Source organism: Pan troglodytes, chromosome 18 (assembly GCF_028858775.2).
Source record: "Pan troglodytes isolate AG18354 chromosome 18, NHGRI_mPanTro3-v2.0_pri, whole genome shotgun sequence".
Taxonomy (NCBI): Eukaryota; Metazoa; Chordata; class Mammalia; order Primates; family Hominidae; genus Pan; species Pan troglodytes.
Genome location: NC_072416.2, coordinates 7830182 through 7902049, shown reverse-complemented (window position 1 = coordinate 7902049; position 71868 = coordinate 7830182). Strand labels below are relative to the sequence as shown.

Below are 71868 nucleotides of genomic sequence, written 5' to 3'. Positions count from 1 at the left end.
TCCACGTTATCTGCAGCATCTGCCAAGAATAATAATGAATGGTAAAACCTAATCTCTATTGAGTGTCGATGATGCACTTTTAATGTGACATCTTATTTAATCCTCACTATATCTGCAAGAGTAGAAGCTATTAATAGCCAATTTTCAGATAAGAAAATCAAAGCACAGTTTCTGTAACTTACCCAAGCAGCTAGCTAGGAGGCAGCTCAGTTTGAGCCCAGGGAATCATATTCCAGAGACCGTGTTCTCAATTACTAGAGCAGGTACCTCCCCGGAATCTAGCAGGTGGTTAACGAGTCTTTGTGGAATAAATGAACAGAAGTACAAGCAGATGGAAGGATACATACATGGATGGATAGATAGGTGGGTGGATGGATAGATGGGTGGGCGGGCAGGTGGACCAATGAATGCATGGTTGAGTCGGTGAAGGGATGGTTGAGTGGGTGGAGAAATGGATAAGTGGGTGAATGGGTGGAGGGATAGATAAATGGATGGACGGGTGGGTGGATAGATAAGTTAGATGAGTGAATGGGTGGACAGATGCATGGGTAAGTAGATGGATAGATGGGTTGCTAGGTGGGTAGGTGGATGATAGCTGGGTGCACAAGAGAGTGGATTGGATGGATAGATGGGTGGGTGGGTGGATAGATGAGTAGGTGGGTGGATGGATGTATGCATGTCTGGATGGATGGATGGATGGATGGATGGATGGATGGATGGATGGAAGGGTGGACGGATGGACGGACAGATGAACAGGTGGACTTGAGCGTTTATTCGGGGTCCTCCAAAGAACTGAGTGATTTTCCTAGGGTGTGTCATCACCCGCAGGTGGGTGGGCAAGGGGGCTTGCCTCTGTAATACTCATGATTATGGGTAATGTTCAGCCTTAGTCACCACCCTCAGAACACTTTATTGACTAGGAAAGTCAAAACTGGTATTGACAACTAATGCAAATTACAGCTATAACTAACAGAAGATGTTGATCTGATGACAGCTGGGCAACCAATAATCAACTGGCTGTGTCACGTTACTGCCATGCTGGGCAGGTAGAGCCAGCGGTTCCTTAATCCCTCCATCACATTGAGGATGCTTACCAAGACTTCCCCAACAATGGGGACAGAGATCTTATCAAATACTTGCAGTTCACCCCAAAAGGCTCACCCTCTTCGCTCCACCTGCACATGACCTTCAGCTCAAAGACATTTCCAGTCCTCCAGGTCAGCCCTTCTTCCAGCCTTTGAATTAACCCTGATGACTGCCTGTCCATTAGGTATCTTCACCTTTCATCACACAGCCTTTTCCAAGACTGTCCTTCAATCCAGCCCTCACTAAACGCTGGAACTGTTGTTGACAAAATCCAGAACAAGCTGGGTGGGGGATGCAGGTGGGAAGCAGGCTGTAGTAATGGGGCAAATTTCTAAGCAATCTCGAACACAGAAAAGAAACTGAACAGGTAAGAGAGAGGCAGTCAAGAGAAGTGTTAATTTTGCATAACTGAACCTGAAGAAGATCAGAGGGGCATGGCAGACCACAAGATAAATATGATATAGACTCCTTTTTTAAAAAGTGTAAACATACACCCTTTCCTACTGACAACTAAGGTCTTTACTAAAGGCGAGTCAGAAAAACTGGGTATTTTATGCAATACAGTAAGAAGGCCCACAGGCAAGTATGTTCCTGACACCATCTTCTAGGGTAACCCCTGGGATTCTGGGTACACCTGTCCTAAAGTTGTCTCTCACTCATGCTGTTGGAGAACTACTGTGAGAGAAGAACCATGGTGAAGTGGTTAAGAGTGTACACCCAGCGACCAGCCAGGTGGCTTCAAACCATCACTATCTAATACTGAGAAAGTTACATAATGTTCCTTAGCCTCAACTTTCTCATCTGTAAAATGGGTATGCCATCCTTTATTAATCAAATTCTAGGTGAGCATATACTAAACACTAGAGACACAAATGAGAATCAGGAACAGGCATGGACCTGGCCCTCACAGTGACCACAGTCTTGAAGGGGAAGGATGACATGCACAGAAGTAGGAAGCTGTACCTGAGCTAGTGTCTACCACAGAGAGGCACCTGGTCTCATGAAAGCAGATAATAGGGGGTTGCTGTGACTGAGTCAGTGTGGCCAGGCTTCCCTGAGGATGTAGTGACTCCACTGTCAGATGAGACCATGACCAGCTGAAGAGGCAGGGAGAGGGAAAATCTTTCCAGGCAGAAAGAGCAGGATGTGCAAACGCCCTGTGGCAGGAAAAGAGCAAAGGAAGTGCAAGAGCCTGAAAGAGGCCAGAGAGACCAAGTGAACATGTGGATAATCACAGCACCCACCTCATACAGGACTTGCAAGAAATTGAGACCCTGTCTGTAACAGATTCAGCAATGACTAAATAGAAACTATCTCCTAAAAGCACAGGATGAGGCTCATTGGTGGTATTTCCCACGTGAGGCTGCCACGGACTCAGAGGCCAAGTTCAACCTGCCTGTAGACAACCTCCAAGCCAGCTGGACACATATACACCCTCAGGCTCAGGATACCCAGGACAGAGTCCTAGATGCTTGAAGTCATGATAAGTATCCAGAATGACACAGAATTCCAGCCAGGCATGGTGGCTCACGCCTGTAATCCCAGCACTTTGGGAGGCCGAGGTGGGTGGATCACCTGAGGTCAGGAGTTCAAGACCAGCCTGGCCAACATGGTGAAATTCCCTCTCTACTCAAAATACAAAAAAATTAGCTGGGTGTGGTTGTGGGTGCCTCTAGTCCCAGCTACTCAGGAGGCTGAGACAGGAGAATCGCTTGAACCCGGGAGGCAGAGACTGCAGTGAACCGAGATTGCACCATTGCACTCCAGCCTGGGCAACAAAAGTGAAATTCAGTCTCAAACAAGAAAGAAAGAAAAAAAAAAGAATGACACAGAATTTGCTAAAGGGGAGAAAGGGCTTTCTTCCAAAGCTGAGCCTGGTTTCTACAGAGAGTCTTTCAGATGAAAATTAAGCAGCTCTTTGCAAGCACCTCAGAGGAGAACCCCTCACCCTGATGAATCAGGCACACCGGCGGTGGATCCAAGACAATTGGCTGCGTGCATGTGAACAAGCTTATGGTGGAAATGCAGTGCTTTATTTGTTTGGGGTGGTTTAATCACCAGGAGGGAGAAGCTTCTAAAGCAGCACTCAGAGGTGGCTGTTGCCTGGGTTTTCTGGAAGGGGGAGGTGGTGGGGATGAGGGCTTCCGTTTCATCTGCAGGCCCCTTGCAGAAGGAGCTGGGGAAAGCTTTGCAGCCATCTGCACACTGTTTGCCATCTTGTCTGGCTGGGCAGCCGAGCTCCAGATGGGGGCGGATGGGATAGCTCTTGCCACCGTATTTGGAGAGAGATGGCAGGGAAGTCAGCCCCCGTGAAGAAGACAGGAGCAGGCAGGTGCTGGACAGTGCTGCCCAGGCCCCTGGGGCTGAAGTGTCCAACCCCACAGCCTCTAGGTGCCACTAAAGCAGCCCAAGAGGATCTTCTCTGTCCATCTCCATCCTGGCACCTACAGACACTTGGAGAGAGTCCTTCACATGGGAAATCACAAATGCACACTGATACCCCCACACGGAACTCTCATACGTAGCAAGTGTAAAGATAGGATGCCAGTTAAACTTGAATTGCAGATAAACAACAAATCATTTTTTAGGGTAAGTAGGTCCCAAATACTGCATGGGATATACTTGCCCCCCAAAAAAATGGTTAATGAGAAATTCAGGTTTAACTGGACCTCCTGGAAAGCCTAACCCTGCATAAATACAACCTAGAGCTTGAAACTCACAGAGAAACCACAGCCGTGCTCACACATGTGCACAAACCCATATGCCTTAGAGAGTCAAGGGCTGTGATGAGGGTCCCCACCCTTCCACACTTCCCTGTCCTCTGTCTGGGCTCAGAGTAAACAGAGGGTCACCTGGCATCCAGGTCTAAGCTGGGCTTGGAGGTGTCCTAATGAAGCAGGATGCTGACCTGCACTTCCCCAGCTCAGCGGGGGCTGCAGCCAGGCCTAGCTTCCAGTCTCAGGCCTAGAATACACAGCACAGCCCCAGACCTTGGCAAGAAGGCTTCATCTCAAAGGCCACTGGTTCAGGACCTATTGGGAGCCCCACTTCTTCTTTTTTTTTTTTAAACTTGAAGTTAATTCCATTTAATTTATAGCTTATTTTATAATAGTATTTTATTAAGGAATTAATTTACATATAGTAAAATCACAAATCTAAACATACAGCATGAGGAGTGTTGACAAACGTATGCAGCTACATAACCATCATCCAGATCAAACTACAAAACATCTCAATCACCCCAGAAAATTTCCTCAGGCCCCTTTTCCATTCAATTTGAATTCCCCGCCCTCACTCCAAGCAGCCACTGTTCTGGTATCTATCATCAAATGCTAGTTTTGCCTGGAAGTGGCTTTAATATAAAAGGAATTAGATAGTATGTTATGTCTGAGAAGCCCCACTTCTTTCCTCTGTTTCTGCTGCCATCGCCCCAGTCTCTGACCCTGCCACTCAATCACTCTATAAACACAGCAGGTACTAGGGGTGGCTCTGGGCTCGGCACTAAGACAATGCCCCTGGTAAAGCCACAGTCTAGCAATGACAGTCACCCACGTATCAGCAACAGCCCTGCCCCACACGTGCTGACTGCACACAAGGCCGGTGCCGTGAACGTGCTCTCAACAGTGATCTCACTGAACCCTCACGGCAGCTCTAGGATGCAGACAGTAGCATCACATTATCCCCATTTTACTTTTGAGGAAACTGAGGGCTGAAGAAGGCAAAGGCAGGCCTCGAGATCTGCAGTAACATTGCCAGGAATGTTTGAGAAAGCAAACTTCTCCAGAGTGAGGCAGTCTGCCAGAGCTCAGAAGCCAGAGTCCCTGTTAGCAGGGGCTGGAGGGACCGTTAGCAGGGTCTGCGGGGACAAGTGGGTAGGGGCTGGGACTCCCCCCCCCCAGGACACCAAGGTGCAGATTAGTGTGAATAAAAGAAAGAGGGGCGGTCGTGCCATCATCTGCAGAAGATGATGTCTACAGAGGACAGTACCATGTGAGCCCTGGGGGAGCTGGATGACTGGATGGAATTTTGCACAGGATGCAAATTGAGCACAGATCCCCCTCTGATCCAGACAGCCCACCTCCAGGAACATCTCACAGAAATGCAGGCACAGAGCACCAAGTGACGTGTGTGAGGAAATTCATCAGAACACCGTCTGTGATTGGGAAAAGGCGGAAACCATCCAAAGACGTATCGGTGCAGGGCTGGTTAAACGAAGCTTGGTGCATCCACACGTCAGAATAACTGCTGGGAGAAGAAGGTGGTACCCAGGTTCCAACGTGAGACAATGTCAAAGACATGCTGCCTGAAAAGCAGGCTTTCCAAAGAATGAATATAGCATTATTCCATTTTTATTTTTTTAAAAAGGTTACAATAAGCACTTATGTGCAAATACATGTGCTTGCGTGCACAGAGGAAAAAGGTGTGGACAGGAACAGAAAACCAAACACTGCATGTTCTCACTCATAAGTGGGAGTTGAACAATGAGAACACATGGACACAGAGAGGGGAACAACATACACCAGGGCCTGTCGGGGGTGAGGGACAAGGGGAGGGAGAGCGTTACGACAAATACCTAATGCATGCGGGGCTTAAAACCTAGATGATGGGTTTATAGGTGCAGTAAACCACCATGGCACATGTATACCTATGTAACAAACCTGCACATTCTGCACATGTATCCCAGAACTTAAAAAATAAGAATAAAAGATGTGGGAAGGTATACCCCAACCCTCCCCAGTGTTACCTCTGAGAACCAAGATCAAGAAAAGCAAATCAAAAGGAAGTTTTGCTTTTTGTTTTCTATATAAATTCTTTTTTCTTTTGTTTTTGTTGAGACATGGTCTTGCTCTATTGCCCAGGCTGGAGTCCAGGGACACAATCTCGGCTCACTGCGACCTCCTCCTCACTGCGACCTCCTCCTCACCGCAAGCTCCTCCTCACCGCGACCTCCTCCCCACCGCAAGCTCCTCCCCACCGCGGCCTCCTCCCCACAGCGGCCTCCTCCCCACCGCGGCCTCCTCCCCACCGCGGCCTCCTCCCCACCGCGGCCTCCTCCTCACCGCGGCCTCCTCCTCACCGCGACCTCCTCCTCACCGCAGCCTCCTCCTCACCGCAGCCTCCTCCTCACTGCAAGCTCCTCCTCACCGCGACCTCCTCACTGCGACCTCCTCCTCACTGCGACCTCCTCCTCACTGCGACCTCCTCCTCACTGCGACCTCCTCCTCACTGCAACCTGCTGCTTCTAGGTTCAAGCAATTCTCTTGCCTCAGCCTCCCAAATAACTAGGATTACAGGTGGGCACCACCAAGCCCAGCTAACTTTTGTATTTTTTGTAGAGACAGGGTTTCACTATTTTGGCCAAGCTGGTCTCGAATTCCTGGCCCGCCCACCTCGACCTCCAAAAGTGCTGGGAATACAGGTGTGAGCCACCGCACCTGGCCTGCATTGCTTGAATTCTTTACAAATGAACAAATAATAATTTGTATTTTTAATAAGCAGAACAAAAACTAACAAATTATACTCAGACCACATAGACTCTCTCATCTGGCCCAATTCCAAGAGTCCAAGGCAGGAAAGGCAGAAGGCAGGGGCTTACCCCTACATCAGGACAACATAGAACAGAGTCAGAAAAGAAAAACATGAATGGATCAGTCAAGGGGGCCGTGCACGTCCCCTCCCAGGCACCTACACCTTGCAACTTAAGCCGACAGGCTTTCAAGCCACAGAGTCTTCCTCCCCATAGACTAGCAAGGACACAAGCCCCGGCCAGGCCCCTCCAGGAGGACGGTCTGAGCGACAAGGTGGGGGGCAGAGTCAGGGGTGGCAGGAGGAAAAGGGGACACGAAGCCAAGGAAACCAGGGCACCCCATGCTTCCTGAAGGCCCCCAGAACACGGTGCCACACAGAGCCCCTGCGTACCTGTTTCTACAACAGCCTGAACACAAGGAAAAGGAAAACACACAAAGCCCAGCCTCACCTGGAGCAGGTTAAATAAAGGTGTGTGACTTTGTCTTCATGTCCTTTGGAATTGGAAATCCAAGCTTCCTCTTCCGTGCCTTTAAGGTCCTGGCTGCTGCCCCACAGCTCCCTTCTCTTCCCTCCTCCTCTTGTCCTCTTTTGTGTTTTTTTGAGACGGAGTCTTGCTCTGTTGTCCAGGCTGGAGTGCACTGGCACATTCTCAGCTCACTGCAACCTCCACCTCCCGGGTTCAAGAAATTCTCGTGGCTCAGCTTCCCGAGTAGCTGGGATTATAGGTGTCCACACATCGCCCAGCTAATTATTGTATTTTTAGTAAAGACAGGCTTTCAACATGTTGGCCAGGCTGGTCTCAAACTCCTGACCTCAGGTGATCCGCCCACCTTGGCCTCCCAAAGTGCTGGGATTACAGGTGTGAGCCACCGTGCCCGGCCCTCTTGTCCTAACTCTGCCATCTCTTTGCAGTCTCCCCCGAGCAGCTTGTCCTGGGCACACCCTGCCCCCCCTTTCAGAGCTGCACTCTCAGACCACCCCCCAAGCGCTCCACGGCCCTGGCTCCTGCCCCAGGGCTCTGATCCTCAGCTGGTGAGGTCTAGAGGGTCAGAGGGAGCCCTAGAGAAGCTAAGGCAGGAGCCCTGTGCTGGGCTGTGGGTGACCTGCCCCCTTCCAGCTGGGGCCGAATAGAAGGGGAAAGGCTGCCCCCAGAATACAGGGCTCTCAGAGGCCCTGGGGATCTGGGCTGGCAGTCAGGAGGACTGTCACCTCAGTGCAGTTGCCTGCAAGGAAGGCTGTGCAGGAAGCTGCATGTTGCTCAGAGAACAAAAAAAGGAAATTAAATGCACCATCTGGTTATTAGCAAGAGCTTTTGAGGCAAACACTTAAATATGCATGCCTAGACATTATAAAACTTGGGGGAAATGTTAATTTCCATAACGCCAGTTGTTATGCTCGCAGAAACCATTCTTTTATCTCCCTTCCTAGTAATTTGGGGGCTCCATCCCTCAGAGTGGCAGTGCCAAGACAGCTGGCCTCACTGGGTTTTGTAAGCTGTGCAAGGTGAGATCCCAAGCCCTTGCCTGGAGACCCATCTCAGGAAAATGTTAGAACAGGGCAACAAGTTGCCATTTCCTCCCTCCTTTCTCTTCCTCATACAAAAATCAGAAAGCACCCTAGCCCAGTGCCCAGCCACAGTGGTGAGGAAACCCCACTCAAAATCCTGGGTTGTGCCCCTGATACCAAAGACCTGCAGAATTGGGACTCACCTGCTCCAACCCTAGACCAGACCTGTGTACATTTCAAGGGTGGCTGGACTCATGGCCGCCTGGGATGTCAGGGTGGTACAAAGTCCTCTTAACCTAAGACTGTCGGGGTACAAGGATCAGCATTTTTTTTCTTTCTCTCGAGGGCCAGATGGTAAATAGTTCAGCATTGCAGGCCATAGGTCTCTGTCCCAACTATTCAACTCTCCAATGTAGCAGGAAAGCAGCCACAGACCATATGCACTAAAATAGGTGTGGCTGTGTTCCAATAAAACTTTATTTGTATGAACAGGCAGGGGGCTGTCTCTGGCCTGTGGGCTGTAGCCTGCCTCCTCTGCTACAGCGTGATCTCCAAGGACCGATCCATCTTGTAGACCAGCAGCTGGCACACAGGAGCTGCTCAGATACTTGAAGGAGGAATGCAGAAGGCGAGCAGCCCCCAGTGCACAGATGTGAGGGTCTCCCAGCAGCACCATCCTTTGCCATCTCACGCGGAGGGACAAAGCCAGGGCAGGGCTCTCCACCAAGGCTGGGTTCTCCTCCAAGGAAATGTGATAACAGGACAGAAAGCATCATGGAAGGATAGGGGCTTTGGAGTCCCACAAACCACAGTTTGCAAGACCAGGAGCATCCTGCACTTCCTTGCACACATCCTGGGTGGGTGCTGGAGCATCTAGACTTAGAGTGAATCTTTTCTTCTCCCCCAACTGGCCTCCATTACACTTCCAGCAACAATGTGGTGTATGTACACAATGGAATATTATTCAGCCTTCAAAAAGAAGGAAATCCTGCCATTTGAGACAACATGGATGAGCCTGGAGGATATTATGTTAAGTGAAATAAGCCAGGCACAGAACGACAAATACCAACTGATCTCACTTACATGTGGAATCTAAAAAAGTTGAACTCAGCGAGGCATGGTGGCTCATGTCTGTAATCCCAGCACTTTGGGAGGCTGAGGCCGGCAGACTGCTTGAGCCCAGGAGTTCGGGACCAGCCTGCATAACATAGCAAGACCCCATCTCTACAAAAAATACAAAAATTAGTGGAGCGTGGTGGTGCATGCCTGTACTCCCAGATACTCAGGAGGCTGAGGTGGAAGGATTGATTGAGCTTGGGAGGTCAAGGCTGCAGTCAGCCAAGATCACACCCCTGCACTACAGCCTGGGCAATAAAATGAGATTGTCTCAAAAAAAAAAAAGAAAGAAAAAGAACTTAAAAAAGTTTAATTCATAGAAGCAGAGTAGAATGATGGTTGTCAGGGTGGGGAAGTGGGCAGATGCCAAAGGACACAGAATGTAATTTTTAGAGAGGAAGAATAAGTTCAAGAGATCCATGGGACAACATGGTACCTACAGTTAATAACAACATATCATACACTTGGAAATCACTAAGAGAGTAGATTTTTTAAGTGTTCTCACCACAAAAAAATAAGTCGAGGAGGTGATATGTTATTTAGCTTGATTTAGCCATTTCGTAATGTATACATACTTCAATCACATCATGTTGTATACCCTCTTATACATAATTTTTGTCAATTCAATAAATTCAACAACTCCAAAAAACAAGATACTCTCTTTACAAAAATAATTATTAAAAATAAAATTCAGAATTTTATTTATTTACCTATTTTGAAACAGAGTCTCGCTCTGTCACCCAGGCTGGCTGAAGTGCAGTGGTGCGATCTCGGCTAACTGCAACCTCTGTCTCCCAGGTTCAAATGATTCTCCTGCCTCAGCCTCCCAAGTAGCTGGGATTACAGGTGTGTGCCATCACACCTGGCTAATTTTTGTATTTTTAGTAGAGACAGTTTCGCCATGTTGGCCAGGCTGGTCTTGAACTCCTGCCCTTGGGTGATCCACCGGCCTCAGCCTCCCAAAGTGCTGGTATTACAGGTGTGAGCCACTGGGCCCGGCCAGAATATAAAAGATTGCTTAATTCAACTAAAACATTAAAACACAGATTATTTCTATAAGTGGTAATTTCTCTAATATGTTTTGGTCAAAATAGTCTCCTTACCCATCCACGATTAAATGGTTAATTGACATTTGACTGGATTTTGATGAAGTTTTCAAATCATGATTGACTTTTCCAATGTATAGTAAAATGTGTTTGAAAATATTTCATTAAAATTAATATTTAAAAATGGTCAGGCATGGTGGCTCATGCCTATAATCCCAGCACTTTGGGAGGCCAAGGTGGGCTGATCACTTGAGGTCAGGAGTTTGAGACCAACCTGGCCAAACCTCATCTCTACTAAAAATACAAAAGTTAGTCGGGCATGGTGGTGCGCACCTGCATTTCCAGCTACTTGGGAGGCTGAGGCAGGAGAATCCTTTGAACCTGGGAGGTGGGTTCCCCAGGCTTAGAGCAAAACCCCCATCTTGTCTGTCTCTACTCTCATCCCAGGCAATCGCAGTCATTTCCACAGCCTCAACCACTGTCTACCTGGGATGCCTCCCAAGCCGGAGTCTCCAGCCCAAACCTGCCTTCCTAGCCCCAGACCCATCTGTCCTGGCACACATTGCCCCCTGGGTCCCAAGCAACCTCAGCCAATGAGTCCAACGTCAACTTCCTGTCCTTGCCTGACACTGTCAGCCCTGAGATCAGACTTGACAATTCACCTCCAGTACCTGATAGGTCCATGAGTCCTTTGGAACATATCCCACGAACATTCCCCAAACCAGGCACCGGACTCCACACATCAACACCATCATGTGAGTCGCCTGCATCCCTGGCAGGGACCCCTGTCCCAGCCTCCAACTCATCCTGTACCTTGAGTTCTGTGTCACATTCCAGAGGCCACAAGAAGAAAAATGACCACCTTAATGAAATTAGAAGAATTGAGAAGACATTTCCCTACGGTCCAAAGTCTTTCCAACTGAGAAACACATATCAAGATCCAGCCGGCCAGCCCTGCGGTTAAATGTTCCTGAAATAATTAAAGCCCAGGGCAACACAGCCCCCACTCCACAAGTACTCCCAGCACAGTAAGACTTGCTTCCCTGCAGGGCTTGAAATGTCCAGTGTGTACCCTGCCCCTCTCTGTCATAGCTAATAGGAATGTGCTCCGTGTCTTCTTCCTTCTCAAAGGACCGTCCACCAACCTGTGCAGGCAGCACTTTCGGCCAAAGGGGGATGCGAGAACTTCCCACCATTTCCCACTTACGCACTGCATTCCTCAGGAGCCTGCCTCACAAATTACAAGAGCGCCAAGGCAGACACACCGTGTTCCAGCGGGTGGCCATGTCTTCATGTCAGCTTGAAAGATCATTGCCAGGGAAATATCTATATCTCAGCAGAGAGAGCTTCAGCCTCTGTAGTCCAGCTGTGCTCAAATGGAAATCCAAAAACCCAGAGGTTGGTCCAAACACCCTATCTCAGGGAGTCGGCTCTGCAAGTCCCCAGTATGGGAGTGAACTGGGTAGGCCACCTACCCTGCCTGCCCACATCCCTGCCTCCTGGAATCCTGGACCCTGAGAACCAGGCGGATGTGGTGGGGAACAAGCAAGTCTTGTGCAGAAAGCCAAGATGCCACCCAAATCCACTCTGCAGTCTAGGTGGGTGATATTCTGCTCTGCACCGCACCAGCGCATGAGGGGATGGAGGATGGAGTCTAGACAAGCCAAATGTAGAAAGATATTGCCCACGTATTTTGTGCTTTGTCTGTGTTACAATGCTATGCCCAGCCCAGCGTGGTGGCTCACACCTGTGATCTCAGCACCTTGGGAGGCCGAGGCAGGCAGATCACCTCAGGTCAGGAGTTTGAGACCAGCCTGGCCAACGTGGTGAAACCTCATATCTACCAAAAATACAAAAATTAGCCGGCTGTGGTGGTGGGGACCTGTAATCCCAGCTACTCCGGAGGCTGAGGCAGGAGAATCACTTGAGCCCAGGAGGTGGAGGTTGCAGTGAGCGGAGATCATGCCACTGCACTCCAGCCTGGGCAACAGAGTAAGACTCCATCTTAAAAAAAAATAAAAATAAATAAATGCTATGCCCAGCATTTTCCATGTACTGTCTTATTATCTCAGTAAATCCCATATAACCTTCCTATGAAAGTGTATCTCATTTATCTCCATTTTATAGATGAGAAAACTGAGTCCCCTGGAGTAGCATTAATTTTCCAAGACCTCATGGCTCATAAAGGGTACAGCAGGGACCCAAGCTCAACATTGTCACCCTCAAACATTTCCACAAGTGTAGACCAATGGCTCTCAACTGGGGTGGTTTTGCTCATGTACCACTCCCTTGCTCCATGGCATTTGAAACCATCTGGAGACATCTGGGGTAGCCATAGCTGGGAGGGGGGAATCGCACCTAGAGGATGGAGACCACAGATGCCGCTAACCATCCTACAATACACGGGACAGCCCCCACCAGCACCACGAATGGTCTCACCCCAAGTGTTGTGACAGTGCCAAAGCTGATAAACACAGGTTTCTCCTCAGCAAGAAGGAAAATACCTGCAACACGGATGCTCCTCTACAGGAGCCCCAGGCTGACAACAACCTTCCTGATCTCGTTTCAACCCTGGATGCTTTTATCTGGTGCGTCCATCAGGGATTTCAGTGACTCCAGTGAGTTATTACCCTTGAATGCTCGGTTCCACCTGACAACACAGAAATCTCTGCCGAGGTGCCTGGTCTTGGGGAAGGCTCAACAAATGGTTAAGGTTGATAACCAAATACCTAGGAGAGACTTCTCTCTCCCTCCAGGAACAGCTGTGGGTCAGACACACCCTGGGATCATTCACAAGCGGTCAATAAAGGCTTGGGGAGGGCCAGGTTTTCTAGGCCTTCACAATGGGGTGGGTGTTTGTGGATACACAAGAAGCCAGTGAAACTTCTCATATTGGCAGGAAATCAATGCCCCCCACCCTCCACCCCCCACCACGTCCCCACCATAAACACATGCGCTGCAGCAGGACTTGGCACTCAGGGGCTCCTGGGGGCCCGATTTATCTGCTAAAACATCCTCTAGCCACCACCGAATAAAGCAACCCCGTGCCACCCAACCACAAGAGCACAGCCTGGGGGCCACTCCAAGGGACACCCAGTCACATTAAAACCTCAGCCATCCAGAGCACCAGGCCTGGTGATGAGAAAGAACATTTTATCCTTAAAAGCATCTGAATGCCCATGCTGCTTCTTGCAGAGAAAAGTCCAAAATAATCTGCTATTAAAGAACGAGGATGGTTTTGACATTTTTACCAAGCTAATGGTCTACGTAGACAAAATATCATAAAAGGGCACTCTGTTCTTCTTGATCCACTCAGACATGGCCTGTGAGTGAAGAAACGGGCTCTCCTCCTCAAAGAAATCACTGCTGATCCTCACACCAGCCTGACACTGCTTCATGGGTTCTTCAAAGAGTATTCCCATAGAAACTAAAAAGGAAGAGGAATGTGTCTGGCGGGCATTGTGGGCAGCGGTGGGCTTTGGGCCAAATTTTAAGTTTGAAAATCAAGATTCCCTCTTTTCGAGGGGCCGCCGGACTGAGCAGATACAGACACCATGAAAAGAGGGTGGCACATTCAGATTCAGGAAACAAGGATGGTTTCTGTTCAGTTCCTGCATCATCCTTCAGGTCATGAAATTCACATTTCCCTCTGTGGACCAAGAAATTCAGTGGGATTTCTGCCTTTTAAATATTTCATTATCAATATACCATCCTTTTAGCCTCCAGAAAGCATTTTAATGGAGATTCTGGCTTAAGACACTTGTGGGTCTGTCTCTCTCTCTCTCTCTCTCTTTTCCTTGAAACAGGGTCTCACTTTGTCACCTAGACTGGAGTGCAGTGGCATGATCACAGCTCACTGCAGCTGGACCTTCCAGGCTCTAGCAATCCTCCCACCTCAACCTCCCAAGTACTTGGGACTACAGGCACACACCATCATACCTGGCTTTTATTTTATTATTATTTTTTTTTTTTTTTTGGTAGATGCGAGGCTTCACCACATTGCCCAGGCTGGTCTTAAACTCCTGGGCTCAAGCAATCCTCCCCCTTCGGCCTCTCAAAGTGCTGGAATTATTGGCTTGAGCCACCACGCCGGGCCAAGAACCTTGTCTCTTGTGATGCACCCCAGAACAAAACATCACTGCAAAAACACACCAAGGCATAAGTTTCAGTCCTAAGTCCCATTTATCCACCATACACTATGTGCCAGGCACAACGCTAAGGGCTTCTATGGACGAGCTTCCCTTAATATCAGCAGTAACAACCCCAGGCAATGGGGCCTGTTGACAGATCCATTTGCCACTGAAGACAGTAAGGCTCAGAGAGGGTAACTGGCGTGTGCCATGTCAGCCAGCTAAGGAGGGGCAGAACCAGGATGCAAACCTCAGCTGCCTGGCTCCACACTCACGTTCCCTAGGTCCCACTACACTTGGTCACTCCACTGCATTCTGGTATCCTGGTCTTTGGCAGAGTCCACGTAAAAGAGGGAGGTAGAGGGAGTGAGAGGGACCTCACGCAATAAAGTTTCCTGGCGTTACACTGCCGCCGGAATTGTGTCCCCGACCAGGACCTCTCCCTTCTCATCCTTTCCGTGATTGGCCCTGGAAAACCTTCCAGAGAACTGTCCTCCTTCTCCCGGGATCTCAGAGAAAATTCACCTGAGTTCAGTGTCCAGGTGACCCAAGCTCTGAATGCAGTAACGTGCACGGGGAGATGAGGATGTCACCATGAGCAAGCCTCCCACACAGCATCCGGGAGCAACCCCAAGACTAGGCAGGGGGGGCTCTGAGGCAGCCCATGGCGAGGAGGGCTGCCCATGCTGCCCAAATGGGTTCAGAATGAAGGCCGCCCTCTCTCTCATGTGGGGCTCATTAACCACGAATCAAATTATTAAGACAAGCTCAGCTGAGCAAATGGTCAAACATAAAAACATTTGGAAGGAACGAAGAGGTCAACCCCATTATCCATCAAAAACCATCAAGGTGGCGGCCCTCACTGAGGGGTACAGCTCTCCAGGGGGCCCTCATCCGCCCTCCAAACCCACGTGCCTCCCCAGTGGAAGGCCAGCAAAGCCACACAGGAAGAGTTGGGGTAGGAAAGCAGAAAGTGAACCCCAGGAGGCCAGGCTGGCCACGGAGCCCCATCCCACACACACGGGCCCGGTGACTCAGGGGCCCACGTGTGCAGGACACCGGGAGCTCACAGGGACAGCGCCCCGGGGGATGCAAGGAACTTTGCCTCTCTGTCCCTCTCTGTAGGGATGGAAAGAGGAGAGCGATTTCTGGGATGGAAGCCATCTGCCTCCTCAACTCTCGCTGCCCAACCAGAAAGGGAAGAAAAACAGGAAGATGCGGGGCAGGTGAGGAGCTGGGTGAGCGCCGCCAGCCCGCAGCCCAGCAGAGCAGGGCTTGGCCAAGCCTGGCGCCAGGGACTTCCCCCTACCCCCACCAAAAGCCCCTCGCCAGGTGGGACCGACAAAGTCCCAGACAGATGCCCCAGACAGGATGCCCAGCGCAACCCCCGCCCCTTCCCCTGCTGTGGGCCCCCAGGACGCGGGGCTCCCCCTCCCCTTTTGGCCAGCCGCAGAGTCCAACGGGGCTCCTGGCCAGGGACGTCGTGGGAGAATCAGGAAGTCGAAGCCACACAGCCGAGAAGGGGCAGCTGGCGTCTCGGAGGCCGTCACGAGCTGTCACTCCGCGCCCGCCGGAGTTGCCGCTCAGTTACCAACTTCAACCCGGGGCCGGCCACGGAGCCTCCCGCAGCCCCTACCCCGCGTCCCCGGCACCCCCGCGCCCCCGGCACCCCCGGACCCCCGCGCCCGCGTCACTTACTCCTCTGCCGTCGCCACCTGTCTGGGTGCCGGTCTCCTCCCTGCCCGGCCGCGGCGCGTCCTCCCCGTCCTCGCAGTCCTCGGGCTGTGCGCTTCCCCCCTCCAGCCCCAGCCGCAGCCTCTTCTCCTCGGGAGGCACGTCGTCCTCCTCCCTCCTGGGCCGGCCATCCCTGCCTCGGGGCTTGCCAGTGGCTTCGGAGCTGCCGGAAGGGCTGGCCATGGCTCCGGGGGCTCTGCCTGCACTTGGGGAAGAGGAAGGACCCGGCGCGAGCGGCCTCTCGGCGGAGCTGGGGCGTCTGAGCGCGGGCTCGGCGGGTCCGCGCGGCGCGGAGCTGGGCATCGGGGCCGGCGCGGGCTCCTCCGCGGGCCGCTCCTGGCTCTCTGGCGCCCTCTGCTGGCCGCTCGCGCGCACCGCGGACACGCCGGCCCCGGGCCTGCGCTGCGCTCACCTGCCCCGGCCCAGGCGGTCGCTCTCCCCTACCCGTGGCCAGACCCGCTCCGGCCAGGCCGTGCACCTCCTCCCCGCCCCAGCCAGGTTGCACCCCGATGGTCTCCCTGCCCAAGGAGGAGAGAAGAGAAGGGACGCCCCGAGAGGGTGGACATGGGCCACAGCCACCTTGTCTTTGCTCTTACCCTGTGTCTTGCATGATTTGGAGGTGGTGGGAAAACCGAGGCTGCTCAAAACTCGTGGAGAATTCCGCCTGCAGGATGACATGAATGCACCTTCGCATTGCCTACCAACAGATCTTTTTTGAGCATCACTGTGGACCAGGCGTGGTGATGGGGGAGGGGATATTGTGGTGAACATGACAGGCATTGCCTTCACCCAGTGGGGCTCAGCGCTGGGTGAGAAGGCATTGAGAATGGACATTGTCAATTGGGCAAAAGGAGACCAAGGAGAAGTGCTGGGTGCATGGGAACTGAAAAAGACAGGAGGCTCAGCAGGTCTTGGAGCTGGGAGAGGGACAACAGCAGCGGCTGTTCCAAAGGAAGCAACAGCTGAGAGAGGTCTCAGAGTTGTTCTCAGCCCAGTGGAGGGTGTTCAGGCAGAGGGAACAGCGTGTGCAAAAGCCCAGAGGCTGGGAAAGAAGCAGAAAGAGGACTGTGGGGCTGGAGCATGGTGGGCAAGGGGAGAGAGGTGTGGTGGGCAGACAGATTGCCTGGAACCCAGCTGTGCAGGGACAGAGGAGATAGGGGATCCTTGCAGGCCCCCAGCCAGGACTCAGGCACAGAGACAATGCAGGTGGGCAAAGGGAGGAGACGTAGAGAAATATTTTGGAGGCGTGCCCGATGAATGAGCCCAGGATGCACCATTAGTGTCAGTGTGGAGCGAGCTCCTTCCTTGGCTGTGTGATGAGCTGAACCCGGGGGTATTTTCTGGACATCGAGGGGCTACACCCAGAGTCCAGGACAGGCTAAGTGAGCACCCGCAGCTCCTGGCCTACCTCAAAAGCAGGAGAGACAGGGGAGACTGGGGAGGCCGGGGAGGAAGGGGAAGCCAGGAAGGCAGGAGAGGCCAGGGAAGCAGAGGAGGCCAGGGAGGCAGTGGAGGCAGGAGAGGCTGGGGAGGCTGTGTCCTTTCCATGATTCTGCCCAGGATCCTAGGCCCCTGTACTCCCTGAGCTTCCCCATCCCAAGCGCTGGAACCATGTTGCACAATGGTCTCCCCACTAAGCTCCTGATGGCAGCCCCTACCCTGCTGTGCTCCCTATTTCAACCCTAACAGCTCTCACAGTGGGCAGCACATAGTAGGTGCTCAGGAAACACTGGTGGGAGAGCACATGGGTCTGCTCAGCACCTTCCTCTCTCCTCCAGCTCTCCCCTGTCATGAAATAATCCTGATAATGACACATGGGCTTTGAGACCCTCTTCTATTACTTTCCATATGCTAATCCATCTATATTTCACAGCAGCCCTGGGGGTGGGTGCTATTAGGATGCCCATTTTACAGAGGAGGAGACTGAGGTATAAAGAGGGTAAGTGACATAGGCACACTACAGGGGCCGGGGCCAAGTGACCGCAGCACTCAATCCCCAAAGGCAAGGTGGACACAGTTACCATAAAGGACAGCAGAGTCAAAGCTGCAACCAGAATAGCCTGACTCGCAGAGACCTATGGTGCCAGCTGATCGTGGCTTTCCTAGAAGTGAAATAGATAAGAAGCCTGCCACATTTTTACTTGATCTGTGTTTGCAGAAGAGTTCTAGGTCAGGTGAGCAGAAGTCTAACCTGAATCATAAAAACAGAGTCACAGTCCCCAGTCAATTCCCAGACATAAGCCAGTTCACAGACCCGGAGTCCCTTGTCTGAATGGGAAGCCAGGTCCCCTCCAGAAAGGACTCTGCTCCACTGCCACAAATTTATACTGTCAATCTTTCTCCCAGCCTGCCCCCACAGGAATACACAGCCTTTGAACAGGATGACTGAACAGGGGAAAAGGAACTAATGGGACCTGTGCAGGATCACTGGACACAGGCTCTGAACTGGCACTAGGGCGAGACTAGGGTCTACCAGTCAGAATAGGCATTTTGGAGGTCAGGTGAATGTTGGTGCAGGTTCATGTCATGGTAGATCCATTGGGTCCCCAAATCCATCCTCTGGTTATAAACAAAGTGGCCATGCTGAGATTCAAATTCAGGGTATCCAACATAGAAGCTGTGCTCTTACTCATGAAACATTCTGACATCTCTGGAAAGAAAACTATAATTCAGGGTTCCAGTCCCCACCCACGCAGCCTGACCCAATTCCAGTGCCCAAGGTCAGAGTGTCAACCCCATGTTTTGCAGCATTTAAACTAGGCAGGAAAATTAGGGACAATTAAAAGGACATGGGCCACCAGCTAGTCATAGACTCTCTCTGGTGTGTATCATATTTTCCTTCCTGAGGTTTAATTTGGACAGACTGTGTCCCAGTCTGCAGCATACCTTGACATGATCGGCTTATCTACTCGTCTCCCCTTCCTCTTTTTTTTTCCAGACAGGGTCTCACTCTCTTGCCCAGGCTGGAGCACAGTGTCAAAATCATGGTTCATTGCAGCATCAACCTCTTGGGCTCCATCAATCCTCCCACCTCAACCTCTTGAGTAGCTGGGACTACAGGCATGTACCACCACGCCCAGCTAATTTTTGTATTTTTTGTAGAGGTAGGGTTTCTCTATGTTGTCCAGGCTGGTCTTGAACTCCTGGGCCCAAGTGATCTGCCCATCTTGGCCTCTCAAAGTGCTGGGATTACAAGCATGAGCCACTGTACCCAGCCTCCTCTTCCTCTTGACGGTGAATTCTGTAAGGGCAAAGGCTCATTCATTTTTGTTGTTTAATGAATAGACTTTATTCTTTAGAATAGCTTAAGCTTTACAGAAAAATGAGCAGAAAGTATAGTGTTCCCATATATGCCCTCAAATCGTCCCATCCTGTTTCCTCTGTTATTAACACGTGGCTTTAATGTAGTGCATTTGTTGCAATTGATGAGTCAATATTGATACATTACTCTTAAGTCCATAGTGTAGGTTTCTCTCCTGGTGTGCTGCACATTCTGTGGATGGATGTGACCATCCACCATTGGATCCACCATTACAGTGTCACATAGAATAGTCTCACTGCCCTAAAAATCACCTGTGCTAAGCTGGTTCGTTCTTGAATCTTCATTGCTTTTCCATGGTGCCAAGCCCTCAGCTGGGGCATGTGGCTGTTGAATGGAAGGATACTGCAAAAAGTGCTGCCAAATGTTTCCATCCTGGACAAGTAAAGGAAAGTGGCCCTGATGTTTTAAAAGGCCTGACATCAAAAGAAAGGGTGTAAGTTTACCAAGCCACTGGGATTAGCTTCCCAAGGGACCATTTCCTCAACTTGATCTGATGATCAAGGCAAGAGAAGATCCAGAACAAAGGGGATCCCTTTTACTCTGACCTAGGAAAAATGTCTGTAAATTCTTTGGGAGCTCAGAAAATGTCAACATCTGGGCCAAAAGACAAAAGTGGAAATGTCAGCTGTGCGTGGTGGCTCAAGCCTATAATTCCAACACTTTGGGAGGCCGAGGCAGGTGGATCACAAGGTCAAGAGATCGAGACCATCCTGGCTAACACGGTGAAACCTGGTCTGTACTAAAAATACAAAAAATTAGCCAGGCGTGGTGGCGGGCGCCTGTAATCCCAGCTACTCAGGAGGCTGAGGCAGGAAAATGGCATGAACCTGGGAGGTGGAGCTTGCAGTGAGCTGAGATCAGGCCACTGCACTCCAGCCTGGGTGACAGAGCAAGACTCCATCTCAAAAAAAAAAAAAAAAATGTTTGTTAACCTCTCAGTGACTCCTGTGGGCATCCTAGGACTTAATCCAACTGAAAGAGCGTGTAGAAGGTGCACCTCAGACATCCCGCCTAGGTCTGCAGGAGCTGGGCCATTCCTTCATGAAATCTCACCAGGCACAACTCAGAGATACTCCCTAGAGGGTCTTAATTTCCAAGTACTTTCAACAAAGTGGGCATTGGCAGCCACAGAGAGCTTCAGGCAAAAGTGGCCGGCGTGCACAGGAATAGTAAGGCCACCGAGAACATCTGCTATGGAGCCAAACCCAGACACAACCACGCTGGCTCCAGCCAGATACGGAACAGGGTGGCATCAGAAGGATGGCAGAGCAGTAACAGGGAAACTCCTTGGGTAGGTCTCAAGGATGTCTGGATTCTCCCTTTCCACCGTGGGGCTAGAAGGCAGGTAGCTCAGCCGGGGCTCTGCAGGCCGAACTCAAATCAAGTCCGGGCTTCAGCCTTCGTAACTGCATTAGCTCAGGCAGGGACCGGACCTCTGGAAACCTCAGTTTCTTCATCTGTAAAATGGGCATCACGACAGTACCTGGTGGGATTGTTTTGAGAATTTAACAAAATTATGCATGTAAAGCTCTAATCCTGACACCTAATAAGGGTTCAAAAAGTGTTTGTTTTTAAATATCATTAGCCTACGTACTTTTTTTTTTTTTTTTTTTGAGGCAGAGTCTCACCCTGTTACCCAGGCTGGAGTGCAATGGTGCAATCTCAGCTCACTGTAACCTCTGCCTCCTGGGTTCAAGAGATTCTTCTGCCTCAGCCTCCCAAGTAGCTGGGATTATAGGTTTGTACCACCACGCGCGGCTAATTTTTTCTATCTTTAGTAGAGATGGGGTTTCACCATGTTGGCCAGGCTGGTCTTGTACTCCTGACCTCATGATTTGCCCGCCTCGGCCTCCCACAGTGCTGGGATTACAGGCATGAGCCACCGCGCCCGGCCAGCCCACGTACTTCCCTCAAAAAGAAGGTGAGTCTAGCCCTGAAGTTGGATGAGGTCCTGGTGAAGAAGAGGAGGGAGCCTGAATGCTGATGAGAATGTGGGCCAAGGTTGGGACATTGGAGGCAAGGGCTGGGGAACAGCCGCAGCTCACTGTGCAGCCAGATCGGCCGTCAGAAGCTTCGAGACCCACATCTTAAGCTGATCGTGAATTAGGGCGTGAGGAAAATAAACCCCAAGGCTTGGTTTCCCTGCTGAAATCCCTCTTGAAAACTTTTAGCCATTTAGGAGGCGAGGGGAGGAGCCCAGCAGTTAGAACCACCCTCTTCCCACAAACGCCTGCCTTAGATTCTCAGGTGAGTCCCCAAGACTCTATCTGGATGAGACAGTTGCTCTCCCAGAACTCCCGCCTATCCACCCTACACAGGCGCCCCCATAAGGGCACCCCTGAGCTCAAGGTGTCGCTGCTTCCTCTCCAATGAGAAATCCCAGCAGGGGTAATAATTTACCCCCCACATACACACACCCCCTCCTCAGTGGTCGTTAGCTGCTGGCCATGACCCCAAAGCCAACCATACCCCCAAAATACTGAACTGACAAGTCAGGGTTTCTGCAGCCCTGCACTGCTGCTGAGAATTCCATGAGTCCTATCTTACTTTCCATCTTACTGGGGCCAGGATGCCTCACTCTTCCCAGCCCATACTCCCAGATGCCCGCCTATCTCTGCTTATAGCTTCTCAACTTCCACCTCATTTGGAACATGTATGTCTCTATGTGGCCAGCACCTGTAAATTACACAGGGATTATAGCTTCCCCAGGGTCATCAGCAAGCTTTCTGTCAGCCCAACCATGGTGCTGCTGGAAATTGATTGATTTTTTTTTTTAGAGACAGGGTCTCACTCTGTCTGTCGCCCTGTGCCCAGGCTGGACTGCAGTCGTGCAATCTCAGCTCACTGCAGCCCTGCAGTCTCTACTTCCTAAGGTTCAAGTGATCCTCCTTCCTCAGTCTCCCAAGTACCTGGGACCACAGAGGCATGCCAGGATGCCTGACTAGTTTTTTTTATTTTTTGTAAACACAACACAGGGTCCCTCCCTGTGTTGCCCAGGCTAGTCTGAAACTTCTGGGCTTCAGCAATCCTCCTGCCTCAGCCTCCCAAAGTGCTGGGATTACAGGCATGAGCCACCACACCTGGCCCTATTTTTATTGTTAAATTTTATTGTTAACTATCAAGATGCAAATAACGTTCCAGTGTGATTCCAGGTTTGAAAATGTCACTTTTTACCCATTTTACCTTTAATTCTGGGATGTGACTGGAATCTCATGTTTTATTCTTCTTCTCCTCCCAATGATTATTGCAATCTAGCTCTTCATCTACTTAAATGATTCATGTAGAGGGGTTTCTGAGGATCTCTCCAGCATCCTAGCACCTAATTTTTTTCCTCCTCAGCTTCGAACCAACTTAGTGAGCAGACATCTGCAGGGACAAGAAAACAAACATCAGACATCAGCATTTATCTAAACCATGGCTGCTAGCCCTTCTGAGAGGCATCTTGGGTATTTGGGCACATGGATATTTGTCTTGATTATCTGAATCTCCCCTCCTCTTGTTCTGCTGAAATGGGCATGGGCAGGCCAGGCGTGGTGGTTCACGCCTGTAATCCCAGCACTTTGGGAGGCCAAGGCGGGCACATCACATGAGGTCAGGAGTTCGAGACCAGCCTGGCCAACCTGGTGAAACCCTTTCTCTACTAAAAATACAAAAATTAGCTGGGCATGGTGGCACATGTCTGTAGTCTCAGCTACTCAGGAGGCTGAGGCAGGAGAATTGCTTGAATTCGGGAGGCAGATGTTGCAGTGAGCCAAGATCCCGCCATTACACTGCAGCCTGAGCAACTAGAGCGAAACTCTGTCTTAAAAAAAAAAAAAGAAAAAGAAAAAGAAGAAGAAGAAGAAGGAAATGGGCATGGGCTGTGTCTCATTGTTTCCTGCTGTGGGGTGCTGATTGTTGCAGGAGCCTTTTAATACATGCAACAGCTCTTCCAACAAAGACGAATCCCTGCCTTCTCCCTGGTGCGGCTGCACCGTAAATTGCAGAGTTTAGAGAAGAGAGCGTTAAAGGCAACGCCCACACAGCCTGTGTGTGTGCAAGACAGCACTGGGGAAGGAGGAAGGCCCCTTCAACCCAACACCATCCTGTCTTCAGCCATCAGACGGCCTCAAACGGGGCCTAGGGCAGCCATAGGATGAGAACAGTGAGTCCCAGAACGGCAGAGATTCTGGGCTCAGAAGCTTCTGCACAGATCCACAGCCAGCACTCAGACTCTCCACATCTCACCATCACCAGAGTCTAATTTTTTTTATTATTATTATTTATAAGAGTCAGGTTCTCACTCTGTCACCCAGGCTGGAGTGCAGTGGTGCAAATGTAGCTTACTGAAGGCTTGGACTCCTGGGCTCAAGCGATCCTCCTGCCTTGGCCTCCCAAAGTGCTAGAATTACAGACATGAGTCATTGTGCCTGGCTGAGAGTTTGACTTTTAATAACCCACTTTTGTCAGTCACATTTTCTTTCCTAGAAAATTGTATTTAATGTATTGTGTAAAGAAGCAATTAAGATGGGTTTTTCTGGGCAATGAGATTAAAAACCCATTATAGTTCATTGAATTATTGAACCCTGAGAGGGAGATGTGATTCTGGACCCATGACCCCTAAGAAAGGCAAGAACCACCAAACTGTGCATTTATGCCAATATTTGATATACCTCGATCTTGAATATGACCAAAGAAAGGAGGAAGGGGAAAATGTCATATTTTGGGTGCCTACACTGTGTGGGGGCACTTTGTGTGATCTCTCTTATTTCTTTCTTGAGCTACCGAAGTATTATCAGCAGCCCCATTTTTCAGATAAGGAAACTGAGGACAGGAAGTACACATTAGTTCCTAATGCTTTCTAGTTGACAAGAGCCATGGTAATGTAGGGACAGAGGAAAAGTGTCCTCTCTGCCCACGGAAGGTTCACTGAAATGACTGATAAATAAACAATACACAGGAGAAAAAAAGGCATACAGATTTCTTGGTGTGTATATGGACACCGGAGTCCTGCAAATATGAGGCTCAAAAAGAGACCAGGTCGTTGAGGCTTAAATACTATTTTCTTAGTGGGAAGGGTAATAAAGGGCCTGTAGGTAATTTTAGGGGTAGTATATAATTTCTAAGGGAAATAAATGAGCCCAAAGAACAATGGCCTGGGACAACATCCCTCAGAGCTCTGGTGGAGGTGGTGGGAAGGTAAGGGGCAGAACTTTACTGTGAGCAAAGGTTGTCTTATTATGCAGATAAGGTCTCCCAGGTAATCTCTTAGAGCTGCCCTCAGAAGAATAGATGAAAAGTCTGTCTCAGCATGGTGACGACTTTTAGTCTCTTCTCTGGTGGTTATTCGATGAGATTCCTAGGGAGGGGGTCTTAAGACGAATGTATGTCTTTTGGAAAGAAGTTTCTTTAGTCAAACAAGAAAATTTCAGAGAGACTCCCTCCCTGTGCTTGAGAAAAGAAAGAGCATCAGAGAGATGGGGAGCAGGGGAAGGTCAGAGAGACCTTGGTTCTGAGACTTATTTCTGAGGCCTTCTTATTTCAGTTCAAAGCATTCAGCACGTCAAAGTGCCAAATTTTGGGTTATCATTTTCTGAGCCACAACAGTAATAATATTAGTAAAATAATAATAAGTGATATTCACTATTTGCAATAGCAAAGAAGTGGAATCAACCTAAATGCCCATCAATGATAGATTAGACAAAGAAAATGTGGCACATAGGCCGGGCGTGGTGGCTCACGCTTGTAATCCCAGGACTTTGGGAGGCCGAGGCGGGCGGATCATGAGGTCAGGAGTTCGAGACCACGGTGAAACCCCGTCTCTACTAAAAAATACAAAAAATTAGCCAGGCATGGTGGCAGGCGCCTGTAGTCCCAGCTACTCAGAGAGGCTGAGGCAGGAGAATGGCATGACCCAGGAGGCGGAGCTTGCAGTGAGCCAAGATCAAGCCACTGCACTCCAGCCCGGGTGACAGAGCGAGACTCTGTCTCAAAAAAAAAAAAAAAAGAAAATGTGGTACATATACACCATGGAATACTATGCAGCCATAAAAAGGAATGAGATTATGTCCTTTGCAGGGACATGGTTGGAGCTGGAAGCTGTTATCCTCGGCAAACTAACGCAGGAAGAGAAAATGAAATATCACATGTTCTCACTTATGAGTAGGAGCTGAATGATGAGAACACATGAACACATGCGGGGAACAACACACACTGGGTCCTGTTGGTGGAGGAGAGAGAGCATCAGGAAAAGTAGCTAATGGGTGCTGGGCTTAATACATAGGTAATGGAATGTTCTGTGCAACAAACCACCATTGCACACATTTACCTATGTAACAAATCTGCACATCTTGCACATGTACCTCTGAAACTTAAAAATTGAAGAAAAAAATAATAGCTGATATTTTTTAAAGCTTACTCTGTGTCAGGCACTGTTCTAAACATTCTGTGTATATTAGTTCATTTAATCTTCTTTATAGGGCCAGGCTCAGTGGCTCATGCCTGTAATCCCAGCACTTTGGGAGGCCAAGGCAAGTGGATGACATAAGCCCAGGAATTTGAGTTTGAGACCAGCCTGGGCAATATAGTGAGACCCCATCTCTACAAAAAAAATACAAAAATTACACAGATGTGGTGGCACACACCTGTGGTCCCAGCTACTAGGGAGGCTGAGGCAGGAGGATCACTTGAGCCCTGGAGGTAGAGGTTGCAGTGAGTGCTGATTGCATCACTACACTCCAACCTTGATGACAGTGAGACCCTGTCTCAATAAGAAATAAAAATAAATAATCTTTTTTACAACCATGGAGGTGGATATTATTATTATTCCCTTTTAACATATGAGGAAGATGAAGCTCTGAAAAGTTCAACAACTTGTCCAAGGTCACCCAGCTAGTAAAGGATGGAGCTGCGACTCACATCTCAATGATCTGCCTCAAGCCCATGCTGGTAACCTCTCAAAGACACTTACCTTCCAGAACTTTCTGGGGAATCACTATAAGATCAAGCTGACTGCTTAGGACCAGCAAGAACCATGGTGCATTGTGTAATAATTTCAGGGTTGACATTAACAAAAAGCCTTACCCCCTTCATTCTCTCATCTTCAGATACCAGTCACCACCCAGGGGCCTCCATCTCTGCATCAGTAACAAAACAAGAAGAGACCTCATCCAAGACCACAGTGAAGGTCAGAAATCACTTCAATGCAGGCATATCTGGCTCCTGAACCTGAGCTCTGAGGCACCATGCAGCCACATGCCTATTATCTTCTACCCCTGCATGGAAATCCCTGAGGTTCATGGAAGCCAGCAAGATCCCAGAAGTCCCTGTGAGGCACAGAAGGCAGAGAGCAAACCCCTGGTTACCCCTAGAAGATTAAACTAGAGCAAACCAAATAGGCAACCACGGGGATTGGGAGACACCCTTGATCATCAAAACAGAGTAAAAAATCCCCCATTCTCTTGGGCTGACCTAGAAGCCAAGGCCTCAGAAGACACAACAGAAGCATCTTTCATTGTCCCTCCCACAGAGCTGCTGGCCTCCTGCACTGTGAGCAAAGCTATGGTGTCCCCATGGGCAGGGCTGCCTATGTCCGTGCCCCAGCTATGCCGCCCCGCTGTTTTATAGGCACAAGTAAGATGATGTCCCAACCAATGCCTCCAACATGGAGTAAAATTCATATAGTAATAATCCCTGTTCTTATGCACACACATATACACACACATGCACACATAATTTAAGCCTTCTTGGGAAGTGAACAAAAATGCTGGCAAAAAAAAAAAAAAAGTGTGTCTCCCCAACATGAACCTGTGGCATTGGCATTTGACCCTAATCTAGGCAGGGGTTAGCATTCTATCAGCCCCTCTCTGTCTCTCTCCTTCTCTCCTTTCTCTCTCTCTCTCTCTCTCTCTCTCTCTCGCTCTCTTCCTCCCTCCCTTGTCTCTTTCTCTCTCTCCCTGCTTCTGCATCTTTGTTTCTCTCTCCCTCCCTTTCTCTCTCTCTCCCTCTGTTTCTCTCTCTTCCTTCCTCCCTGTTTCCCTCCCTCCCTCTCTCTTACTCCCTCCCTTTTTATTTCTACTTTCCTCCCTCCCTCGCTCTATCCCTCTCCCTCCATTCCTTTCTCCATCCCTTTTTCCCTCCCCTCCCCCTCCCCCTCTCCCTCTCCCTCTCCCTCTCATTTCTTGCTGGCCTGGTTGCTGCCTTGAAGTCCTTTGCAGGGCACTTGTACTTCAGCACCACGGCCAGAGTAGATTTCCCCTTTCCCTCCCAGGCAGTGGATGATTGCAGATTTCTGAGACTTCTCCTCTTCCCCCTCCATCCCTCTCACTCCCTCCTCTCTACCCCTTCTTCCTTCCTCTCTTCTCCTCCTCTCTCTTTAGTGCTGCTGAACACACCTGTAGTGATGACAAGGTTGTGCCCAAGGAGGGAAACTTCTATGACAGATACCGGGACACCATCCAGCTGGGCAAGAAAACACAGCTTATGTGGGTCCCAGGCACAAGCACCACCTGGGAACACCTTGTCTGGGTTCTGATATCTGATTGATTTGGGCGCCAAGCCCCTGGAAAAGAGACAAAGAATCAAAAGGGTTCAATACTGAAGTCCACACTATACACATTGGTCCCAAGCTGCACTAACTCAAAACATGACATTTCCTACCCCAGTCCAGGGCAGGGAAAACACTGGAGAATAAAAGGGCTAGGAAATAAGGACATGGCTGGGTGCAGTGGCTCATGCCTGCAATCCCAGAACTTTGTTGGGGGGCGGCCAAGGTGGGAAGATCATATGACCCCAGGATTTCAAGATAAGCTGGGCAACATGGCAAAAACCCATCTCTACAAAAAATAAAAAAATTAACCAGATGTGATGGCATGTGCCTGTAGTCCCAACTACTCCAGAGGCTGAGTTGGGAGGATCACTTGAGCGACAGGGGTCAAGGCTGCAGTGAGCCATGACTGCACCACTACACTCCAGCTTGAGTGACAGAGGGAGACCCCGTCTCATCAAAAAAAAAAGAAAAAAAAAAAGGAAGGACTCACATTCTTTCTTACTGCCCACATTTTACTACTCTCTCTTACTCCTACTTGCAACTTGAAAAGGAGAGTCTGTGTTTTGTACACCCAAATGTGCATACAGGTGCTGTGTGTGCATTTATGCTGAAGGTGAGGGGTGGGGATTAGACAGAGAGAGGTGTCCATGCACAATCCTAGTAGTAAAATGAGAGGCAGGCAAGGTCAGTATGAAAGTGAAATACAGAACAGCAGACATTTATCCAATGGGGAAGAGGCTCATTCATTTCTTCTGTGTAAATATCAAAAAAGAGCTAACATTTGTGAGCAACTGATATGGCCAGGCACTGTTGATTGCTTTATATGCCTCATGCCATCCACTCATGACAGCTTGATGAGGCAGGCACTGTTCTCATTACACAGATGAGAATGCTGAGGCTCAGAGTGACTAAGTAACGTGATCAGGGATCAGGATCACACAGCTACTAAGTGGCAGACATATGCATGAGGGTAAGAAGGCAAGCACGACATAAAGAAAAGAAACTCATCCTGTTTGAGAAGTTACATGAATTCGAGTGCAGCAAATTTAGAGATTAATTTTCCCTCTCTTCTGATCTCAACAAATAATTTTTATGAAGACAGTGCTGATTATTTCTTCTCTATGTGTGCAAAGTACTAAAGTAAAGGAAAGTGACTTTGATTAAACCATACATGGGCCAGGCATGGTGGCTCACACCTGTAATCCTAGCACTTTGGGAGGCTGAGGTGGGCGGATCACCTGAGGTCAGGAGTTCGAGACAAGCCTAGCCAACATGGCAAAACCCCATCTCTACTAAAAATATAAAAATTAGCCGGGTGTGGTGGCATGCATCTGTAACCCCAGCTACTGAGGAGGCTGAAGCAGGAGAACTGATTGAACCCTGGAGGCGGAGGTTGCAGTGAGCCGAGATCACGCCATTGCATCCCAGCCTGGGTGACAGAGTGAGACTCTGTCTCAAGAAAAAAAAAAAAAAAAAAATCAAAGCATACTTGGTTTTAGTTGGATAAATGGCAGGCCTTACCATCAGGGTCATTTGGGGTTAGGTGGTTGGTACATTTTGTTTATAAACTGGGATGTGTCTCCTGTAATGCAAACAGCACAGGAGAAGGAAGTTGGGAGACTTAAATTTGAATTCTGACTCTTCCGCTAATTTGAGGGTGACCTTGGGCAAGCTGCTCCAGTTTCTTGGGTTCTAGCCACCCACCCTTCTACTGCCAAAAAGGAGGGGCTCCGATCAGGTTATCTGATGATCCTTCCAGCTATGACATCGGCTTATGTTCCCAAAAGCTGCTGTACGATGAGGCCTCCTGCCCTTCAGGAGCCAAAACAAAAAGACACACTGGACCCTTTCATCTCCACCAGGAGCTTAAGGAACGTTGGAGGCCGCGTCTAACCTCAGTCCCCCAGGAAAACGCTGTCTGAGCCTGCCCAGAGTGCAAGCAGCCCCCCACTCCTTTCGGAAGCCAGCCACGCACCGCCCCACTTCAGGTGCCCATCCATCAGCTGGGTTTCCTGGGGAAACAGAGCTCATTCTTAAGCTCTCTTTTATGGCTTTTACCCAGAATTGATTTGAATAAATCAGTCTAATGCTGTCTCTACAATGGAACCAATTGTAAAACAGCTTTATTTGCTCAGCTTTGAAAGCAGGTTGGAGCTGCCTTCTTCCCACAGCAAGACTGATGGAGAAAAAGGAAGCACACTCAGTGAATTTGACAAAGGAGAATTCCTCGAAGGGGTGGGAGGGAGCCAAAGCCCCCCACCCAAGGATTCCCCAGCAAAGGGAACCCACACTTGCAGGACTCACACCTGCAGAAGGAGGCCAGAGGTGACCAAATGGGATTCATCTGCACCCGATGCTAATACCGATACCTGCTATGCTCAGCTGCAGGCTTAGGGAAGCATGTCATCCCTGAAAACTTCTGTTTCCCTGCTTCTTCATCTCTCAAGACACAGGAACAGCTAACCTCTACTGAGCTTTTCCGACGCTCCAAGCACTGTGCCAAGTCTCAAGGGCACCTCCAATTCAACGATCCCGAACACAAGGGTTTTCTTTCCATTCTGCAAATGCCCTCAACGTTTTGCCTACCCCAGGGCCTTTGCGACTCCTGTTCCCTCTGCCTCCCTCCAACTCCTACACATACGCCCATGTCTGTAAGCCTGGCTCCTTCTCCTCCTTCATATCTCTTCCAATTCCACTTTCTCCTACGGGTGTTTCCCAAACACTCCAATATAAACGAGGTTCTCACTATTATTCTCTCAAACCATCCTGTTCTTTCGCTCCTACATCACTTTATAGTACAGAGGCAAGATGGGGTGTCTTATTCAGAGACACAGGTTTGGGAGCCAGAGGCCTGTGGTGCCTCTGCTCCTCCTCTTATTAGCTGAGGACCTTGGACACATACTTAATCATTCTGTGCCTTAGTTTACTCACCTGTAAAATGGGGATTATAAAATACCCACCTCAGCTTGCAGTGAGCCAAGATCATGCCACTGCACTTAAACCTGGGCGACAAAGCAAGACTCCATCTCAAAACATAAAAAAATAAAAAGAAATAAAAATAAAAAAATAAAAGCACCCACCTCTTGGGGCTGCAGTGAGGATTAACTGAGCTGACACCCTGTCAAGGGATCAGAAATGTACCTGGCATGTAGAGACTCCCCAGTAAATGTTTGTTATTATTTCTGCTGTGACTGTTCGATTTACCTCTACTCCCCACCAGCCTGTGCACATCATGTGCTGACAGCCTGGTCCTCCTGTTCATCAAGACAGCCCCAGGGCCGAATTCAGTGCCTGGTACACATAGGTACTACAAAAAAAATGTATGTGGAATGAATGGACATTTCCTTTGTTTTGTTAAGTTTGCTTCATATGCGTTTCAAAGAGACAAAGTGGAAATGGCATTGATTTTTATCATTTTACAGACGAAAAAAACTGAGCCTGGAAACCTCAATGTATCCAAGCCTGGCTGATCGAGTGTCCAAGCAAGGCAAAAGCCCATACGCAGTGTTTTTCCCACCAGAGGACAAGAAGTAGAAACCTCAAACTGCCCCTTTGCCCTCAGGAATGACTGGGACTCAGCTGAGGTCGCTGCCATCTTGGCTGAGGCCACCACACCTCAGCAATGAGGAGGTTACAGCTCAGCCCACTGTCTGAGGAATGAGGCTTATAGGGCTGTCTGCAAACTTGCCCCACCTGCTTGTCACAGGGGATCTTGATGGGTTGCAATAAGCAAACCAAAAGTTCTGGATGACAATGCATGAGGCAAGGGCCACCAAGTCAGTGATGCAGAGGCTGAGGACCAAGGGCTCAAACAGTCCTCTCTCCCTACAGCAAGCATGAACATATTGATCAGAGGGACCCACCATTCACCAAGGAAGGACAGCCTTGCATCCAGATGAGTGTACTCAGGAAGCAACTTGACCCCCACAGGCAAGTAGAGGTGGGGACCACAGAGACTTTTGTTCACTATTATCCCAGTGTTCTTGGCAAAGGGCTGCCCTTGATAGCCATCTGTTGAATGACTGAATGAATACGCTGGTGGTTGAATGAATCAAGGGTTGAATACTTGGATCACAGCAATAATAAAAACCTATCTGTTGGCCAGACATGGTGGCTCACGCCTGTAATCCCAGCACTTTGGGAGGCCAAGGCAGGCAGATCACTTGAGCCCAGGAGTTTGAGACCAGCCTGGGCAACATGGCAAAACCCCATCTCTACTAAAAATAGAAAAATTAGCTGGGCATGGTGGCACGCGCCTGTAATCCCAGGTACTTGGGAGGCTGAGACACGAGAATCACTTAAGCCTGGGAGGCAGAGGTTGCAGTGAGCTGAGATCGCACCACTGCACTCCAGGCTGAATGACAGCATGAGACTCTGTCTCAAAAAAACAAACAAACAAACAAAAAAACAAAAAAAAAACACCTATCTGTGTCCAGCTTCATCCTTCCTCCTCATCAGAATCCTGATTTTGGAGAAGTAGTATATCATAATGGCTAACAGGGAAGACTTTGAATCCAGCCTGCCCGAGTTCAATTCCCAGCTTCACCACTCACTGTGTGACATTGAACAAGTTATCTAACCCTTCTGTGCCTTGGTTTCCCCACCTGCAAAATGGAGAGGCTAATCCCTTCCTAATGGAATTGTGCGGTTTAGTTGAGTTTATATATACAAATCACTTGCAACAGTGTCTGGCATGTAGTAAGTGCTCAAAATATGTGCTAGCGGTTACTGTTGCCATACTGGCTTTTGTCCGCATGTTTATTATTTTCAGCCTTATTTGATTTGCCTCTTGCTATAAGCTTCCTTGAGCCCTTTTGGGGAAGAAGCAGAACACAAATCAATTTAATAAATGGACTACTCAAATATAACATTTACAAGGTGGACTTAATCTAACAGATTTTCTCCTAATAAGACACATTTGCAAGTTAAACTGTCTAATTTGGTAATATCTTTCAACATGTTAAGTGCACGGACCCTCTGCCCAGCAATCTCACTTCTGGGGACTGATCCTCGAGATACAGCTGCATGAGTGAGCCCAAATGGTACATGAGGAAATTTTATTGCAGCATCGTTTAGAAAAGCAAACAACCAAAACAACCGAAGTGTCCATGATGGGAGTTCGGCTAAATGAATTTATGGTATAGCCATAAAGCAGAATATGCGCAGCTACTAAAAAATGGAGCAAGCTTTTATGCGCCAGCATAGAGAGATCCTTAGGACATGTGGCTTCTGTAAAAAAGAAGCTGCACAATGTTGTATAGAGCATGACTCATTTGTGCTTCTAAGTATATGTGTACTCCTACATAAACTCATACACATATGTACACATGCACACACAGATACTCACCACAGTCATTATATCTACATTTTACAGATGACACTGAAACCCAGATTTTGGATTTTGTTTTTTCAATCCCAACTGACAGTCACTGTCTTTTAATTAAAAAAAAAAGTACAATCTACTTAGTGTAAGTGATATGCTTGATTTTGATCCTTTGATACTGCTTCATGCTTGTTATTTATTTTCCTTTATTTCCTATTTTCATTTTTCCCTGGTTGGAACAAGCTTTTGTTTGCTCCCTCTTGTCTTTAGGAATTGACTTTCCCTTTCCGAGCATTCATAAATATGTTTCTCTATCATTCTATGGAAACAAGATGCCAACCCCTGCCTTCACCAAATGTTATCATTCCTTCTTCTTCTGCCTGCCTCTCCTCAATAAGATAAGGGCTTTTTAAGGCTTCCACCAAACTCCTTCCACCACCCTCTTAGTTTTGCTGAGAAATGTTCTAACTGGAGCTATCGGGTATTTCTGTTTTAATGAAAACAATTCAATGCCATGTTTCTGCCTTATGTGTTGAAACCACCCTCTTTCTCTGGATTGAGTAATGCACTGAAGCTTTCCAGATTTAACCAATAAGTTCACTTGCAAACAGCAGAAACACAATTCAAACCAGCTTACATTAAAATGCTGGCAACTTATGTACCCCGCAAGTTTGAGGGGATGGTCCTAGTGCGTTGGATTTCTCGCCGGGCCTTAGCCGCCTCCCTGCGGGGAAGGGCTCGGGACCTGCAGCCCGCCATGCCTGAGCCTCTCCGCCGTGGGCTCCTGCACTGCCGGAGCCTCCCCGACGAGCGCCACCCCCTGCTCCATGGCGCCCAGTCCCATCGACCACCCAAGGGCTGAGGAGTGCGGGCACACGGCACAGGACTAGCAGGCAGCTCCACCTGCGGCCCTGGTGCGGGATCCACTGGGTGAAGCCAGCTGGGCTCCTGAGTCTGGTGGGAACTTGGAGAACCTTTATGTCTAGCTAAGGGATTGTAAATACACCATTCGGCACTCTGTATCTAGCTCAAGGTTTGTAAACACACCAGTCAGCACCCTGTGTCTAGCTCAGGGTTTGTGAATGCACCAATCGACACTCTGTATCTAGCTAATCTAGTGGGGAGGTGGAGAACTTTTGTGTCCACACTCTGTATCTAGCTAATCTAGTAGGGACGGGGAGAAATTTTGTGTCTAGCTCAGGGATTGTAAACGCACCAATCAGCACCCTGTCAAAGCAGACCAATCAGCTCTCTGTAAAACCAACCAATCAGCTCTGTGTAAAATGGACCAATCAGCAGGATGTGGGTGGGGCAAGATAAGGGAATAAAAGCAGGCTGCCCCAGCCAGGAGTGGCAACCTGCTGGGGTCCCCTTCAACACTGTGGAAGCTTTGTTCTTTGGCTCTTTGCAATAAATCTTGCTGCTGCTCACTCTTTGGGTCCACACTCCCTTTATGAGCTGTAACACTCACCGCAAAGGTCTGCAGCTTCACTCCTGAAGCCAGCAAGACCACAAGCCCACCAGGAGGAAGAAACTCTGAACGCATCCGAACATCAGAAGGAACAAACTGCGGACACGCCCTCTTTAAGAACTGAGATACTCACCGTGAGGGTCCGCAGCTTCATTCGTGAAGTCAGTGAGACCAAGAACCCACCAACTCCGGACAACTAGCTTCAGACTTAGCTGTATCTAGGTTCAAATAATGTCATCAGGGTCCTCTGTATGTCTCTCTCTTTATTCCTCAGCTCCACTTTGCTTTATTATCAGACAAGCTTTATCCAGGTGGACACAAGATGGCAGTTCACAGTCTCAAGCCTGTGTACTACACACAGCCCTCAATACCAGCTTAGGAGAAAGCATCTTTCCCACAACCTCTGAGAAAAGACTCACGGAAAGTAGTGATTGGCCCATTCTTAGGATATATCCATTCCTGGACCAATCAATGTGGCCAGCAGGATTGAGTCCTCTGATAGGACAAGGCTGAGTCATGTGACCTCCCTGAACCACATAAACTGAATAATACTGTTCTGAAAATAGGAGAAAGTGGTTTGCAGAAAAGATGAGGTGCTGGCCTGACCACGGTGCGTGCCCCTTGGACAACAAACAGAATCTGAAGAATCCAGGAAATCACAAAGGATTCTAAGAGGTCACAAAGACTGATGTTATCAGGCCCCAAAGCTTCTACATGAGTGTCAAGAGAAAAAATACCTTGATCACTCAGTTGCCCTCTCCTCACTTTTTCTCTGTCCAGGCTTGAAGAACTATAACCATTTCCAGGTTCTAAAAGGACAGGTGGGGGAGTTATTTGTTTGTTTATTTGTTTGTTTTGATTTCAGAAAGATGTGAACTCCAGGATCTCTTGAGAGACTGCCAGGTAAGCAACCCTGTGGTTAAAATTCACTCTTTGGTCCCACACTCATGATAAATGCAATCATAGCTTCATACATCTGGCATCAAGAAACAGTAATCTTTCAGCAAAAACTCTCACTTGGTGTATTTTTCTCAGCCTTGTCACAAGACCTTCCAATTTAACCTGAACACACTCCTGAGTAAGTAGGAAGCTCAACAATATTTCTTCCCTGACAAATCCTTGTACTTCAGCTCCAGCTATCTCTGGGAATGCAAGGTGACTCCTTGTTGGGAAAATACTGCATCTGTCCCTTCCACGGTAATGGGCTGTTGCTCACCATATATAGTGAGATTTTTCCAAGAAAGAGAAATATGTCCCCTTTGCTCCATAACCTAAGAAGAAAATAAAAACCATATTCGCACAAATAGAAGAAGGTTGAATTTTGCATGTTATTGTCAGCTTTGAGACTACATTGATTACTTCTAGAAAAAAAAAAAAGTTGTTTCTAATATAAAGTTACCTTGCATTAAATTTATGTACTTGACCTTAAAAGAATCCAAGTAAAGTTATCTGTTCTTGTTGTACCTGATTAACCTCAATACACAAATCCCACTAATCAATAGTTAATTAAAAATGTGGCACTACATCACCCCTATGCAAACATGACCCATCTTGTATATCACTAAGCTAAAAGCCATGCTGGCCATCCTGTAAAGCAACATAGAATTGTCCAGACAAGAAAATAAACATATTTCCAAAATATTTCTATGCAAGGACCTCAAATGTAATGTTTTGACTATACTTGTAACTTGAGGCATCCCAAAGAAGACACCTTGTAACGGCTCATTTTAGGTGTCCATTTGACTGGATTAAGGAATACCTAGAGAAAGCGTTATTTGGGGGTGTGCCTATGAGCACTCTGGAGGTGTTTCCAGAGGAGATTTCTGTGAGAGTCTGCGTGGACTAAAGAGGGAAGATCCACTCTCAGTGTGAGTGGGTACCATCCAATCAGTTGAGGACCCTGATAGAACAAAAATAGAAAAAAAGCAAATGTGTCTCTATCTCTTGGAGCTGGGACATACTCTCCTTCTCCTGCCTTTGGACATCAGAACATCAGGCTTCCTGATTTCTGGACTCTGGGGCTTAACACCAGCAGCCCCCTGGGTACTCAGGCTTTTGTCCTTGGACTGAGAGTTACACCATGGTCTTCCAAGGTTCTGAGGCCTTTAGACGCAAGCCAGGCTACCAACATCCCAAGGTCTCCAGCTTGTAGACAGTTTGTCGTGGGACTTCTCAGCCTTCGTAATCACATGAGCCAATTTCCCCAGTAAGTCCCTTCTTGCGTGTCTATTTATACACGATGGGTTCTGCCTCTCTGAAGAACCCTGACCAATACACTCCTCATTTGGTACATAGATCTTCCCAGGTCTTGGAATCACTTCCTCATTTACCATGCTGCCTGTATCCTCTGAATATTTAAGGTTTGTGGAGAGGCTCCCATGGTGATTTGAAGTACTGCGCTTCCATTTTCAAATTTTATGTAGGCTGAGAGCCTGTGAACTCACCCTCACCCTGATCTCATCTTCACTCATGCCTTCAGAACTACAAACAATCAAGAACAATCAGGCAAAACTGATTTATCATCTCCTGGGTCGCTGGTAACTCTTGGTGGGTTTCTTTATTTTAACTTCACACTCATTTCTGCTATAACAAAAGCATATATTTTATTGATAAATGTTTTTGTACCCTGGCTTATTCCAAAGAGGACTTGAAATGGCTAAGAAAATAGTGCATTGGAAATAGCTTTGTCAGAATTAACCATTTTGTGGATTCAATTCACAGTGATTTCTTCTGGTGGCCGTGTCTGTGCCCCCAACTCCCTCACTTCTTCAGGTAACAGATGCACCCAACCCCACTCTTAGCTGTAGAAGGACTCAAGTTGAGTCCATCGTAGTGTCTCAAACCCCCAGTCTAAGGGTAGAGAAGTAACCCAAGAGAGCCAATTACAACTCTTTCCTAGGAGTTTTCAAACAAGAGCTAGGACAGGGAAGTCCATTTTCTTTCTGGCAACAAAGCCATAGGGATAAATGGCCAGGAGATTTCTGCCAAGATTCTCACCATGTACAAAAATTCCATCTACAGTAGGAGGAAAGAAGCCAGGTTATAGAGATGAGAGGGAGAGAGAAAATGGACAAAAGAAAGCCACCCCATAGTCTAGTTATGTCAACCCACACATTCCCCTTTTTGGATGCAATGAGTTAAACACAGAACCCTGGAAGAAGAGTTGAAGACAAGACACTCATCACTCTGGTCTTTACTGAAGTCAACGTTCAAATGTTTTAACTCATTTAACTGATTCTCTACACCCTACCTAGCTGACAGACCACCCTTCTCTCCTAGAGTTTTCCTCTATAAGAACCAGACTTTCCAAAGAACATGCTGCAATCTAAACAACCAAGAATCTCACCAGCCAAGAAGAAAAGCTGTTGGGCCCTGCGGCCACCCATCCTCCCCAGTTGCAGGCACTGCGGAAGCCTCTGTCCCCACTCCTCTTACCTCTAAGCCAACCCCAGCCCAGGAAACCAGGCCATCGGGAGCACTTGATCACCCCTCTTGTTCTGCCTGGGGTTAGGTGTCTGGAAACATGGGCTTGGCACTAATGGTGGGTGCCATTGCCAATGGGCTACCTAAAGAGAAGCAGCCTCCTGGGAGGCAGGAAAACAAGCTGGCTGTTGTCCAAAGACTCTAGGCAGAAGGAAATAATCTGAGGATCCCAGAGAAGGGAAATTTCGAAGAAGAATGGGGAGAGCCTGAGGGTGCTGCCTGTGAAGATGAGATGTCACTGCAGCCATTGTTGAAGGAACGTGCAGCCTCAGGACAGGCATTGAAGATATCAAACCTTTGGGGACAAGCAATCCCAGGTGTACCAGGTGTGGTTCCCAGACCCCACCTCACTGCTATAGAATGATTTGTAGTGGTCCTGGGATAAGCCCGGGGACCCACCTGCATGGCCACCAAGCCACAGCCTCCCCAGTCTCTATTAACATAGCTTTCATGCTTGGAGTTCTTTCTCGGTGCCAGGAACTGTGCTGAGAGCTCAGCAAGCATCACAGTATCTAATTCTTGCAATAACCCTGTGAAGCATGGATTCTATTTTTATCTCCATATTACAGATACAACTAAGATTCAGAGAAATTAAGTCACTTTTATCAAGTCAGCGGCCCAGCCAGAATCCAGATGAGTTATTTCTGACTCCAAAGCCAGGATGTTCCTCTGCCCAGACTCTCTTGACTTCCCCCAAGAGAGTGGACTCTGTCATCCACACCCACATCTTCAGGTCCTGATGGAAACATTTCCCCAATTCTCAGACTACCAAAGATCAGAGATGAGCACTGTCTGAAATTGTGGCTGCTGGTCCCACCCACGAGATTGGACCACCTTGGAGATGATCCCCAGCCCCAAGCTTGCTCTCATCCTCCATGTGCTCTTGCACAGTAATTCAGAATGCCAGGATTAACTGCCATCTCATTGAAGCTGATGGCTCAGTTTCTCCAACCCCACTCTGCTTAGTCTCCCTGCTTTTCCCCTTCAACCCATCCCAAGGAGGCCAAAAATGCGTCATGGCCAAACCCACCCACATACTGACAAAGGGTCAGAGTTGCCCATCTTGAGTTCGGAGCCAAGGTCTGAGTAATGGGCACCAAGGGGAGCACACTTTGGCTTGATTCCAACAAAATGTAAATACAGAGCAGAGGAGAAATGAGGAGGGCCAGCCCTGAGGCTGCAGCAGGTCCCACAAATGCTGTACACTCATGTCAGGAAGCCAAGGCTATAAAAGCCACAAGTGAATTAGGATGGAGTCCAAAGTGGTGATGTCATGTGAGAACATCTTCACATAGTGTCGCTGCCTGGGAATGGGGCTGGCACTTGTGTCCAGGACAGCCAGAGATCTCAGACCCTGATGGAGCTTCCCACTGGGAAAAGAAGACAGAGAACAAGCAAAAATGAACTCTGGAGTCACTGCTTCTCTCAAGGAAATCAGGGTGGCTGGGGAACATGAGGAAGCCAGGGTGGCATGTGTTGGTCTGTGGCTGACATCCCCATTAGCAACCTGATCTGTCTTGGAGAAGTCTTTGGCAGGGTGCAAATCCCGAGCCCATTCTCCACCACCAGCTCCACTCCCCAGATACTCATGAAACCAAAGGGACTAGATCTTCCCTGGTACCACGGGAGGGAACAAAAGACCTGGGCTCAGCCAGTCAGATGTTTGCTACCAGGGTTTTGACTCTCAAAAGAGAGTTGCAAAGATGGAGTCAGCTCTATCCCTGCCTGGATAGCTCCCACCAGATGGCTCCAACCCTCCCACATTCCTCCTGCCCATTCCTCAAACCTGATCTTGCAGCTGATCATCTGTGAGCCCCCAAAAGCCTTCTAGGAAACTCCCTCCTCCCTTCATAAATAGGATTAGCTGCTGTGGCTTGCAGCCAAGAATCCTGACTGATATACACTTCCTTTTGTTCTTTGTGTTTTGTTTTCAGAGCCAGCAGCCCCAAGGATACTTCAAACAGTGGGCACTGGTGCAATTCTATAAAAAGAAACCAGAAACCATTTAGATGTGTGTCAGGAAGAAGCACTTCCAGATGCTTGAGGAAAGATGCAAGATAGCAAGGTATCGCCTGAAGCCCAGATTTGGGATCTAAGTCCTCTGTTTCATATCTCAGGGCTTTTGTATATATTTTTCCCTGGTCTTTTCATTGGGCTAAAGCCCACCCATCATCCAGGTCTCAGCCTAAATGTCACTTCCTCTGAACAGCTATCATAATTGGTCATGATATGTTGACTTGTCTATTTGTTTAAGGTCCTTATACCCCCATTAGACTGTAAGCACCAGAAGGGAGGGAACAGGGCTGTTTTGCTCACTTGCCACTCCCCAGGGCCTGGCATAGCCTGGCATGTAATTGGCATTCCATAAATATTTGTAAAGGAATTCACAATTCGTAGGATGCAATCACCCATCCAGTGGAAATCTTCATGGCACCCATGAGGTGGACGCTATTATTATCACCCCTGTTTTACAGGTGGGAATCTGAGAAACAAGGAGTTTAAGGATTTTGCCATAAGTCACCTAGAAGACACAGGGTGAGGAAGGGATTTGAACCTGAGCATACTGACTCCAGAGCCCTCTTAGTTGCTCCATGGAGCAGGGGCTTTATGCAAAGTAGAGGTTCTGATCATCTACTGTTGCATAATAAACCAAAATTTAGTGGTTTAAAAAACGCATCATTTGTTCTGCTAATAAATCTGTATTTTGGGCAGGGTTCAAAGGAAAGGGTTCATTTCTGTTCTTCCCAGCAACAAATGGGGAGTCTTCCCCAGGGCCTGGAGGAACCACTCTCTAGGTGAATCTTTTTTTTTTTTTTTTTTTTTTTTTTTTTAGATGGAGTCTTGCTCTGTCACCCAGGCTGCAGTGCAGTGGAGAGATCTTGGCTCATTGCAGCCTCCACCTGCCAGGTTCAAGAAATACTAGATACTCCTGTGCCTCAGCCTCCTGGTTAGCTGGGATTACAGGAGCCTGCCACCATGCCTGGCTAATTTTTGTATTTTTGTAGAGACAGGGTTTCACCATACTGGCCAGGCTGGTCTCGAACTCCTGACCTCAAGTGATCCACCAACCTCGGCCTCCCAAAGTACCGGGATTAAGGGTGTAAGACACCATGCCCAACCAAGGTGAATCTTTCATACAGCTGAAGAGTTGATGCCGGTGTCAGCTGAAAGCTTAGCCAGGGCTGTGCACCAGAGGGCCTTGGTTCCTCTCCACAGGGGTCTTGCCTCGGGCTGCTTGGGCTTCCTCACAGCATGGTGGCTATGTGCCAAGAATGAGAGAACCATGAGAAAGTTGCACAGCGTCTTCTAACTTGGCCCTTGAAGTCTCATAGAGCCACTGCTGTAGCAGGACAAGCCACAGACAAAACCTCTCAGACACCGAGTTGTAGAAGGAAGGGCTTTATTCAGCTGGGAGCATTGGCAAGCTACTGCCTTAAAATCCGAGCTCCCCAAGTGCAAGTTCTGTCCCTTTTAAGGGCTCACAACACTAAAGATTTCACATGAAAGGGTCGTGATTGATGTGAGCAAGCAGGCAGTATGTGACAGGGGCTGCATGCACCAGTGGTCAGAGAGAACAGGGCAGGGAGTTTCACAATGTTCTTCTAAAAAATGTCTGGAATCTGTGAATAACATTGGTTTCTAAGTTATGAGTTGATTTTTAACTACTGGGTTTAGGCCAGGCAGGCCCAGGCCTGGTTTCAGGCCTGGCGCCGGGCTGCCTGTCTTTGGTTTTATTTCCTTGTTTTTTCTTAAAACAGGTACTGAGTATAAAACAATATGAGAGGGTCTCTCTGTTCCCTCACTGCCACTACATCCTATTTGTGGAAACAGTCTCAATCCTGCTCAGATTCAAGAGGAGGAGATTTGTACTTCGCCTCTTGATGGGGGTGAGACCAGCTTCTAGAAGGGCCCACAGGATGGGAGATGATATTTTGGCCATCTTCAGAGAACACAATTTGCCTCAGCAAACAGCATATTGTATGACTTCACCAGGCTGTCCTAACTTACAAACCCCACTTAAAAACTACCACCCCTGGGAACCCCATTGCAAGTTTAGAAAAATCCCTGGACTCATGAGGTCAGGAGATCGAGACCAACCTGGCTAACATGGTGAAACCCTGCCTCTATTAAAAATACAAAAAATTAGCCGGGTATGGTGGCACGCGTCTTTAGTCTCAGCTACTCGGAAGGCTGAGGCAGGAGAATTGCTTGAACCCGGGATGGGGAAGTTGCAGTGAGTAGAGACTGCGCCACTGCACTCCAGCCTGGGTGACAGAGTGAGATTCCTTCTCAAAAACAAAGAAAAAAAGAAAAAAAATCACTGGACTCAAAGAAAAGAACTTAGGAAAAGTCAATGCCACTGGTGGAGCAGGCATGGTGGGGGGAGTCTTCCCCCACAATATTTACATATTTTCACTTCATTTCCTTACAATGCCTAAAGCTCTACTAATTAGAAACTCATTTGAGATAACTAGTAACCAATTTAAAAATGCAAACACCTCCTGGGGCTAGCCAGAGTCCTCCAAACAGTCATGTAAATTGGTTCTGTCAAGGATTTCCTCCTACCCCCTACTGAGAGCCAGTTGCAAGGAGAGACTAGGGAAGGGCATTGGGTAACTTTGTTGCTAAAAGCTGTTCTGGATAGAGACGTTTGGGAAAAGAAGCAAATAAAGTTCAGCAGAAGAGGTAAGAAAGTAAGTTTATGTTTGGCCAGGCATGGTGGCTCACACCTATAATACCAGCACTTTGGGAGGCGGAGGTGGGCAGATCACGAGGTCAAGAGGTCGGACCATCCTGGCCAACATGGTGAAGCCCTGTCTCTACTAAAAATTCAAAAATTAGCTGGTCGTGATGGCGCACGCCTGTAATCCCAGCTACTCGGGAGCCTGAGGCAGGAAAATCACTTGAACCCGGGAGGCAGAGGTTGCAGTAGGCCAAGATCATGCCACTGCATTCCAACCCAGCGACAGAACAAGACTCTGTCTCATAAAACAAAACCAAACAAACAAAAAAAGTAAGCTTATTTTTAAGCCTGAACAAGTGTAGTGGTTTAAGGGATCTGCAAATATGGCCCCAATCAGGCTACAAGACGTGGCAGCAACATTTACACCCAGTCACTTCTGGCCGGCTGAGCCACTTTTCAAAACACCCTTGCACAGCTGTGCAGAGTGGCTGGCTCCACTGGCAGCCAGCAGAGCCATAACTCACATTGTCACCACTCCTCTCAAACCCCTTCGGTAAGCACTTTTAATCAGTGCAACAGGAATAAACATTTGCTGCAGAGCGGCAATGTGCAGGGAGGAACATGGTTCCACTCAGGCTCAGAAAGCAAAACCTCCTGGCTGTTTGCATCTATGCGAGAGCTCACAGGAAAAGCCCTCTGTGTGGCTGCCAGCCTCACACACTCCCCCCAAGGGGTGAGTTTCTCTTTCCAAGTTAATCTATGCTCTGACTTGCCATCTGTCAACCACCACAGCATTCTCAGTTGACATTTCAAAGCATCTTTGCCCTGTGAATGGTCACCAGCCCTGCCCTGCAAGCCCCCAGGTGACATTGAACTTAAATGAGAGAGAAAACAGGTTTCGGGGTGGATTTCAGTTCAGCATCTTGGAGTCTCTGTGTGGACATGAAATCTGTCTCCCCAGCTGTGGGCTGCATCGCTGTTTGTCATCTGGTTTGGTTCTTGGGGACTCAGAAACTCGTGGGCACCTTTGCAATTTGTCAAGAAGCTGCACGGCCCTTCCAACAAAAGCAAGCAATAGGAACAGAAGCCCAAGGCTTTAGATCAAGGCACAACTTAAAGCAGCCTCAGGATAAAAGCAAACAGGAGTCAGAGGGATGCCTAAGGCAGAGTCTAGTCCCCAGGGCAGCTATAAGGCAAAGAGAAAGACAAACAGAGAGAGAAAGAGACAGAGAGAGCTGGGAGGAGACATGAGGCACCCAGCCCTCTGCATCAAAATCCCTACAAGAGGGGCTTCCTAAAAATGCAGGAGGCTGAGGTGGGCGCACGCAGAAGTTCAAGACTAGCCTGGGCAACATAGCAAGACGCGGTCTTCACAAAAAATACAAAAATTAGCCAAGTGTGGCAGTGTATGCCTGTGGTCCCAGCCACCCAGGAGGCTGAGGTGGGAGGATGGCTTGAGCCCAGGAGGTAGAGGCTGCACTAAGCTGAGATAGTACCACTGCACTCCAGCCTGGGTGACCGAGTGAGACTTCATCTCAAAAAAATTAAAAAATTTTTTTAAAAAGGATCACCCTGGCTACTTGAATGGATGATAAGAAGGTAAGAGCAGAAGCAAGGAGACCAGCAGGGAGATTCTGCAGGTGGGAGTCCACAGTGGCTCAGACCAGGCTGGCGCTGAAGACCGGCTGGATTCTGTATGTATTTTGATGATGAAGCAACTCACTGACTCTTGAAGAGTGGGCTCTAGGAGACTGTATTTTTAACAAGCTCTCAGAGGATTCCAATGCAAGCTGAAGTTGAAGAACTACTGATTTAGGTGAAACTTCTGTTTCAACCTTGGGGAAGTACCTACTGACTTTTCTCCAAGCCACCTCAAAAGAGGCACTAGACAAGATGTGCTCCAGTGTCTGAACATGTGTGCACAGCTCTAGAGCAGACCTCAGGACACTGAGTCAAAGGTTAGGAGTACAACAGTGAACAACCACCGTCCTCTTTTCAATGAGCTTTGCATTTAATGAGAGAAATAAAAAGCAAAAAAAAAAAAAAATCATTTTCAACTCAGAATGGTAAAAGTTGTGGTGACAGCATTCCTGGGGCAATGGGAGCACATAGAAGGGGCACCCAATAGGCCAGGTGCAGTTGTTCATGCCTGTAATCCCACCACTTTGGGAGCCCGAGGTGGGTGGATCACTTGAGGCCAGGAGTTTGAAAACAGCCTGGTCAACATGGTGAAATCCTGTCTTTAATAAAAATACAAAAAAATTAGCCGCGTGTGGTGGCGGGCACCTGTAATTCCAGATATTCGGAAGGCTGAGGTGGGAGAATTGCTTGAACCCGGGAGGTGGAGATTGCAGTGAGCCAAGATCGCACCACTGCACTCCAGTCTGGATGGCCAGAGCGAGACTCTGTCAAAAAAAAAAAAAAAAAAAGCCAGGAGGTGGGTGGCCATCCAATCTATATCAGGTGGTCAGAAATCCTTCTCCATCACAGGACTCCTAAGTTGAAGACTAGAAAATGGTAGGAATTAGCCAGGTCGATAGGAGAGGTGTGGAAGATCATTCCCAGCAGAGGCAAGACCATGTGCAAAAATCGAGAAGTAAGAGGGTGAGGAGCTGAGAGATGTTCATATAATTGTACAAAGTGACTAATGTAGAGGTAACTGGGAGCCAAATTTTAAAGGCTCTTTGTCATGTTTATCCTGTAGGCAAAAGGAGACAGTAGATGTTTTTAGGCAGGGGAGTAATGATCCACTTTGTGCTATAAAAAGAGCAGTCTGGCTGGAGGAGAGTGGGAGGTGAGTAGACCAGGTAGGAGGCTGCAATACACCAAGTGAGACAAGATGGTTGGCTGGACCAAGGCTGTGGCAGTGAGGATGGAGAGGAGACAGTAGACTAACTTGACTGAGAAAGCGGGAGGAATGCAGGATGAGGCCCAGGTGTTTTGGAAGCTGGGTGGATGGTGGTGTGAATCTGATGTGGTGAGCTTAGGCAGAAGAGGAAATCAGGAGAGGAAAGGTAACATGAGGTCAGTGCAAGACAGACAGCCAAGTGGAGATAACCAGTGGGCAGTTGGATTCATCAGCCTGGAGTTATACAGAGCGCTCTGGAATGGAAATAAAGAGGAAAGGACTTTGGGAATAGGTGAATCCTCCCTGAATAATGTGTAGAGAAAGGAGAATAGAACACAGGGGACAGAAAAAGGGAAGAGATTTGTTATTAAAACCAACCATCCATCAGACATCTTCTAATAAAACACTTGTTAGAGGTTTCCTCAGTGTGAGTTATTCAGGACCAGAGCTAAAGACCATATTCACAATAAAATCACTGCTGGGAAGGTCTTCATGAAAACATTTAATGCTGCTTTTAAAACAACAACAACAACAAAAAAAAAAGGCTTTAGCTACTGCACAGACCCTGGAGCAATTTTTCGGCAAGAGTCTATCAAACCTGAATCTGATCTGACTCAAGGAGGTGTCATATCAAGTGTAAAAATCCAATTTCAATGTCCATAAGAGCCTTTCTGCCAGATGCAAGACCCTAATCCAGTTGAAGTGATTTTCTATTGATTAATAGGCTGGGAATACACAGGTTGTTGGTTTTTGAGATTTCCTTTCCTGTGCCTTCATGCCAGCTGTGAAAGAGTCAAAAGGCTCCCAACTGTCAAAATAAAAATGACACTTGGTCACAGAGGAAACAGATTATAGGTCAATCACCTTGATGACTTTTTAACTATGAGAAGCCATTAATGTTACTGAATAAGCAAATCTGTTTGCATAACCAGATTTTTATAGGCTACTGGGGATAAAGGTTTTCCTAAGTGGGTGATTTGTACAACGATAGCCTTTGGGTCTCTGATGGAACAGCTCTGATAAGGAAATGTTCCTTTAATTATGTGCAAGGCCAATTACCACATTATAGCCACATTGTTTTGCAGATTGCATATAATTTCACCATTTCCATAGCTTCAGCACTATAATTCTGGAGAAAATTCAGACACCAAGAAGACACTTGAGGCACATTATGCTGGAGATAAAGATGTTTTAGCGAATTCAATTTAAGCTACAACATTAAAGTTATTTTGTTGAATAAAACATAATGCAATAATGAGCTTGTGTATGTCAACTCTATAGTGGAGGTAATAATAGCTAGAGAGAGCATGTCCCCTCTCTTCTTTTTCATGCTCATTAGAGTAATAGATAATGCTATAGAGAGAACCTTTCTCTAATATGTGCTTCATCTCAGGCTAAGCGTGTTTTGTGCAACTGCGCTTCAAGAAAAAAAAAAAAGGTAAAGGAACTAATTTGGGAGCCATTCACAAAAGTGCTACCACTTGATGTTATTTTATACTCTGAGATTTCTTATTCCCAGTGCCTACCAGGAATGGACTTTCTGGAGAAGCTCAGATTAATCACTCCTTATATACTTGGTACTGGAAGGTCTGTATGGAGCAAGTGAAGAAATCAGCAGAGTGAAAATAGAGGGAGAACAACACGATGGGGGAAAGGCAAAGTTACTGCCATGTTGGTTTCAATTCTGCCACTCATGAGTGAGACCCATGACCTCCTCTCTCTAGGACTCTGTTGTTCTTATCTGTAGAGTGGAGGAATAGAAGGGCCTTTTAAAGTATTAACATTTCCTGACCTATCTGTAAAACACTTTCATTCAAACTGATGGGAATCTTGACTACTTTGCCAAGAGGACATAATCATCATCAAGCTGAATGCAACAAACAACATTGCCTGAAACTATCTAAGCAAAAACTGAGAAAGTTACACAGGACAGACAAACCTCCTCTAAGAGTAAGAACTCTTCAGCACATGCTTAGTGTGTCAAAGACAATGCTGTGTTCACACCATTCCTCTTCTTGGGCATGCAGAAAGACTACATTTCCCAGCATCCCTTGCAGTTAGTTTAGAACCATGTGACTGCATTTCCACCAATAGGAATGTAAGAAATCACTTCTGGGCCAAGGTTATCAAAGGCAAGTGTGAGCTATGTTTCCTCTCTTCCCATCCACATGGCTACAAGTGAAAAACTCTGAGATGGCAGAATTAAAAGATGGAAACCTCCAGGATCTCTGAATCACTGTTGCACAAGGGCCCCCAAGGAGAACCCCTGCCCTGCACCAGACTATGCTATGGGTGTCAACCTACTGAGAGTTCAGGGTTTATTTGTGTCAGCAGCATTGTCTAGTGTTACACTGACTAACATCCTAAGGTTTGAGAGATCTAGCATATTGCTAATTGAAGCTAGATTCCAGTTACACTGAGAATCTTATCTATTTAAAAATAAAAACTCTTCTAAAAAAAACAAATAATCCACATTCCTTTTAACCACATGTGGCACATTTGCGAAAAACAACAACAACAACAACAACAACTGGCCACAGCCACATATTAGGCCATAAAGAAGTCTCAACAAAATCCACTATATGATTGACAATGTCCAGACCACATTTTTCTGACCATAATGCAACAAAATTAGAAGTCAATGGAAAGAAGATAGCTAAACACAAGCATATATTTGGAAAATTAAAAATATCCTTTCATGAGTTAAAGGAAAAATCACAATAGAAATTACTAAATATTTACAACTGAACGAAAACAAAACTTTACATATATATATATATATATATATATATATATATATATATATAGTGTGTGTGTGTGTGATTCTTCCAACTTTGTTCTTCTTTTACAAGGTTATTTGGGAAATTCTGGGTCTCCTGCAATTCCTCATACAATTTTATGCTGTTTGTCCATTTCTGTGGCTGAGATGAACTTGTTGTAGTTCTCATAGACCAGGGTCTGCATATCGCTGTCTAGAGCCCGGATCTGCCGCACCATGTCCGTCTCACTGTCCTCAGCTGGGCCCGAGGGCACTCTCGACGCAGCTTGTCTAGGTAAACTTCCGGGTCGAAGTGCACCCCGTTCAGATCAGTCGGGTCCAGGGGGTCGGGCCCCGCGGGGCGTCCCGCCGCCTCCCCTTCCGAGAAGCCATAGTAAAGCATCCCGTGTGCCTTCCGCCGACGCTCCGGAGCCTCCCCCTCGGGCCCTTCTGGGGAGTCCCCAGGTCCAGACCCCGGGCTATGTCCAGCAGCAGCTGCCGCCGTCATAGCTCCAACTGCAGCCCACAGGTGTAACTTTTTATATTTTTAAGTTGGATACATCAAGCTACTTGGCTTTTGCTTTCATCACATCATTGAGGAAAGCGGTGGTTGCTTATGGTACCCCTGTTTTTACCGCAACCTGTAATGGATGAGAATCTCCCTGTTGCAAAGAGCAAAACCCTGAACTAAATTGTGCTGCAACACAGCCCTGTGTTGGGGGACTGGGAGTGATCATGCAAACAGCTGCAAATTTGCACACTGACAGAGGCAATTGTTTGGGCAGCTGTTCACTATATGAAAAGTCAATTGACCAAAAGTCAGTTACTGAGCTATCTCAATACTTTCATTTTATTTTAACTTTTGGCAGCAGGTTGCAATTAGAGGTGAGAAAGAAAACAAAGTGGTAAGTGTAAGATAATGTACACACATGTGTAAAAGAAAATGACAAGACCGAATGACTATTTGTCTTTTGGTTAGCTCCTTGGGCTCTATGTCTCCCTCCTCAGAGAACCTCGTTTTCCTTTGTCCAGATTTGTTAGGGCGGATAATCCAGGCGCCTGCTACCCCATGATGGAAGCCAAAGATGTCTCTGGAGACGCCTCCCACTGCATCCTTTCCTGCATTGCCCAAATGGTCACAACTCAGCCAAGTAGACTCCCTCTCAGAACTTTGGTCTTGAGCAAAGGGATTCAAGGGTGAAGTGACTGAAGGTCTGTCCTTCTAAAGTGATACGTGAGCTAATGGCTGAAGTTTACCAAGCCCTTCCAAGCACTTTTTTCTTAATTTTTATTTATTTATTTATTTGAGACAAAGTCTCGCTCTGTCGCCCAGGCTGGAGTGCAGTGGTGCGATCTCGGTTCACTGCAACCTCTGCCTCCTAGGTTCAAGGGAGTCTCCTGCCTCATCCTCCCCAGTAGCTGGGATTACAGGCACGTGCCACCACTCCTGGCTAATTTTTTTTGTATTTTTAGTAGAGACAGGTTTTTACCATGTTGGCCAGGCTGGTCTCAAACTCCTGGCCTCAAGGAATCCACCTGCCTCGGCCTCCCAAAGTGCTGAAATTATACATGTGAGCCACCATGCCCAGCCCCAAGTACTTTTTATATACCAACTCATTTAAACTTCACAGTAATACTGAGATGAGTAATATCATCACCATTTTACAGATCAGAAAACTGAGGCAGAAAGCTGTTAAACAGCCTGCCCCATGTAGTAGAGTCAAAGACATGAACCCAGGCCGACTCCTGCACCTTACCTCTACACTGCACTTGTCAAGGTCCTCTGAAACTGCCTGACTCCTGTCTGCTGCAAGCCTCGTTCTTCAGGAGGACCTTATTTCTGCCAGTTCCCCAACAGCCTTCCAATAAAGTCCCTTTTGCTTCAAATATGCAAGTATTTTTCTATCGTCTACGTCCAAAGAACTTTCAATGATATATTAAGGGAACATCAAACTGGGTATACTTGTAAATTTATGCTTGAAAGTGTAATTTGAAAGTGGAAGTAGAGACTTAGAGCTCACCAACTGCTATGGGTTTGTATGCGTATTAGGGTGATATGGGTTGGCTGTGTCCCTGCCAGAATCTCAATTTGTAGCTCTCACAATTCCCAAGTGTCACGGGAAGGACTCAGCAGGAGGTAACTGGACCATGGGGCGGGTCTTTCCCATGCTGTTCTCATGATAGTGAATAAATCTCACAAGGTCTGACGGATTTATAAAGAGGAGTTCCTTTGCACAATTTCTCTCTTACCCACCACCATGTAAGAAGTCCCTTTGCTCTTCCTTCATCTTCTGCCACGACGGTGAGGCCCTCCCTAGGCATGTGGAACCAAGCGGCATCCTGAAAATGCCACTAAGCCTCTTTTTCTTTATAAAGTACCCAGTTTCCGGTATGTCTTTATTAGCAGTGTGGAAACAGACTAATAAATAGGGTGAATAACAAAAACAAGATGCTGTAAAAAATGACCCCAAAATTTCAGAGGCCTAACTTAATCGAGATCTGTTGATTGCTGATGTCATGGGTGGTATGCATGGGGGAGGGGCAGGGTACCTCTGCTCTGCTCCATGCAGTCATTTAGGGATCGATGCTCCTTCCCAGACAGAACTTCACTGTCTTCAACACGTGGCTTCTGAGGCTGGTATGGAAGAATAAAGTGCACAGGATCCTGCAGGAGAGATTTTTTTATGGTCAAGTCTAAAGATAGGCATTTATTGCTTCTCACCCATATTCCTCTAGCCAAAATGTAATCCCATGGCCCCAAACTGAACACAAGGGGACTGGGATGTATAATCTAGCTGAGTGCCCAGGAGCAAAATGTAACAGATTTGGAACACACGACCTCTTCCTACTACGGCAAGAAAATGTATTCAGTGTTCACCATATGCCCAACACAATATTAGGCACCATGCAGGAACTTTAAACAAATCTCTATGTAAATTTATGATTTACTTGAAAAGACAGAATACATATTTCTGAAACACATGAGAATTACCCTAAACCAACAGAACATCCAAAATCATCTAGACGAATAACAGAAGAAATTTCAATGAAACAAGAGATAACCTTTTCATATATTAAATTTTAAAATATGTTTAAATGCTAATATAAAATTTCTCCCCAGGGTGAGGTGAAGCCGATATACTCATACATGGCTTATGATGATGTAAAACATTGCAGCTCTTACAGAAGGCCATCCTGGGCCACGTGCAGTGGTTCACGCCTGCAATCCCAGCACTCTGGGGGACCGAGGCCGGCAGATCACTTGAGGTCAGAAGTTTGAGACCAGCCTGGCCAACATGGTGAAACCCCATCTCTACTAAAAATACCAAAATTATCCGGGCATGGTGGTGGGTGCCTGTCATTCCAGCTACTCAGGATGCTGAGGCACAAGAATCGCTTGAACCCAGGAAGCAGAGGTTGCAGTGAGCGGAGATCACACCACTGCACTCCAGCCTCAGTGACCGAGGGAGACTCTGTTTCAGTGGCTCACCCCTGTAATCCCAGCACTTTGGGAGGCCGAAGCGGTGGATCACGTGGTCAGGAGATCGAGACCATCCTGGCTCACACGGTGAAACCCCATCTCTACTAAAACTACAAAAAAATATCTGGGCATGGTGGCAGGCACCTGTAGTCCCAGCTACTCGAGAGGCTGAGGCAGGAGAATGGCATGAACCCAGGAGGCGGAGCTTGCAGTGAGCCAAGATCACACCACTGGACTCCAGCCTGGGCGACAGAGCGAGACTCTGTCTCTAAAAAAAAAAAAAATACTACTACTAATAATAATAATAATAATTTTGGTTAAAAAGTATTGAGAAATTTTTCATTACTAATTAATTGTTCTCACATTGATCCTTGAAAATTGTTGTGATGCCCTGAATTTTAGTTTCTTTTCTAGAATTTTTATCATTAAAATTTCTGCAAGATAATAGCAAAGAAAATCTGTAGATTTTCTAAAAAAATTATATGTATCAGTTTTTGTAGATGACAAGTGTTTCCTCAATTTATATAATACATCACAGCTCAGTTCTTTTTTTTTTTTTTTTTTTTTTTTTTTTTTTTGAGACGGAGTCTCGCTCTATCGCCCAGGCTGGAGTGCAGTCGCGTGATCTCGGCTCACTGCAAGCTCCGCCTCCCGGGTTCACGCCATTCTCCTGCCTCAGCCTCCCGAGTAGCTGGGACTACAGGCGCCCGCTATCACGCCCGGCTAATTTTTTGTATTTTTAGTAGAGACGGGGTTTCACCGTGTTAGCCAGGATGGTCTCAATCTCCTGACCTCGTGATCCGCCCGCCTCGGCCTCCCAAAGTGCTGGGATTACAGGCGTGAGCCACCGCGCCCGGCCCACAGCTCAGTTCTAAATTACATTTCACAGACCAAGTTTTAAACTTGGCCTCTATAAAAGTAGGCAGTTAAAAAAAGATTACCTTCATGTTACTTGCTGGACCTGGTAAGTAAAGATATTTATTACTGCATTATTTAAAATAGCAAAACATGGAAGCAATTTATATGTCCAGCTATAGCGGAATGGTTGAATAAATGATGGCACATTCATTAAGTTAAACCTAATGCAGTTATGAAAAGTCATAAGTATGAAAGCCAGGGAGAATATGAAAAAAAAAGGGTAATGCTAAGCAAAAAGAACTGAGAATTATGAGTAGCCTTGGATAGTGATTACATCAGATAAACAACAACAAAATTATTTACAGTGAGATGGAAAGTCTCAATATCTTTCAAGTATCTGTAATGGTTTCACATTACTTTTATTTTGTTTTACTTTGAGGTGGAGTCTTGCTCTGTCACCCAGGCTGGAGTGCAGTGGTATGATCTCGGCTCACTGCAACCTCTGCCTCCTGGGTTCAAGCAATTCTCATGCCTCAGTCTCCTGAGTAGCTGGGACTACAGGCACGTGCCACCATGCCAGCTAATTTTTTGTATTTTTAGTACAGATGGGGTTTCACCATGTTAGCCAGGTTGGTCTCAAACTTCTGACTTCAGGTGATCCACCCACCTCAGCCTCCCAAAGTGCTGGGATGACAGGCATGAGCCACCACACTGGTGTCATATTACCTTTAAATAATTTTTTTAGGATACAAGATGACATTGTTTTCATATATAAGTAAAGGAATCACCAGGATGCACTGGGCCTGTCCCTATGAGCACCAAGTTGATATGCACACACCCAAGTGTGAGGCACCTGCTATACACTGTGTATGTACGTGTGCGTAAAACCTTGAGGAAAATGCCATTTGCCTCATCCATTTTTCCAAAGATGGTTCAAAGACAGTATTTATCAGTAAATTCCTCCAAAACCTTAAAACCACATGTGTGCATTTGCACTTGTGAGTCACTGAAATCCACTTTCAGATCATTAGCAACAATGGACAGGGTGGCCCAGCCTGTCATGGCGTGGGGACAGGTGGGGATGCTACAGTTGGAAATGGACTGACTCATACTCAGGCTGTCACAGCCTGGTCTCAGCCTGTAGGGCTCATGCTGAGAATGGTACAGGCAGGGGAGCCAGGGACTAGTGTCCAGATGAGACATCAGGCTCCATCACCCATTGGCTGAGTCACCCAGGCAGGAGAGCTCACCTGTCTGCTGGGCCTCTGTTTCTCCGTTTGCACAGCAAGCATCACAGTCACTATAGTCAAAATGTGTCCTCTAGAATTCATGTGTCAGAAACAATCCCCAATGCAACCATGTTAGGAGGTGGGGCCGAATGGGAGGTGTTGAGGTTGTGAGGGCCTTACCCTCGTGAATGGATTAATGCCATTATAAAAAAGGGCTTGCAGAAGTGGGTTCACTCTCAGATGCTCTTGTCCTCATGTCTTCCGTCATGTGATGATGCAGCAAGAAGGCCCTTGCCAGACACTAGTGCCTCAATCTTGGGCTTCCCAGCTTCCAGAAAAATTTCTGTTTGTTATATATCACCCAGTCTCAGGTCTTCTGTTACAGCAGCAAAAAAGGGACTAAGACAACAGTCTGCCTATGGACTCCTTGAGAATTAAAGGGAATGCAGGAGGCCCACCTATCCTTGGATCGGGTCCATATGTCCTCATCAAATGGCAATTTCTACTCTGATGGTCTGGAGGGGTGTGATGAGTGGGTTGTTTTTCTTTTTCAAGTGTTCTGTGGTGCTTGTGTAGAGCTTGTCATGAAAATTTATAAGGCACAAGTCACCCATTTATCGCACTCTGTGACCTTGGTTAAATTCTGTATCCTCTCTCTGCCTCAATGTTCTCATCTGTAGAATGGGAATGGTGGTGCATGCCCATGGTGCACAGGTTTGTTGTAAGGCTAAATGAGCTAACTCATGTAGGCATCTAGCACAGAGTCTGGCTCATTCTAAGTACAAAATAAATGCTGCTAACTGTTGGTTTTTGCTAGGGTGTGACTTACAGGATAAGAATAATCAACCTCTGTTCATTTCTATTCAGATGAATTGGCCCTCAGAAGCTGGCTTTCTACAAGGTCCAGCTGGATCAGGAAAAACAATAACAAGAGCAGCTAAATGCATTGAGTTCCTCTGAAATGTCAGGCACTCCTATGAGTACACAGTGGTTCCCTGCTCAAAGGATGGGGGAACAGAGGAACGGCCTTTGCCCAGCTCTGGCTGAGAGCTCCTGGATGAAGAATAACTGATGCAGAGACATCTCAGCCCTTTGCCCTGACCAGTGCCAAGAGGCCCATTGCCGATGAGAGGCTGACACCTATGACCCGGTTCACAGACCCAGAGCCAGTGAGGAGCTCTTGGAGATCAGGTGAAAGCTAAGCAGAGGCGAGCAGGTCTTGGGGTGATTTTCACTGCAGGTCAAAGAAACTGGCTGAAGGTAGCTCATGCCAGCTGAAAAGGATGTTTACTGGATAAACATCAGAGTGTCTCATGAAATCTAAGAATGACAGTAGGGTAACCAACTATCCCGGCTTGCCCAGGACCTTCTCCGTTTTATTCCTGCATTTTAGGAAGCCCCTCAGTCCCAGGCAGACTGAAGCTGTTGGCAGCCCTGGAATCAGGTGCCACAGAGGTGGGACCCCTGTGGGATTCTCGCCACGTCTCTCCTCCCTGCTTCCCTTTGCATGCCTCTTCCCTCTTGCCCCAAGCACCCACCCTTCCCAGCCTCCTCTCACATGTGGTGCAAGGTGGCAGCCCCAGGCTTTGAGCCTTTCCCTTTCCTGCAGGCACTGCCAAGACAGGCTGAGAATCTCTCACCCCTAACACCAGATTTCCAGAGGAGGGAAGCTGATCAGCCAAGCCAGGCCAGGTATCCACCCAGATCTTCATCCGCTGTGGCCAAGAGGACCCTGTGGTGGGGAACTGGAGCCCCTATTACCTGCTGAACACTGCTCCAGAACATAAGAAATGATACAAAAAAATGAAACAGAATAAATGGTGCCATAAATTGAATGTTTGTATCCCCACTCCATTTTTTTTTTTTTTTTTTTTTGAGATGGAGTCTTGCTCTCTCCCCCAGGCTGGAGTGCAGTGGCGTGATCGTGGCTCACTGCAAGCTCCACCTCCCGGGTTCGCACCATTCTCCTGCCTTCAGCCTCCCGATGAGCTAGGACTACAGGCGCCCGCCACCTTGCCTGGCTAATTTTTTGTATATTTAGTAAAGACAGGGTTTCACTGTGTTAACCAGAATGGTCTCGATCTCCTGACCACGTGATCCGCCCGCCTTGGCCTCCCAAAGTGCTAGGACTACAGGCGTGAGCCACTGCGCCCAGCCCCCACTCCAATTTTATATGTTGAAATCCTAACCCCAAGGGGATGGTATCAGGAGGTGGAGCCTTTGCAAGGTGATTAGGTCATGAGGGTGGGACCCTCATGAATGGGATTAGTGCACTTGTCAAAGGGACTTGAGAAAGCTGCCTAACCCCTTTCACTACATGAGGGCATGCTGGGAAGGCACCATCTGTGAACCAGGAAGCCAGCCCTCACCAGATACCAAATCAGCTGGTGCCTCGATATTCGAATTTCCAGCCTCTAGAACCATCAGCAATAATTTGTTGTTTCAGCCAGTCAGTGTACGGTATTTTTGTCATAGCAGCCTAAACTGACTAAGACAGAGAGATACAGAAAGATGGGATGGGACAGTCAAGGACAGCCTTCCCGAGGAGGCATATGTTAGTTTCCTATGGCTGCTGTGACAGTTATCATAAACTGGGTGGCTTAAACAATGTACATTTATTTCCTTGTAGTTCTGTAGGACAGGAATCCAAGATGGGCTAAAATCAAGGTGTTGGCAGGACTCTTTTTCTTCCAAAAGCTCTGGGGGAGAAGCTCTTTCCTTGCCTTTTCCATCTCTTAGAGGCCCCCCACATTCCTTGGCTCATGGTCCCTTCCTCCACCTTCAGGCCAGCAGTCATGGGTTGAGTCTTTCTCACATTGCATCTCTCTGATTCTGACTCTTCTGTCTCCCTCTTCCATCTTTTGAAGGTCCTGTGATTACACTGGGCCCACCAGAATAACACTATTTCAAAGTCAGCTGATTAGCAACCTTAATCCATGCACAATATGAATTCTCCTTTGCCAAGCACCATAACATAGCCATGGGTTCCAGAGATTAGGATATGGACATCTTCAGTGGAGAAGGGCATTACGCCACCTACTACAAGGTAATACTTGAACAGAGGCCCTGGGACAAGCCTGCACTGTGAAGGCTGAGTTCAAATACACCTGCCACAGTCCATCTGTGCAAGGGGCAGGGAGGGGAGAGAGAGCACAGAGAACACGGATCATTCGGAGCAGGACGGGCTTCTCCAGAGGTGTCTCCATACAGCTCCATATGGCTTCTTGGCTATGACGGGAGGTGAAATTAACATCTGCCGCTACAGCAAACAGCACATGTCTTATCATATGCCAAGAGGCAAAGCATGAACTCCTTCTGGGGTCCAGTGTCCCAGATGTGGTTCCTAACTCCAGACCCTTCCTAGAAGCCACTGTCAGAGGGTTAACCCTGTGCGGCACTCATGCCCTGAGATAGAGGTGTGCAGGAAGGAGCTGTGGGCAGTGGTTCTCCCAGGAGGAGGTAAGGAAGTAGGGAGATGTGATGGAGAGCGGTGGTTTAGCTGTATCTGTGATGATGTTTCTTAAGAAACCCAAAAAGGTCTGAAGCAAATACTGCACAATTATGTTGCTAATTGGGAGGGTGGGGTCTTTTCTTATTTTCTGCTCATTTTAAAAAATTTTTTAAGAGATGGGGTCTTGCTTTGTTGCCTAGGCTGGTCCTGAACTCCAGGCCTCAGGGGATCCTCCTGCCTTCACCTCTCAAAGTGCTGGGATAATAGGCATGAGCCATCACACCCAGCCAATCCTTTTCTATATGTTTGAAATATTGCACAGTCAAAAAGAAACTACTAAATTACAAGGGAAACAAACTTACAGAAACATCTAAACCTCCTTCAAGGCAACATCCGGTCTGACTTTGACATTACTGAAAAGCTAAAAGCTCACCCCACTGGGAACGTAGCTGAAAACTAGATTCAGAACTCCTCAAAGAAGAGGCTCCCAGGGAGATACCTTATGCGGCTCCACCTGTCCTGCTGCAGGTACACCCAGTGCCCAGGGCTCCCACATCTGGCCAAGAGTTAAATTCTAGAAGAGCGGTGAAGTCTGGAGTGTCTGGTTTGACATGTGTTTTTAAATTCCGTGGCTGATGCTACAACCAAAGGTTCTGCTCATGTGAAGCACAAAGGGGAGATGAAATGTGGACCCAGAAGGATGACAGCAGCTTCATTGTGCCCCACTGCAGGATGCCAGGCAAACCCAGCTGCCCTGGAATAACGGCACCCTGAGGGAGGCTCTCTGCACCCCTCCACCCACCCCTGTTTCATCCTGGGTTGGAGGGAGCATGGCTGCAGCCCCTATCCCTGTATCAACCCTGGAAATTAACAGAGCCAACCTCTGATCCTTCTTGGACAGTAGAAAATCTCAAGAACCTTCCCCTCTCACATCTGAAACTCCAAAGTTCATCACAGATTTCAATCTGAATTGGGAATCTTTCAAGGCAGGTATTATCATTCTAGCCTTAAAACTAGTCGTTAGCTTACTCAACAAATGGTTATTAAGCACCTACCATGTGTTGGGTGTGGCTTCATGCACTAAGAATACAGCAGTGAGCCAAAAAGACAAAAATCACAGGTCTCATGGAGCCTGTGGTATAGTTGGAGACAGATGACAAACAAGGAAAACAAGTCAATATATTAACACACATCAGCCAGGCACAGTGGCCACCTAACACTTTGGGAGGCCAAGACAGGAGGATTGAGTCCCAGGAGTTTGAGACCAGCCTGGGCAACATAGTGAAAACCTATCTTTACAAAAAATTAGCCAGATGTGGTGGCACGCACCTATAATCTGAGCCACTTGGGAGGCTGAGAAGGGAGGATCACCTGAGCCCAGGAGGTCAAGGTTACAGTGAGCCGTGACCGCAACACTGCGCTTCAATGATAGAATAAGACCTGTCCCAAAAATATATATATACACACATATATTTTAATCTATATATTTGAATCTATTTTTAAATATATATAAACATATTAACATATCATTATGTAATGTGTTATATGTTACAGCTAATTAATATATAGTAATGTGTATATACACATATATAACTATACATTAACACATTACATATATGTTAATTAGTTTGTTATTAGTTATAAGTGCTAAGCGGGGAAAGTAAAGCAAGGAAGGAGAACAGGGGGGTGAGGGGTGGCTTGCAGTCCCAGCTGAGTGGCCTTTATAGGTGACACTGAAGAAGACCAGACTGGGTGCAGTGGCTCATACCTGTAGTCCCAGCACTTTGAGGGGCAGAAGTAGGAGGACCCCCTGAAGCCAGGCATTCCAGATCAGCCTAGGCAATATAGCAAGACTGTCTCAACAAAACACAAGTAAAATAAAATAAATAAGTTGAGCATGGCGGCACATGCTTATAGTCCCAGCAAGTCAGGAGGCCAAGATGGGAGGATTGCTTGAGCTTAGGCATTTGAGGCTGCAGTGAGCTATGATTGTGCCACTGCACTCCAGCCTGGGCAACAGAGTGAGACCTTATCTCAGAAAAAAAAAAAAAAAGAGTGAGACGGGAGCCACTGGTGGCGTCTGAGCACCTCAGTGACATACCCTGACTGCTGCATGAAGAGGAAGCACAGAAGCAGGACGCCGGCCAGAGGTGGCTCAATAACCCCTTAGGGTGCAAACCACAGCTAGGATGGGGGCTGAAGGGGGTTAGAATTTTTAGAGTGATTTTTACGTTTTTGCTTTGTCCCTTCACATCTCTGTGCCTCCTTTTTCTCCACGTTGAAATGGAGCGTAACATGAGCCACGCCTGGGCGATGGTCTGTGCACTCAGCTGCCCACTTCCCTAGGATGTGTTGTTAGATTCCATGACTTACAAAGCAGGTGAGACTCAAAGAGGAGGAGCTAAGTCTGGTGACCTTGAAGAGGAGGGCAGCTTATCTTTCCAGGTGATACTGTCATCAAGGCTGCATCCTCAGATTCAATAACAGAGAATAAATCCTTTGTCAAGATATGAGTGGTGAAAAAACCACCACCTCCCCCAGAGAGCCCGTCTTCCAAGAAAGCCCATCCATACTCAGATCCTTTTTTATTACTCTTGGAAAGGTGGTGTGAAAATTTGATAAGGCAAGATATCAAAGTTCTGGCGTGTCACAGAGAGCGCTCTCACTTGCTGATAACGTGCAGATACGGCAAGTGGAAAAGTGCTTTTTTATTGCTTTGGGGCTCTCGATTCGTACCAGAGTTCCACAGCTGCTGGCTGAGTCAGCCGGTTCCTAACCATTCAACCTTTCAGAACATCATCTCCGCAAACCTGCAGTGCAGTGCTAATTTCTGAGATTATCCTCTGGGTAAAAAGGAACTGTCTCCTGGTGGCAGGGTGGGGTGGGTCACTACCTCCACAAAAAAGCAAAGAATGGTGGCAAATAGCAGGTGCTCAGGCTCTCCCAAGTGCAGAGTCGCTGTGCCAAGGGAACACAAGTGTTCCAAATGCAACACCCTGGAAAGGATTCTCCTCTTCATTCACTCCTGCCACAAGAATCTCATTCACAGATGCTGCTATGTTTAAAATTTTTAAGTCTCTCCCTTGGAATAAAGGATGTCTGAGTTTTCTTCCTCAATAGCCAAGGTACTGCAAAGAGCCCATGGAGACGTAGATGAAACCTGATACCCATGAGTTGGTTGTTGTCCTTACTGGAGCTGAATGATATGTACACAGCATGCATTGAACGAGTCTCTCTGCTTTTCACATATTCGAAATTTTCTATAATTAAAAAAATATTTAGGCTGGGCACGGTGGCTCATCCTATAATCATAGCACTTTGGGAGGCCAAGGCGGGTGGATCACCTGAGGTCAGCAGTTCGAGACCAGCCTGGCCAATGTGGTGAAACCCCATCTCTACTAAAAATACAAAAATTAGCTAGGTGTGGTGGTGCATTCCTGTAGTCCCAGCTACGTGGGAGGCTGAGGCAGGAGAATCACTTGAACCCGGGAGGCGGAGGTTGCAGTGAGCCGAGATCATGCCACTGCACTCCAGCTCGGGTGACAGAACGAGACTCCATCTCCAAAAAATATATATATATATATATATATATAAAACCATCCTCAGAGCAAGTTGGCAATAGCTAATAAAATGATAAGTGTCAGGCCTCTGAGCCCAAGCTAAACCATCATATCCTCTGTGACCTGCACATATACATCCAGATGGCCTGAAGCAACTGAAGATCCACAAAAGAAGTGAAAATAGCCTTTTAACTGATGACATTCCACCACTGTGATTTGTTTCTTCCCCACCCTAACTGATCAATGTACTTTGTAATCTCCCCCACCCTTAAGAAGGTTCTTTGTAATTCTCCCCACCCTTGAAAAAGTACTTTGTGAAATCCACCCACTGCCCGCAAAACATTGCTCCTAACTCCACTGCCTATCCCAAAACCTGTAAGAACTAATGATAATCCCCCTACCTTTTGCTGACTCTCTTTTCGGACTCAGCCCACCTGCATCCAGGTAAAATAAACAGCCCTGTTGCTCACACAAAGCCTGTTTGGTGGTCTCTTCACATGGATGCACATGACAATAAGTGTGCATACCCTTGGACTCAGCAATTCCACTTCTTCAAATTCATCCTGCAGATACACCAGCAAAAGTGCCACATGAAGCACTGTTCCTACCACACTCATAAGAGCAAAAGGCTGGAAACAAGCTAAATGTTCAACAAGAGGGGACTGGCTAAGTAAACAATAGCACAGAGGAATCGCGTGTGTGCCGCTGATAAAAGGAAAAGGACATGGCCTGACATGTGACAACCTCCAAGGTAGAGTGAAGTGGGCAGAATCCTGGTCCCCCAAGGAGCTCTGTGTTCCTGTGAATATGTCACCTTATGTGACAAAAGGGACTCTGCAGATGTGATCAAGTCAAGGGTGTTGAGGTGAGGACATAACCCTGGATTATCCAGTTTAACCCAACATAATCACAAGAGTCTCTAAACAGGGAGAAGGATCAGAATCAGAGGGAGACTTGAAGATGTCACCCTACTGGCTTCAAACAGACAGAAGAGGCCATGAGTCAAGCAATGCAGGCAGCCTGCAGGACTGTAAAAGGCAAGGGAACATCTTGATGTCATAGTGAGACACGTTTTGGACTTCTGGCCTCCAGAACTATGGGGAAAAAAATAATTTGCATTGTTTTAAGACATTACATTTGTAGTAATTTGTTATTGCAGGAATAAGAAACGAACACATAATTCACTTTGGGAGGCCGAGGTGGGCAGATCACGAGGTCAGGAGATCGAGACCATCCTGGCTAACATGGTGAAACCCCATCTCTACTAAAAATACAAAAAATTAGCCAGGCGTGGTGGTAGGCACCTGTAGTCCCAGCTACTCAGGAGGCTGAGGCAGGAGAATGGTGTGAACCCAGGAGGCAGAGCTTGCAGTGAGCCCTGAGATCACACCACTACACTCCAGCCTGGGCGACAGAGTGAGACTCCGTCGCAAAAAAAAAAAAAAAAAAAAAGAAACTAACACATAATTTAAAGAGAAAAAGCAGTATGCAAACATCTTTATCAGCTGGGTGTGGTACCTCATGCCTGTAATCCCAGCACTTTGGGAGGCTGAGATGGGAGGACTGACTGACCTCGGCAGGTTGAGGCCATGGTGAACTGTTGTATTAGTCTGTTCTCACAATGCAAATAAAGACATATCCAAGACTGGGTAATTCATAAAGGATAGAGGCTTATTGGACTCACAGTTCCACACGGCTGGGGAAGCCTCACAATTGCAGCAGAAGGCAAAAGAGAAGCAAAGACACGTCTTACATGGCAGCAGGCAAGAGAGTTTGTGCAGGGGAACTCATCAGATCTCCTGAGACATATACACTATCATGAGAACAGTATGGAGGAAACTGCCCCCATGATTCAATCTCCACCCGGCCCCACCCTGGACATGTAGGAATTATTACAATTCAAGGTGAGACTTAGCCAAACCATATCAACTGTGATGGCATCGCTGCACTCCAGCCTGGGTGACAGAGTGAGACTCTGTCTGAAAGTTTTTTTCTTTTTCTTTTTTTTTCTGAGACAGAGAGTCTCACCCTGTCACCCAGGCTGGAATACAATTGAGTGATCTCAGCTCATTGCAACGTCCGCCTCCTGGGTTCAAGCAATTCTCCTGCCTCAGTCTGCTGAGTAGCTGGGATAACAGGTGCCCACCACCACGCCCAGCTATTTTTTTGTTTTTTCAGTAGAGATGGGGTTTCACCATGTTGGCCAGGCTGATGTCGAACTCCTGACCTCAGATGATCCACCCACCTTGGCCTCCCAAAGTGCTGGGATTACAGGCATGAGTCGCCATGCCCGGCCAAAAGTTTTTTTAAAAAGTGTTTATCATAAGCTATCATTTACAGAAGATGGATAGATATAAATACAGATTCAGATGCTGCTACAGATACAGATGTAGACGTACAGATATACTTTATGGAAGGAGACAAGAAACTGGCAACATTGGTGACCTGCAGAGATGAGAGCTGGCGGAGGGAGTAAAGGAGGGTAAGAATGTCTTTTCCAATGTGTACCTCTTTGTATCTTTTGGTTTTTGCATCATGTGAATATACTGGCTAGTGAAAACAGTAAAATTTCAATGACAACATTCCTTCCTCCATTACCATGACATACATATTTTCAAGACTCTTTTATTTAAAATGTATAGGGCTTTGGCCAGACGTGGTGGCTCACGTCTGTAATCCTAGCACTTTGGGAGGTTGAGGCGGGTGGATCACTTGAGGTTAGGAGTTCAAGACCAGCCTGGCCAATATGGTTAAATCCCGTCTCTACTAAAAATACAAAAAGACAAATTAGCTGGGCATGGTGGCAAGCATCTGTAATCCCAGCTACTTGGGAGGCTGAGGCAGCAGAATCACTTGAACCAGGGAGGCGGACGTTGCAGCGAGCCAAGATCATGCCACTGCACTCTAGCCTGGGTGTGAGAGAGAGACTCTGTCTCAAAAAAACCAATGTATAGGGCTGGATGCAGTGGCTCATGCCTGTAATACCAAAACTCTGGCAGGCTGAGGCAGGAGGATCACTTGAGTCCAGGTGTTCAAGATCAGCCTGAACAACAAAGCAAGACCCTCATCTCTACAAAAATCAAAAAATTAGCCAGGTGTGGGCCAGGTGCAGTGGCTCACAAAAAAATCCCAGCACTTTGGGACGCCAAGGCGGGTGGATCACCTGAGGTCAGGAGTTCGAGACCAGCTTGGCCAACATGGTGAAACCCTGTCTCTACTAAAAATACAAAAAATTAGTCAGGCATGGTGGCGCATACCTGTAATCCCAGCTACTCAGGAGGCAGAGACAGGAGAATCACTTGAACCCAGGAGGCAGAAGTTGCAGTGAGCCACGATCGCACCATTGCACTCCAGCCTGGGTAACAAAGAGCGAAATTCCATCTAAAAAAAAAAAAAATAGCCAGGTGTGGTGGCATGTACCTGTGGTCCTAGCTACTCAGGACACTGAGGCAGGAGGATGGCTTGAGCCCAGGAGGCCAAGGCTAGAGACAGCTGTGTTCACACTACTGCACTCCAGCCTGGAGGACACAGCATGACCCTGTCTCAAAAATAATTAATTAATTAATTAAAATAAAATGTCTAAACTGAAGTAGCATGGAAATAGAGTTGTCACTACGACCGCTCTCCAGTGGTTGGACTCCTGGGAAACTTGGGGCACCTGAGAAGAACAGACAAAAATGTCTGGAAAACCTTCCTGGATTTCACTGGCTACATGGCATTCACCAGCCCAAAGGGAGTCAGCCAGTGCCCCCTTTCAAGGCAGACTCAGAGAGGAAGTTTCTTCCCATCAATATGGAAGCCTCTCTAGTCTTCTCTGGATTCCACACCCTCACCCAACACATCCCAAAGCAGCAGGAGGAACAGGTTCCAACGCAGTCCCATTCTGAAGCCTGGTCTGTCCTGTGATGCTCCAAATAGGCCATGGCTAGACTCTTCAACAGTCCTTCCTCTACCTAAAAAAACTCCCAATTATTCCATTTTATGTGTCGGCTGAGGAAGCAGAAGAGGACTAGGACAGCCCCAGGCAAAAATGCTCCCAGACCTAAAGTGATTAGCTTTATGCAAGCCATTATGCAAATTTATGGCCATTTCAAAGCTATTCAGCCTTGAGGAGACCAAGCAGAGAATGAAGAGTAGAATTCAAAAGTTTTTGATTATCCAAGTTCACTCAGATTCTAATTTGAATATTAAAACTCAGAGTGATTACTATGTGGCCCATGTACCATCAGACCTTTTAAAGCTTTAGTTACACTTTGCCCAAAATCAGGGATGTAAAGAATTCAAAACACCGAGTATACGAGGAACAAAGGTTGATCTCAATGTCATCAGTCCAGGGGGATGTTTTCTCACCTTTGAACCGAGAGCACAGCATCAGCCAGGTCTCACCACTTATCTCCAGGATAACCAGGTGAGGCAGCCCAGACCCACCTGAGCTCAAAGGGGGTGAGCCAGGGTCCACATCCAGGCAGCTGAGAACTAGTGAAACTGTTGTGGGATATGATGAGGTTTCTCTTTAAATAGCCTGATCAATCCTCTATTTTTTAATTCATAGTACCCCCTCCACCCCTTTTTCCTTTTCCTCTTTTTTTCTTCCTTTCTGCCTTTGTTATATGCCTAGACACGCCACAGTACCAGGCGTTATCAGTACCAACTCACATTCCTTTCCTTATTTGGAAAGAAGACTAGCTTTCTAGCTCATTGCAGACACCCCTTCCCCTTTCCCTCTCTCCCTTACGTGCCCACCTTATCTAAAAAAAGTTTAAATGTTTAGCCAACGGGGATTAGTTTAGACTGTACAACCCGACTCCGGCCAATGGGGAAAGGGTACAGAGGCAGGACTTACGTCAGGAATAAAGGCTCTAGTGCCTCTTTGTTCAGGTGTACTCTCATGGCGACTGGCCAAGGAGAAGCACCCCTTTGCGCAGAAGTAAAATCGCTTTGCTAAAAATCCTTTGAGTGTTCAATTTCCTTAGGATTTTGAACGTTATTACCAACACTATTACAAGAGTTAAGAAGAAATTATTTAGGCAGATAGCGACGGTAACAAAGTCCTTGGTAAGGTTTCTCTTTTAATAAAAAGCCCCAAAATCTTTTTTTTTTTTTTTTTTTTTTTTTTTTTGGTATGGAGTCTCGCACTGTCGCCCAGGCTGGAGTGCAGTGGCGCAATCTCCACTGAAAACTCCACCTCCTGGGCTCAAGTGATTCTCCTGCCTCAGCCTCCCCAGTAGCTGCGCTACAGGCGCGCGCCACCACGCCCAGCTAATTTTTGTATTTTTAGTAGAGTCAGGGTTTCACCATGTTGGCCAGGCTAGTCTCCAACTCTTGACCTCAGGTGATCCGCCCACCTTGGCCTCCCAAAATGCTGGGATTACTGGCGTGAGCCACTGCCCTCGGCCCCAAAATCATTTTCTTTTCTAACAAACAGCACCCTGTAAAATCAGGCTGCAGACATATAAAGGCAACCTAGAAGCTTGTACGGGTGAATACGGGCAGTTGTGCCAACAGGAAATGGGCTACCTGGGGAGTAAGCATATTCAAAATGGCGGCTCCATCTTCCCTTTTCTTTGTAAACCACGTGTACACAGTAAGGAGCAGGCAACATGGCTCTGGCCTGGCAAAGACCCTATCTGCATAATGGTAGATTAGGGCGGGGCAGCCAGCTTCCCCAAGTACTATGTAAATATCACATCTGGTCCAACCAATCTTTGGGTCCTATGTAAATCAGACACCGCCTCCTCAAACTAGTCTATAAAATCCCGTGCCCGGCTGGGCACGGTGGCTCACGCCTGTAATCCCAGCACTTTGGGAGGCCGAGGCGGGCGGATCACGAGGTCAGGAGACGGAGACCATCCTGGCTAACACAGTGAAACCCTGTCTCTACTAAAAAATACAAAAAAAATTAGCCAGGCTTAGTGGCGGGCGCCTGTAGTCCCAGCTACTCGGGAGGCTGAGGCAGGAGAATGGCCTGAACCCGGGAGGCGGAGTTTGCAGTGAGCCAAGATCGCGCCACTGCACTCCAGCCTGGGCCACAGAGGGAGACTCCATTTCAAAAAAAAAAAAAAAAAAAAAAATCGTGCCCTTCACCGCAAAACCAGAAATCCCACTAGGGCGCCCCCCTCTCTCTTGCAGGAGATAAGGCTATTCTCCTTTCTTTTCTTTTTCTTTTTCTTTCTTTCTTTTTTTTTTTTTTTTTTTTTTTTTGAGATGGAGTCTCACTCTGTTGCCCAGACTGGAGTGCAGTGGTGCAATCTCGGCCCACTGGAAGCTCCACCTCCTGGGTTCAAGCAATTCTGCCTAAGCCTGTCAAATAGCTGGTGAGAGGTGACAGCGTGCTGGCAGTCCTCATAGCCCTCGCTCACTCTAGACGCCTCCTCTGCCTGGGCTCCCACTTTGGTGGCACTTGAGGAGCCCTTCAGCCCGCCGCTGCACTGTGGGAGCTCCTTTCTGGGCTGGCCAAAGCCGGAGCCGGCTCCCTCAGCTTGCGGGGAGGTGTGGAGGGAGAGGCGCAGGTGGGAACCTGGGCTGCCGGGGTGCTTGCGGGCCAGTGTGAGTTCCGGGTGGGCGTGGGCTGGGCGGACCCCGCCCTCGGAGCAGCCGGCCGGCCCCACCGGCCCCGGGCAGTGAGGGGCTTAGCACCTGGGCCAGGAGGTGCTGTGCTCAATTTCTCGCCAGGCCTTAGCTGCCTTCCCATGGGGCAGGGCTCGGGACCTGCAGCCCGCCATGCCTGAGCCTCCCCGCCGCCTCCGTGGGCTCCCGTGCTGTCGGAGCCTCCCCAACGAGCGCCACCCCCTGCTCCAGGGCGCCCAGTCCCATCGACCACCCAAGGGCTGAGGAGTGCAGGTGCATGGCTCGGGACTGGTAGGCAGCTCCACCTGCAGCCGCGGTGTGGGATCCACTGGGTGAAGCCAGCTGGGCACCTGAGTCTAGTGGGAACTTGGAGAACCTTTACGTCTAGCTAAGGGATTGTAAATACACCAATCAGCACTCTGTCTCTAGCTCAAGGTTTGTGAAAACACCAATCAGCACCCTGTGTCTACCTCAGGGTTTGTGAATGCACCAATGGACACTCTGTATCTAGCTACTCTGGTGGGGACTTGGAGAATCTTTATGTGGACACTCTGTATCTAGCTAATCTGGTGGGGACCTGGAGAACCTTTGCGTCTAGCTCAGGGATTGTAAACGCACCAATCAGCGCCCTGTCAAAACAGACCACTGGGCTCTACCAATCAGCAGGATGTGGGTGGGGCCAGTTAAGAGAATAAAAGCAGGCTGCCCCAGCTAGCAGTGGCAACTAGCTCGGGTCCCTTTTCACACTGTGGGAGCTTTGTTCTTTCGCTCTTTGCAATAAATCCTGCTGCTGCTCACTCTTTGGGTCCACACTGCCTTTATGAGCTGTAACACTCACCGGAAGGTCTGCAGCTTCACTCCTGAAGCCAGCAAGACCATGAACCCACCGGGAGAAACGAACAACTGCAGACCCACTGCCTAAGAACTGTAACACTCACGGCGAAGGTCTGCAGCTTCACTCCTGAGCCAGCGAGACCACGAACCCACCAGAAGGAAGAAACTCCAAACACATCCAAACATCAGAAGGAACAAACTCCGAACACACCGCCTTTAAGAACTGTGACACTCACCGCGAGGGTTCGCGGCTTCATTCTTGAAGTCAGTGAGACCAAGAACCCACCAATTCTGGACACACTGGGACTACAGGCAAGCGCCACCTTGCCCAGATAATTTTTGTATCTTTAGTAGAGACGGGATTTCACCATGTTGGCCAGGATGGTCTTGATCTCTTGACCTTGTGATCCACCCTCCTTGGCCTCCCAAAGTGCTGGGATTACAGTCATGAGCCACCACCTGGCCTCTCTTTTGCCTGTTAAACCTCTGCTCCTCTGCTGGTTGTGGTGGCTCATGCCTGTAATCCTAGCACTCTGGGAGGCTGAGGCAGATGGATCACCTGAGGTCATAAGTTCAAGACCAGCGCAGCAAACATGGCAAAATCCTGTCTCTACTAAAAATACAAAAATTAGCCGGGCGTGGTGACCTGCGCCTGTAGTCTAGGCTACCTGGGAGGCTGAGGCAGAATTCCTCGAACCCCAGAAGCGGAAGTTTCAGTGAGCCAAAATTGCACCACTGCACTCCAGCATGGGCGACAGAGTGAGACTCAGCTCAAAAACAAAACAAAAAAAAAAACCCTCCACCCTTAAACCCACTTCTCATGTGTCAGTGTTCACAACTTCCTTGGCGTAAGACAACGAACCTTGAGTATATACGCCGGACAACGACGCCCTTCAAAACCGCCTTTGCAAAAATTGTAACAGGAAATTATGACAGTTAAAGAGATCAGACCTAACCGACTCCATCTTGCTTCTAACCTTTAAGCTGTCCTTGTTCAGTCCTGAGTGTAGGAAGGAATTCAGTTCATAGTTTGACTCTGAAACAAAACTGATAATAGCCCTTTCCCGAAAAGACCCCCTTCTTGCCTGGGGACCAATCTGCTTTTGCAGGACTAACAAATTTGCTACAAGATTAAAAATTAGTTTAGGGGTCACGCAGCCTTTGGCTCCAAGAGTCTCAACTTCCCCAGATTGCTCCTGGCGATAATATCACTATTGTAAAACCTAAGATCAGTGCTTGAGATATTTTGCAGACCCTGCACACTGGATGGATCAGCTGACACCACTCAGACAGGTAATCTGTTTCAAACAGTTCTGCCATCGTGCCCAGGAACAGAAGACAGCACAAAAACCTCACTTTAGCCTCCTATGATTCCATCTCCAACCTGACCAATCAGCACTCCCCACTTCCCAAGCCTTTACCTGCCAAATGATCTTTAAAAACTTTGATCTTCAAATACCTGGGGAGACTGATTTGAATAATAATAAAACCCCAGTCTCCTGCACAGCTGGCTCTGCATGAATTACTCTTTCACCATTGCAACTCCCATCTTGATAAATCGGCTCTGTCTAAACAGCGGGCAAGGTAAACCCATTGGGAGGTTACATTAGGACTCAGGAAAGCACTTGCTGACCTCTTGCTGTCAGCCAGACACACTTCAAAATATGTTGTGTGTGTTAACTAATTTACTCCTCACAGCCATCCTTCGAGAGACAAATTGGGAAACCAAGGCACAACTAATGAGCGGCAGATAAGGGATTCCATCCAGCAATTCGATCCCATTGTCACACCACACCCACTGTGAGATCAGTGTGTGATCCTGTGGGATTACTACGCTTTACCCTCTAAAGCATAGAAAACTGGAAATTTCTGATTTCTTAGGAAGGACGTAAACAAGGAGGTCCATGAATAAGCAAGGGCCCGGCAGGTTGGGATCCAGAGCTTGGGGTAGCAGACAGCCTGGGTTTGACCTTGGACTGGACCGTGTTCCTTGTGTCATTATGGATGATAGGCTCTAAAAATTATTTTTTGTTGTCATTGTTGGGTTTTTTTGTTTTTTTGCTTTGTTTTGTTTTTTTGTTTTTGTTTTTGAGATGGAGTCTTGTTCTGTCACCCAGGCTGGAGTGCAGTGGTGTGATCTCAGCTCACTGCAACCTCCACATCCTGGGTTCAAGAGATTCTCCTGCCTCAGCCTCCTGAGTAGCTGGGATTACAGACACGCACCACCACGCCGGCTAATTTTTGTATTTTTAGTAGAGACAGGGTTTCACCGTGTTGCCCAGGCTGGTCTCGAACTCGTGAACTCAGGTGATCCACCCGCCTTGGCCTCCCAGAGTGCCAGGATTACAGGCATGAGCCACTACACCCGGCCCCAAAATCCTTTTCTTTTCTAACAAAGAGCAGCCTGTCAAATCGAGCTGCAGACATAGAAAGGCAAGCTATGTCAAGTCACCACACCCGGCTAATTTTTGTATTTTTAGTAGAGACGGGATTTCTCTGTCTCTACTAAAATGAGCTATGTAATTAGTACAGATGGGATTTCACCATGTTGGCCAGGCTTATCTTGAACTCCTAACCTCAAGTGATCCGACTGCCTCAGCCTCCCAAAGTGCTAGGATTACAGGCATGAGCCACCATGCCCAGCCTATATTATTGTTAAGACATTACTCAAATGCCGTACCATTTGTCTTCTTAAAGTATACAGCTCGGTGGTTTTTAGTGTATTCACTAAGTTGCACAACTCTCACCGTTATCTAATTTCAGGATATTTCTTTAACCCCAAAAAAGAAATCCCCTCCCCATTAGCAGTCACTTTCTACTCCTTCCCCCAAGTCTCAGGCAACCACTGATCTACTTTCTGTCTCTACAGATTTGCTTATCCTGAACATTTCACAATAATGGAATCATACAGTATGTCACCTTTCGCACCTGCCTTCTCTCTTGAAGACCTTGTGTTTTAAAGATTCATCCATGTTGTAGCATGTGTCAGTATAGTTGTCCCTTGGTATCCCTGGGGGGTTGGTTCAAAGACCCTCCTCGGATACCAAAAATCACTGCTCTCAAATCCCTGACATGAAAATGTCACAGTATTTGCATAGAACCTACAAACATCATCCTGTATACTTTAAATGTCTAGATTACTTTGAATACCCAATAGAATGTAAGTATTATGTAAATAGTTGTTACACTGTATTGTTTAAGGATTAATGACAAGAAACACAAGTCTGCAAATGTTCAGTACAGATGCAAACATTTTTTCCCTGAATATTTCAGTCCCAAGTTTGGTTGAATCCACAGATGCAGAACCCATGAATATGTGGGGCTG

General features: G+C 47.7%; 1 protein-coding gene and 2 long non-coding RNA genes across 5 annotated transcripts in view; 1 reads left to right on the top strand and 2 right to left on the bottom strand.

Moving 5' to 3' along the window:
* Positions 1 to 16497, bottom strand: part of RBFOX1 (RNA binding fox-1 homolog 1) — a 2477231-nt gene extending 2460734 nt beyond the window's left edge. For 2 of the 3 annotated variants that reach the window (XM_054668820.1, XM_054668821.1), the window contains exon 1: positions 16112 to 16497. In XM_054668820.1, coding sequence (XP_054524795.1) covers positions 16112 to 16450 — 339 coding nt within the window. In that variant the 5' untranslated portion in view covers positions 16451 to 16497. The remainder of the gene's footprint in view (positions 1 to 16111) is intronic. The other variant, XM_054668819.2, reaches the window with a different exon arrangement.
* Positions 16498 to 19033: 2536 nt separating this feature from the next.
* On the bottom strand, positions 19034 to 35424 carry LOC107968783 (uncharacterized). Its single transcript, XR_001710209.2, has 3 exons — positions 34924 to 35424; positions 22653 to 22835; positions 19034 to 20952 (listed from the first exon to the last, which is right to left on the bottom strand). It is a non-coding gene; the product is annotated as an uncharacterized LOC107968783 (long non-coding RNA).
* Positions 35262 to 50450, top strand: LOC107968782 (uncharacterized). The gene is made up of 3 exons (XR_001710208.2): positions 35262 to 35693; positions 40208 to 40338; positions 49596 to 50450. It is a non-coding gene; the product is annotated as an uncharacterized LOC107968782 (long non-coding RNA).
* The last annotated feature ends 21418 nt before the right edge of the window (positions 50451 to 71868 follow it).